This window comes from Hyperolius riggenbachi, chromosome 9 (genome assembly GCF_040937935.1).
Source record: "Hyperolius riggenbachi isolate aHypRig1 chromosome 9, aHypRig1.pri, whole genome shotgun sequence".
NCBI classification, from domain to species: domain Eukaryota; kingdom Metazoa; phylum Chordata; class Amphibia; order Anura; family Hyperoliidae; genus Hyperolius; species Hyperolius riggenbachi.
This window is the reverse complement of record NC_090654.1, coordinates 34,194,551-34,260,571: the sequence shown is the minus strand read 5'-3', so window position 1 is coordinate 34,260,571 and position 66,021 is coordinate 34,194,551. Positions and strand designations below refer to the sequence as shown.

Below are 66,021 nucleotides of genomic sequence, written 5' to 3'. Positions count from 1 at the left end.
GGTCCTACAGCGGGCTTGACAGCGATGCCCCTGTTGATCCCATGGAGTATTGGGTCAAGCGCCTGGAGATCTGGAGCGAGCTGGCGCAGTACGCCCTGGAAGTGCTGTCCTGCCCCCCTTCCAGCGTGCTGTCCGAGCGCTGCTTCAGTGCAGCTGGTGGTGTGGTCACCGAGAAACGCTCACGTCTGTCTCACAAGTCTGTGGACAGACTGACGTTTCTCAAGATGAACCAGGCGTGGGTGGAAGGCGAGTTCCTGGCCCCTGTTGTCGGCGAGAGGGGGACATGAACTGGCTAAGAACCATCGTTAATGTGCCTTACCACCCTTTACCACCTCCTGGCTCCTGCTCACTAAGCCAGCCTGGTTCACTTTGACTATTACGTCGCCTGCAGCCACACATTTTACACCTACAGTGGGCTGCTGTGTACTGCCCTTCTGCTGTCTGTCTGTGTTTCCCACTGCCAGGGTAGACAGATTTACCTTCTGCTGCCACTCTGCCACCAGCTATTACGTCAAACAATAGCTATATATCTGTGTAATTTGTTTTACAAACAAAACCAAAAAAACATTAAAAAAAAAAAAAGGTTTAATTTTTCTGAGGTGCCCGGGTTGAAAACTGTGTTGTCCCCGTTGTGTATTGGACACGATGTGGGCTGCACGACCGCTGTCTGGGACCTCCTGTTGTGTTCATTTACGGCCTGGTATCACCGCTAGGTACCAGGGCTATTATGTCACGCTGCCTGCCTGCTGCCACACTCACACTACTCCTCCATTCCTCCTGCTGCTGCTGTCTGTCTGTGTTTCCCACTGCCAGGGTACACAGAATTACCTTCTGCTGCCAGTCTGCCACCAGCTATTATGTCAAACAATAGCTGCACACATAATTACTCCTCCATTCCTCCTGCTGCTGTCTGTCTGTCTGTGTTTCCCAACGCCAGGGTACACAGATTTACCTTCTGCTGCCACTCTGCCACCAGCTATTACGTCAAAAAATAGCTATATCTGTGTAATTGGTTGTAAAACCAAAACTACAAAACCATTAAAAAAAAAAAGGTTTAATTTTTCTGAGGTGCCCGGGTTGAAAACTGTGTTGTCCCAGTTGTGTATTGGACACGATGTGGGCTGCACGACCGCTGTCTGGGACCTCCTGTTGTGTTCATTTACGGCCTGGTATCACCGCTAGCCAGGTACCAGGGCTATTATGTCACGCTGCCTGCCTGCTGCCACACTCACACTACTCCTCCATTCCTCCTGCTGCTGCTGTCTGTCTGTGTTTCCCACTGCCAGGGTACACAGAATTACCTTCTGCTGCCAGTCTGCCACCAGCTATTACGTCAAACAATAGCTGCACACATAATTACTCCTCCATTCCTCCTGCTGCTGCTGCTGTCTGTCTGTGTTTCCCACTGCCAGGGTACACAGATTTACCTTCTGCTGCCACTCTGCCACCAGCTATTACGTCAAAAAATAGCTATATCTGTGTAATTTGTTGTAAAAACAAAAAAAAAAAAAAAAAAAGGTGCCCGGGTTGAAAACTGTGTTGTCCCAGTTGTGTATTGGACACAATGTGGGCTGCACGACCGCTGTCTGGGACCTCCTGCCTGCTGTGTTTATTTACAGCCCTGGTATCACCGCTAGGTACCAGGGCTATTATGTCACGCTGCCTGCCTCATTGACTGCCTGCTGCCACACACTCATCCTCCTCCTCCTGCTGCTGAATTTACCTCCTGCTGTCTGTGTTTCCACTGCCAGGGAGCACATACAATGGCGCTTCCAACATGCGTGCGCCACCAGCTATTTGTTACGCTCAAAAATAGCTGCATTTCTTTAAAAAAAAAATTTGAAAAGAGAAATAAGTGAAGAAGAAGAAGATGAAGAAGATGAAGAAGAAGAAGAAGATGAAGAAGATGAAGAAGATGAAGAAGATGAAGATGAAGAAGATGAAGAAGAAGAAGAAAAAGAAGATGAAGAAGAAGAAGATGATGAAGAAGAAGAAGATGAAGAAGATGAAGATGAAGAAGATGAAGAAGAAGATGATGATGAAGAAGAAGATGAAGAAGAAGAAGATGAAGAAGAAGAAGAAGAAGATGAAGAAGAAGATGAAGAAGATGAAGATGAAGAAGAAGATGAAGAAGATAAAGAAGATGAAGAAGAAGATGAAGATGAAGAAGAAGAAGATGAAGAAGAAGATGAAGAAGATGAAGAAGATGAAGAAAAAGAAGATGAAGAAGAAGAAGATGATGATGAAGAAGATGAAGAAGAAGAAGAAGATGATGATGAAGAAGATGAAGAAGATGAAGAAGAAGACAATATAAAAGAAGAAGAAGATATAGAAGAAGATATAGAAGAAGAAGATATAGAAGAAGAATATATAGAAGAAGAAGAAGATATAGAAGATAAAGAAGAAGAAGAAGAAGTATATACAGTACTGAACAAATTTCTGGACACAACTTCTCTTTTCAACTTTTTTTTTTTAAAGGAACATCCCCACATAATCACTTGCTGTTGTTACTTGGAAAAAAAGAGGTTTCTTGCATCATTCACCCTCAAAACAAGTGTTGGAAGCTATTTAAGGCCATTTCGAATAGTCAGCTCGAATAATGAGCTCGAATACCGACTCGAATAGTGATCTCGAATTCCGAGGTCGAATCGAATAGTAAAAATTATTCGACTCGAATATTCGACTGACCTCGAATAATTTACTATTCGAATTCGACCTAACTCGAATTTTGAAAAGGGGTATTTGAGCACCACTACTTTATAGACAAAAACATTTCTCATTACAATTCAGGCTGGATTCACTGTATCCACCTGGCCACGGGAACACGTACGAGGATACGCATGGCCAAGGCACAGTGGACGTCAACTTAAAAGTCGGCTTCCACTTCATGAAGAAAAGTGAGCCGCGGCGGGGGAAGGAAGATCGGTCCAGGACGGTGTGGGCACAGGTCGGCTGCAGGGGGCAGGCAGAAGTCCCAGGTAAGTGGAACTCTCATTTTTTTAGGTTACTTCAGTTCCGCTTTAAAAGGTGTCCTGTCGGTTATTGACAGTTGGCATCAGTTTTGTATGAGTTTTCTATGACTTGCTAGGAAACCATGTGGGGCGCGTGTGTATGTAAAGTGGAATGCACCCAGAGCAGTGGAGGACAAGCAGAGACCGCTGACAAGTAATGTATAACATGCACAGGGCACTGGGGGGACACTTAACATTATGGGGAGCAAAGCTGGGGGTTACGTTGCATTCATGTGTACAGCTTCAGTGTGGGCAGCATCTTGCAAAGATTTTTTTCTGATGGGGAGTTCAGCTCCATAGAATAGACTGTGTAGAGTATGGCTCTCATACTACATGGAAGGGTGGTAAGATTGATCTGTGATCTTTCATTTTCCAAAGACTTTTATCTTCTGACGTGTGTACCCACCTTAAGTCTGCAGACTGCATTATTTCTCCAGGTGTGACAGAGAAACTACAGGAGCTAGTTATTTTTACTGGAATGTCGATGGCAACCCCCTCATCCATCTCTGCAGGTTTCCGTTACCACTAATGCGGTGCGATTCCGTTGCGGAAAATGCATAAACTAATTTGCATATGGATGCGAATACGTTCGCATTTGTATGCAAATTTTAACGTGAAAACGCATGCATTTTCGCGTATTTTTGTAAGTATGCAAATTTAAAGGGAACCAGAGGCCCCAGAAAGAAGATTTTATACATACCTGGGGCTTCCTCCAGCCCCATACGCACGGATCGCTCCCACGCCGCCCTCCTCCGCTTCCTGTATCCAGCGGTACCGGGTCCCTTAGTTTCGGCCAGTCAGCGGCAGCACACGGACAATTGTCCGCATCACAGGGGCTCCCGGCATACCCGTACGCGTGCAGCTGCATACTGCGCAGCCGCACGCGTAAGGGTATGGAGGGAGCCCCTGCTCATGCGGACATTTGGCCGTGTCCGCCGGAAGTGACAGGACCCGGTACCGGCGATGCAGGAAGCGGAGGATGGCAGCGTGGGAGCGATGCAGGCTTATGGGGCTGGAAGAAGCCCCAGGTATGTATAAAATCTTTTTTTCTTTTTAGGATTCCGGCGTCTCTGGTTCCCTTTAACCATGTCAATGCCTGTGTGCTTTTACATTAATGTTACACAAAAACGTAGGCGAGTTTTTCCTATTAAATACATTAGCGGCGATTCGCATGGATTCCCGACGCAGGCGAATTCTGTGGGTCCCGTCGTGCAGATTTGGCCCGCCGCCAAATCGCTCCCGCACGCCGCACATATGAAAACAGCCCCGGCCACTTCAATGTACCAAGCGAATCGGCATGTCGACGCCGCATGCGGATTCGCTATGGTGGAAACGAGCCCTAAAATGCTTGTGATTTTCCTATTAATCACATTAGCGGTGAATCAGTGTGTGCGGCAAGAGAATTCTGATGGCTGTGCAGATTTTTTCTGCACACCAAACGGTGCAGATTTTTGGGCTAGTGGAAACAGGCCCATTGACTATAATTGGTTATGCGAATCTGAATGCAGAAAACACATGCAGATTCGCTCTAGTGCAGTAATCTGCAAACTTGGTTCTCCAGCTGTTAAGTCCCACAATGCATTGCAGGAGTCTAACAGCCACAATCCTTATTCATAAAGGCAAATGCATTGTGGCACTTGTAGTTCCTTAAAGGGAACCAGAGACGGCCAAAGAGGGGAAAAGGAAAAAGATTTTATACATACCTGGGGCTTCTTCCAGCCCACAAGCCTGGATCGCTCCCACACCGCCGTCCTCCGCTTCCTTTGTCGGCGGTACCGGGTCCCGTCACTTCCAGCGGACGCGGCCAATCGTCCGCATGCACAGGGGCTCCCTCCATACCCTTACGCATGCGGCTGCGCAGTACAGAGCAGCACGCGTACGGATATGGAAGGAGCCCCTGTGATGCGGACAATTGGCCGCGTGCTGCCGCCGACTGGCCTAAACTACGGGACACGGTGCCGGCGGATACAGGCAACGGAGGACGGCGGCGTGGGAGCGATCCGTGCGTAAGGGGCTGGAGGAAGCCCCAGGTATGTATAAAATCTTTACTTCACTTCATCTCTGGTTCTCTTTAACAGCTGGAGAGCCAAGTTTGCAGATCACTGCTCTAGTGGAAGCGGGCCAAGGCAGAAGCGAAGGAGGAATTAATTATTAGACTATTGCATTGTGGTGGTGGGAGGGGAGGCATTATCTGTTGTACATCCGGTCTGGCGGGGTCGCAGTCATGGCGGCGGAAGCAGCAAGGGGCGGTAATTCCTCCCCCAGCCCGCGGGGTTGAAATTGCGGTGATTTGGTGGGCGGGGCAGGGAAAAAAAGCACAAGGCGTGGTCTCGTAGTGCTAGTGGCGCCTGAACGGTGGGCGGGGCAGTTTGGGAGCCCCGGTCGGGGTGGGCGGGACCGAACGCGCCTGGCGGAAGGAGGAAAGATGGCGGCTCCGGGCTCCTCAGCTCCGCGGAAATTCAGCGAAAAGATAGCGCTGCAGAGACAGCGCCAGGCCGAAGAGACGGCGGCATTCGTGGAAGTCATGGCCGACCTCAGCTCCGCCCGGGTAACGCGTGACGTCATTTTACACATGGCCGATCCCCTCCCCCACTGGACACCCCCTCAGTCACCTGTCATTTCTCCTGTCACCTGACCCACTACCAGGTCTCCCACCTGTCACCTGACTGACCACCAGATCCCACCTGGCACTACCAGATCCCCCTTATGTCACCTGACTAAACACCAGATTCCCCTTATGTCACTTGACTGACCAGCAGATCCCACCTGTCACTACCAGATCCCCCTTATGTCACCTGACTGACCAGCAGATCTCACCTGTCACCTGACTGACCAGCAGATCCCACCTGTCACTACCAAATTCCCCTCATGCCACCTGACTGACCACCAGATCCCACCTGTCACCATCAGATCCCCAACCTGTCACCTGAGTGACCATCAGATCCCACCTGTCGCCAGCAGATCCCCAGCCTGTAACCTGACTGACCACCAGATCCCACCTGTCACCTGAGTGACCATCGGATCTCACCTGTCACCACCAAATCCCCCACCTGTCTGATCAGCAGATCCTGCCTGTCACCAGACTGACCATCAGATCCCACCTGTCACCAGCAGATCCCCCACCTGTCCTCTGACTGATCAGCAGATTCCACCTGTAACCTGACTGACCAGCAGATCATGTGTGTTGCCATCAGATCCCCCACCTGTCACCTGACTGACCACCAAATCCCCCTCATGTCACCTGACTAACCAGCAGATCCCCCATGTCATCTGGCTGACCACCAGGTCTCTCTCCTGATTAATAACTAGTTCTCTCTAATGTCACCTGACTGACCACCAGATTTCCCCCATGCCACCTGACTGGGCACTTGTCTACTTTAGGGGACCCAGCAGGAAACCTCATAGGGAAATTCAGCTGTAATGTGATTAGGTGGACAGCACCCTCCTGACCTGCTAGGTTTCCAATAGGTTTTAGTAAACTACACCCGCACTTTGGCCAATCGCAATGCTTTGTGCTGTGATTGGAGAACTGAGCCTTATGAAACGTCAGTGAAAATAAACCGATGAGATAAACACTTGTATCAATCCTTCTACTTCAATTAATGACCATAGTTTTATGTTATGTTTTAAAACGTAGGAAAGTAGATATATTGTTTTGTCTCAGTTTAATGAGACAGTCTATGTGTCACACAGTAAAATATATGAACTATTGACCTTTTTTAGGGTTCTCAAAAGCCCAGTTCTCTGCCAGGAAAGGGTTTTATGGCTGTAATTCCTCATCAGTGAGGAATGCTATAGTCGGACTGGCTCCTGACTGGAAAAAAACAAACTGTTTTTTGCAGAGCTGAAGCTGAAGGTAGAAAACACAGTATATTTTTTTGCATAGTTTGCAATGTACATATACACATGTTTATCAAATCTTACTTAAAGAGAACCCGAGGTGGGAATTACTTTTACTATTGGGGCACAGAGGCTGGTTGTGCGCACTAAGACCAGCCTCTGTTGCCCCATCGTGTGCCTCCATGTCCCCCCTGCTCGCCGCTATACCCCCCGCATTGCTGGCGACACGCAGCGTGTCGCCAGCTCAATGTTTACCTTGCGCTGTCAGTCAGCGCTGCTCCCCTGCCTCCTCCGCATCGGCGCACCCGCCCGTGTCCCTTCCCTCCCGCTGATAGGAGGGAAGTGACGCGGCGGGTGGCGCCGATGCGGAGGAGGCGGGGGAGCGGCGCTGACTGACAGCGCAAGGTAAACATTGAGCTGGCGACACAGCCAGCAATGCGGGGGGTATAGCGGCGAGCAGGGGGGACATGGAGGCACACGATGGGGCAACAGAGGCTGGTCTTAGTGCGCACAACCAGCCTCTGTGCCCCAATAGTAAAAGTAATTCCCACCTCGGGTTCTCTTTAAAGGAATACTGTAGGGGGGTCGGGGGAAAATGAGTTGAACTTACCCGGGGCTTCTAATGGTCCCCCACAGACATCCTGTGCCCACGTAGCCACTCACCGATGCTCCAGCCCCACCTCCGGTTCACTTCTGGAATTTCAGACTTTAAAGTCTGAAAACCAATGCGCCTGCGTTACCGTGTCCTCGCTCCCGCTGATGTCACCAGGAGTGTATAGCACACGCATCCATGCTTGAGTGACGAGCTCACAGTCTGCCAGCAGCGATCGCTGCTGGCAGACTGTAAGGGCCCTTTTCCACAAGCAATCTCAAATCACAAACACCAGCGATTGCGATTTTTCATTTGCGTTGCATTATCCCTCTTAAAATCTCTCCAGAAAGCGGTTGCAATTTGCAAATCGAATCACTACAGTGGAAAATACTTCTCATGATTTCTATGATAAGGTAGCAACCCTACCGATTTAAAAATCACTAGTGATTTGTGATTTTGCGATTCAGCTGTGCAGTGGAAAAAGGCCCTTAAAAAAAGAAATCGCCGTTTGTTTATGTTGTACAGCGCTGCGATCTGTACTGCATACAGCCCTGTCACTTGGCTGTCCCCTGTACCGGATCACCTTGTGATCCCCTCTCATAAGCTGATGCCTATGAGAGATGTTCGCCCTGATTGGACTTTGGGGGAGGGGAGGGGATAGGGGGAAAAAAATTGTAAATTTTATTTAAAATAAAAGAGCAAATAAATTAATAAGAAACATTTTTAACAAAGCCTGCAGCAGCAGTCAGAGCCTATTAACAGAAAGCTCAGAAAGGGGGGCAGACTTATTTGTGTGCTAAGTTGTATGGCTATGCAGCGAGCTGTTAAAGTTGCAGAACACTGCATAGTAAAAAATAACCTGGTCACTAGAGGAGTGTAAGCCTTAACCCCCTTGCCGTTCCAATTCTGACGGCAAGGGGGCGGCACAGCACTTTAAAAAAAATTTTTTTTGTTGAATCATGTATTGATAGCTGCTGACAAGCGGCATCCCCCCACCCACTCCGATCGCCTCCAGCGATCAGAGTAAGCAAATCCCGTTCAGAACGGGATTTCCTGCAGGGCTTCCCCCGTCGCCATGGCGACGGGGCGGGATGACGTCACCGACGTTGGGACGTCAGAGGGAATCCCGATTCACCCCTAAGCGCTGCCTGGCACTGATTGGCCAGGCTGCGCAAGGGGTCTGGAGGGGGGGGGGGGGGAAGCGGCGGGTAGCGGGATATGCACGCAGCTAGCAAAGTAAAAAAGCGTGCAGTAAAAAAAAAAACCAGCAAGAAGGTTAAAGTGGTCTGAAACTCCACCATAACATTCAATAAAAATGTGTTTTCCTACTTTTTTATTACTCATACAGTTATCATATTTGCTTTTGTGCACAAGTAATATTGTCTGTTTACAAATTAAAAGTTTCGAAAGTGTAGTTTATCGTGCCCTAAAAGCTGTCATTGAATTTTATTTAAACTGCTTTTTATTATATATTAACATCTTCTAATGAGCTATTCTGATCTGTGTGTGTGAAGCACAGGGAGATTCACAGAGAGATTATTTTCCCGTTACACTGTGTTTACACACATTGTAACAAGATTGGAATGTAAACAAAGATACCGTTATCTACAGTTTGGATGCAGATTTGAAGCTGAATAGCAGGACAAAGTGCTTTGTTTAACCATTTCAGTGATGTTCTGCTGAACAAAAAATTCTGGGATAGTATCTTTCAAGCTGTGAGGAATCTTTTAAAGCAAAGTAGAAATGCTGGTTGTCAGAACCCTTTAAGTTTTTAAGCACAGCTGAACCTACAGAGCCTAAGTAGTTGGCCTTCACCATTGTGAGCACTGTCAGCAATTTGTGCTGGTTGGTTGATACTGCTGGTTAGTTGCGTTTTGGGTAACAGGGACTCTACTATATTGTGTATTTATATAACCCTGACATCTTTACTTTACAAAGTACATAGTCCTGTCACTGACTGTCCTCAGATGATCTCACAATCTAATCCTACCATAATCACAGTCTAATTTCCCACTATATTTTTAAGTTGTTGTAAGACAGGTTCAAATCCCCCTCTTGTGATATGGCAGGCCACCAGCCCCACCTCTTTGTCATATGAAGGACCACCTCCCCTTCTTGTCATATGATGTCAGTGTCCCCTTTTGTCATATGATGGATTGCTTTATTCCGTTTACCATATGGCAAGGCTCTAGAACCCCCTCCCCCGTCATGTGATGAACTGCCACATTACTCCTTGTTGTATGATGGGCCATCAGATCTTTCTCTTGTAGACTAATATTACTCTTGATACCACTTGAGTGACCAACAGATTTTTCCCTTGTCAACTGGTTTCCCATATCCTTCCCCTACCACCTGGCTGTGTCTCCTAATTTAAAGCGGTATAAAACTGACATAATATTCAATAAAAACATGTTTTCCTACTTTTTATATCCCATACAGTTATCATATTTGCTTTTGTGCGTAATTATTATTATTAATTAAGAAATTTCAAGTTCCCAAAGTACAATTTTTTTGCTCTGAGAGCTGACATTGCATTTTATTCATAACTGGTGTATTCATGTTGTAATGTACCCAGAAATGCTTTCTGAGTATCTGCCTGTGTTCTGGAGTGTCTGAATTGCCAGAGAATGTTTACATTCCTCACTTGATACAATTAAGTAAACACAAGATAATGTTATCTCCAGTTCGGATGCGTCCAGCTTTCCACTGCAGGGAGCTTTCAAGTCCTGTGTTTAACTAGTTGAATTCTGTTCTAGTAAAAAAAAATGGTGGTAGTATATAATATGCTCTAAATAATATTTTAGAGCAAAGGAGAAATGCTGGGTTTCATACCAGCAGGTCTCGCTTGATGCCGGGATACCTTGAAGTCGCTCCAGACTGACTACTAGTTTCTGCCTGTTACCGGATGGTCCATAATAACTGACCTTTTTCCCTTTTCCCGACTGACCCCCACAATCGAACCCCTTCAGTTCCCCCATATTGAGTACTAGATGCTCCTCATTTGGTTGACCACCAAGTCCTTCACTTATCAGCTGTTGCCTGAATGACCATGAAATACCAACACCCACTTTAGCCATACACCATTCAATAATTGTTAGATCTGGCAATAGATCGATTACCCCCGATTGGCAATCGAGTGGGGATTAGCAGTTACTTGACCACTTTGCATTGCTCTGTTCGGGACAGATTTTAGCAGAAGTATGTTTGAAAGGCAAAGAAAATGCTGTACCAGTCAATGAAGGGCAAAGCTTCATCATTTTCGCATGTTTAATCAATTAAAATTGATGCTTTTCTCAATCATGTTTTTGTTCAAACTTCAGGCTCGTGTTTTTTTTTTTATTAGTTTTTGTTTGATTCAATGAGTTTATAGAATGGAACATATAATTGATTAAAGTGGACCTGAACTCTTGCACAGGACACAAGGAAGACATGGAAAAATCCACCCCGTGTGTTTTTAGAGAGAAAAGTCTGTCTAATACCCCCATCTTCAAGTAATCACAAGTGTAATTTGAGCTCTCAGATGTCAGCACAGAAATTCAGCAGTCTCGGCAGACACAGCTAATATGTAAACACGGGAGGCTAACCCTTTCTCTGCTTTCATGAAAGCAGAAAGTAGACACACTGCAGATGTATTGCAGTAGTTCTGTAAGCTGTAACAAATGTTTTTCTTTAAAGATTATTATGCTGTTGCTTATCTTTTAGAAGAGAGAGGAAGCTCAGATCTGCTTTAAGAGCAATGGGTCAGATTTATCAAAACCGGTGCAAAAGGAGATTGCTAAATCAGAGTCCTTGATCTGGACATCTGCTCTACTTTTGCATTGGTATGACTTAAATTCTCCTTGCATTGTTTTTTTTATACATCTGTCCTATTGTGAAGTATACAGCTAGTATAAGACCATCCCCCACCTGTCACACTCACCACCAGAGCCTGCTCCTGTCCTCTGCATGACCACCAGAGCCTGCTCCTGTCCTCTGCATGTCCACCAGACCCTCCTGTCCTCTGCATGCCCACCAGACCCTCCTGTCCTCTGCATGTCCACCAGACCCTCCTGTCCTCTGCATGTCCACCAGACCCTCCTGTCCTCTGCATGTCCACCAGACCCTCCTGTCCTCTGCATGTCCACCAGACCCTCCTGTCCTCTGCATGTCCACCAGACCCTCCTGTCCTCTGCATGTCCACCAGACCCTCCTGTCCCCTGCATGTCCACCAGACCCTCCTGTCCCCTGCATGTCCACCAGACCCTCCTGTCCCCTGCATGTCCACCAGACCCTCCTGTCCCCTGCATGTCCACCAGACCCTCCTGTCCCCTGCATGTCCACCAGACCCTCCTGTCCCCTGCATGTCCACCAGACCCTCCTGTCCTCTGCATGTCCACCAGACCCTCCTGTCCTCTGCATGTCCACCAGACCCTCCTGTCCTCTGCATGTCCACCAGACCCTCCTGTCCTCTGCATGTCCACCAGACCCTCCTGTCCTCTGCATGTCCACCAGACCCTCCTGTCCTCTGCATGTCCACCAGACCCTCCTGTCCTCTGCATGTCCACCAGACCCTCCTGTCCCCTGCATGTCCACCAGACCCTCCTGTCCCCTGAATGTCCACCAGACCCTCCTGTCCCCTGAATGTCCACCAGACCCTCCTGTCCTCTGCATGTCCACCAGACCCTCCTGTCCTCTGCATGTCCACCAGACCCTCCTGTCCCCTTACTGTCCACCAGACCCTGCTCCTGTCCCCTGACTGTCCACCAGACCCTGCTCCTGTCCCCTGACTGTCCACCAGACCCTGCTCCTGTCCCCTGACTGTCCACCAGACCCTGCTCCTGTCCCCTGACTGTCCACCAGACCCTGCTCCTGTCCCCTGACTGTCCACCAGACCCTGCTCCTGTCCCCTGACTGTCCACCAGACCCTGCTCCTGTCCCCTGACTGTCCACCAGACCCTGCTCCTGTCCCCTGACTGTCCACCAGGTCCTCCTTATACCTGACTGACTATCAGATCTCCCGTCATCTTACTTGGCACTAGATCCTCCTTTCGCCTCTCGACTTGCCACCAGATGGTGATCCTATGGGCTTCCTATTGGCCAAGATTTCTCCTGTCTGATCTCCTATGTAGCAACCAATTCATTTTCCACGGCCTGACTTCTTATGACTTCCTGAGAATACTTTGAGTTCCTGTCTGACCACCAGATCACCTCTGATCCTCTTGACTGACCGCCAGATTCGCATTCTGGTTACCCAATTAGATCCTTCTCCACTTTTCTGACTGACCAACAGGTCTTCTGCTCATCTGACTGATCATTAGTACAGTTGCAATTTCCTGACCAACTGCCAGGTGTGCCTCTGCCCTGCTGACTGGCTGACCACCGGGTGCCCCTCCGTGTGACTGGCTGACCACCGGGTGCCCCTCCGTGTGACTGGCTGACCACCGGGTGCCCCTCCGTGTGACTGGCTGACCACCGGGTGCCCCTCCGTGTGACTGGCTGACCACCGGGTGCCCCTCCGCTCTGCTGGTCGACCATCAGGCGCCTCACCAGTCCTCTGTCCACTAGAAACACTGTCCACTGTCTTAGGCTAGGGGCCCACTACAGAACTTTTAGTAGCGAGTCATGCTTTGTATGAATCTCGGTGATTCCTAAAACTTAATATGAATAAAACTGAACTAATAGTCTTTCCACCATCCCTGTCCACCCCTTTGCCTGATATTACAATAAATGTTAACAACATGTCTATAACATCAGTTCCCAAAGCATGGTGCTTGGGGGTAATATTTGATTCTTCTCTCTCATTTACTCCTCACATTAACTCCCTAACCAGCTCCTGCCATTTCCAACTGAAAAACATAGCACGTATCCGACCTTTTCTCTCCCAAGACACAACCAAAATGTTAGTACATGCTCTTATTATATCTCGATTGGACTATTGCAATATATTGCTTGGTGGACTTCCAACTAACACCGCTCAATTCTGTACTGAACTCTGCTGCTCGACTCATTCATCTCTCCTCTCGCTCTTCCTCTGCTGACCCTCTCTGTCAAGCTCTTCACTGGCTACCAATTAATGAGAGGATTCAGTTCAAACTCTTAACCCTAACCTACAAAGCTCTCCACAATCTCTCTCCCCTGTACATCTCCTCACTAGTCTCCAGATACCAACCCAACCGCAATCTCAGATCTGCACACGAGCTCCTCACATTCACGTGTACAAGACTTCTCACGTGCCTCACCCCTCCTCTGGAATGCCCTTCCACAACACATCCGCCACTCTCCCACCTTTGAAATCTTTAAACGCTCCCTCAAAACCCACCTTTTCCGACAAGCATATTCTCTAGCTTAGGCCATGCACCCACTAAATAACCTAATTACGCACTGCCTGTACATATACTGTATACATCCCCACCTCTTGTTTCCACCCCATTCCTTTAGATTGTAAGCTCGCAAGGGCAGGGCTCTCACCCTTTTGTGTCATGGAATGTTATTCATTTCATTGCTTGCACTCTGTTAGACTTTTATACATTTTAGTCATCATGTTAAATCAAATTGTAATCAGCAGTGCTGTATCTTGTATCAGTGTTCATATTTGATGTATATCATTGTATCATTATGTATCCCTTGTTTGTTTTCTTACATTGTACAGCGCCACGGAATATGTTGGCACTTTATAAATAAATAATAATAATAATAAAAGCGCTTTGCTATAGGAGTGAGCTTACAGCAGCATTGTGTGATCGTGAACCGGAAAATGCTAGACTGCATCATTTTTGCGAGTGATTTGGATGGACAGCATCCAGGCCAATGAGGGTCAAATTGTGATTGATCCGGAATCGCGCCAAAACCACTTTGTTATTGACGAACGTTGCCGCAAGTGGGTCCCTAGCCTTACAGTTCTGTGAATGACCACTAGGACCCTCCTCTGTCACTCTACTGATTACTAGGGGTGACCAATGAGATGCAAATGTTTCCAAGTTCATGCAGATTTATGTATTTTTTTAATGCAAATATATGCAGCTTGAAAATAAATCAATCAATTTAAACCTGGGCGGGACTTGAATGGTCCATTTATATATTTCAATAAAAATTTACATAAGCCTGCATGAACTCGCACATATTTGCATCTCGTTGATTATCTTGACTTATTGCTATATTCCTCATCTGACTACCAGTTAGTGTTCTCCCCAGAATTTTTTTCCAGCCGGATGGTATGAAAAGGTAGCCGGGTGGGGTGAGATGAGAGAATGCAGGGCTGGCACTTCTCTGTTTACTACAGAGGAGGAGATGAGCAGATAACAGCCGGGTGGTCACCAAAAATAGCTGGGTGGAGCACCCGCCTAAAAGAGCCTGGGGAGAACACTGAGTTTTCTGACCACCATACATTACCTGATGGTTTAGTAACCACCTCCCACCTCTCGCCTGCCAGACTAGCTGACCCATGCAGTGCAGACAGTAATGACTAATAGGATGATCTCTGATTGGTTTCTCTGTGATCCTATCCAGGTCCAGGTGCAAAAGCTGCGGGTGGCTCACATGCGAGGTTCCTGCTATGGTGGATCTCTGCCTAATGTCAACCAGATAGGCAGCGGCTCAGCTGAGTTCCAGGTTGGTGACAGTCATCAGCCTTTTCTAGATGTCTCCTTAGCTTCCTAGTGTAAGCTGTGAGTGTTACCCCTTTTCCACCTCTTCTCTTGCAGGGGCCTCCCCAGTCTCCGCTGGACTCAACACGGAGTACCCGCCACCACGGGCTGGTGGAGCGAGTGCACAGAGATCATCGTCGTATGATGTCACCAATGCGGCGCTACATGCGTCAGATATCCTTTCTAAGACCTGCTTAAAGCTAGATTAACAGAGAGGCCGCTGGGCCTAAAGAGAACCTGGCATTGCTGGTTGTAGCGGTGTGATGCAGTGGAGGGCACAGTCATTGTGGGGGAAAGAGTTGGCAACATTGGGGCTGATTCACAAAGCTTTTCTGTTGAATTATTTCAACTTATTTATTAACTTGTCCCTCAGTTCCAACTGTGGGGTTCCCGAAAACGCTTGTGGACATGTAGCTCTGTCCCGCACGGCTTTCCTCAGAAAAAGCTGGGTTGGTTCTGGTCCGCACCATTGTGCAGGCGCGAGCCACGTGTGCAGTAGCATAGACCTATTCAGGCATTACTGTATCTGACGGAGCTAACGCACATGCGCGAGGAGGCCACTTTTCAAGGATTCCCAGCACCATATTGAGAGGACGGGGGAAGCCTCTTTAGAATCCAAAGGCATTCCCCTCCTGAGGTGAGTAACCCCCCCCCCCCCTTTTTTTTAACAGGTTAACTTTAAAGGGTACATGAGGCGACCTGAAAAAGAGTTTCACTCACCTGGTACTTCTTCCAGCCCCTAGAAGTCTATAAGGTGCCACAGCAAACTTTCCCTGTGCTCCTTTGTCCCCTCCGTAAGATCACGACCCTTGGCCATGTTGTGATGTTCTGCGCATGTGCACCTCTCGTGATCGGCCACAGGCACGCTCTGCACTTGCACAGTTCACGGAGACTTGAACTGTGCAAGTACAGACCGCATAAGGGAGGGGGCAGCGGTGGCCTGGAGCACAGCGGAACTTCAGCGTGGCACCGTATAGAGTTCTAGGGGCTGGATGAAGCCCCAGGTGAGTAAAGCTTTACTTTTACAGGTTTCCTTATGTATCCTAACTCATTATTTACTGTACCTCTTCTTATCAAACTTATGATTTATATCTCCTTTTCTGTTTATCTCCTGAAGTATCTCTCCTTACAGTTAAAGCGGACCCAAACCCAACATTTTTTTTTTTATTCAAATTATTTAGTTGCACCACTCTGACACATACAAAGATAAATAAACACTCCTTCAAGTCTATGAGCATTTCAGTGCATGCTTTTCACCCTTCTCTTTTCATATCTAGGGTTATACAGGTGGCAGCCGTTAGCAATTCCTCCATTGCCGGACACCATCTACTCCACCAGTCTGCCGGATTCTGTCCCGGCAATATGAAAGGAAGGGAGGGGTTTCTCCCATAAATGTAAAATATTTTATATTGGTCATCATGCAGCTGAAAAAAGGCTGCTATTTATTATTATAAGTTAGAAAATAGATGTTTCTGAAATTTTGTATTTTTAATTTGGGTCCACTTTAAGGTGAAAAATGAGCAAGCTTCTTGAATGAACCCGATTGTCGTTTGGAGCGTCTCGAACAATGCTTCAGCTGCAGCCTCTGGCTGGCTAGTGGGATCGCCTGACTCTGAAGATGAAGACCCTCAGGCATTGTGGGGAGGGGAGGGGACACTTTGTTAAAAATATTTCAGAAGTCATGATTGCCATATTTAGGAACTAGAGATCATCGTGAATAGTACTTTCTAGATAAAGCACTGTGAGAGTTGACAATGCTATAGGCAACAATGGAGGACAGTGTTTGTTTCCAACACCCCCTGTAATAGTTTGCTGTGGACAGCTACACTTTAGAAAGACACATCCAGGAAGCGAGCAGCACTAAAACTTGTCAACAAACTTTATTCCTAACAAACAGAGGCTGGTAGATGCTTAGCTGTCCCTTTGTTGCACCTTGTACCCACCAACCTCTCCCCTCACTGTGGATACACTGAAGGAATCCTCCTTTATACTGTGCCGTTTCCTTGGAATAAAGTTTGTGGACAAACTGCAGTGCTGCCCGTTTCTTGGTTTTTATTTTCACCTTCATTTGCATTGGGCTGAGCACTCCACTTCAAGTTTGTGTATGCATCGGATCAGTGCATTGTGTTATCCGCAAGCCTTGTCTGTCTTCATCCCCGGAGGTTGTAAATGTGCCAATTTTATCCTTTTCTGTTATTTGACTACTATAGAATGTGGTGTTGCGTAGCTGCAATACAAGTCAATGGACCGAATAGTGCTACTTTTTTTTTCTGGTCGTTCAAATGAGTGCAACTGGGTATTGCCAGTTTAGAGTAATCAAAACCCTGCTTCCCAGATTATTATTTTTTTTATCAATGTCGTGTTGTAAAAGTGGCCTGAGCCTCAATCCCTACCTGAATGTAGACTGTTTAGAAAGCGTTTTGTTTAGCGAGACGTTCAGAGTCGGCAGTAATGGGGGAGGAGTGTTTTCTGATGCTTTGGCTTTGTTGATATTTGTTGTCCTTCTGTGGTCATTTTTCTTAACTTTCAAACATGGACAGCTCTCCGTACAACATGGCCTACCTCTCTCCACACCAGGAGAACAACTTTAGGAGGTAACTCGACTTTTTATTTTCCACTGTGTCTATAAGAAACTTGTCTGTAGGCCTCTCGAGGAGCAGAAGTAGTGATTTTGTTTGTTTTATTGGCTAAGGATAATGTCACTTTACCTACATGTAAAGTGAACCTGTGCAAACTGTTTATGGAGTGAGTCTATGGTCTGAATTATTACGCCCCCCCCCCCCCTTCCTCCCTGATTTAAAGTGGAAGTGAACTTGCAGTAGAGTGAATCCGATCGGGTTCTGCTATTTCCGCCTTGTACCCACTCCATGGGTGATTTTTGTACCCACTCCATAGCCTTGCAAGAACTGTGGAGTGGGAGTTAAGAAGTCGGAGTTGAAGCAATTTTGAGTACTTTGAGTCAGTGGTTTCATAAACTGAGTAGTTGGAGTCAGATGATTTTTGTACCGACTCCACAGCCCTGATACCTAACTGAGGAAGAGGGAAGTCTCCCGCTCCTCCAGAGGCTTTCTGTGTCCTCTTTGAGGCCCCTGCCGCTGCCTGGGACCCTCTGGAAGTTTGCAACTGTCCTCCTCTTCATGCAGGATTCTCCTGTCTATTTGTGAAACTATTCCCGTACTGAGAACCCAATTTTTTTTTTTTGTTCCCCACGTAATTGCTGGTGCCCGAATTACACAGTTTTTATCGTCATTTGGGCTCTGGCTATTGCTAACTGCTACCCTATGCCTAACCCCACCTGTCACTTTACCTACTCCTAAAACTAATTCTCCCTCTACCTACTCCTAACACCGTGCCAAGCACGGATGCATGGTGCTACAAACACGGTTTAATTGCAGCAAAAAGGCACTCTTGTGCGCCAGACGGAATGCTGAACTGCCTGAAAAGCGCACAGTTCAGTCTTCCGTCTGAAAAATGCCCAGCCCCCTCCCCCCCAGTTTCTCTTTAAATTAACCTTTCTACTACCTTACACCTAATGCTACCCGCCCCTTCCTGTGGCACCTGCCTTGATCTGGAGAAATCTAGGCTCTCCCTGGACTGCAGCAGTGCGGGGGGGGGGGGGGGGGGGGCAGCAACTAGGTACGCAGAGAACAATGGATGACAGAACAGTTAACTCTTTTTCAAAATTACGGCCCATACACGCTACGCGTTTTTCACAGGTAATTTTCCTGCAATTGTTTTTCATTGCACGACCGTTTCAGCAATCTCGCATTTGGCGGTGTGGTGATAACGACTGTCACAGCGCATAAGATCTTTAAGATCCCTGACAACCTCTGCGCAAAGTGCCGCGATCGCTTGACTTCCCGTTCGTGCCCGTCGTGTGTTTCCACTGGCAGGAAGATGGATCGGGTAACCTCGTTCTTCAGGCGGCGGCGCTGTGAGGTTCACTGATCCATCTTTGAGTATTCAGCTTAAAGGAATGCTATCAAGCCAAGTGTTCTAAAATGACACTGTACAAATAATGTCTAAGTAGCTGTGTAAACATTTTCCTACTTTTCATGTTAAATATCAGAGACAAAAGCTTTAATTCATTGTGTGTAGGATTTAGTTCTATTGGACAATTCATTCTCAAGAGGTGTCTGCTTCAATGCACAGCCGTTGTTGTTGTTTTGCACATCAGACTACAGAGTAATTTTCTCTGAAAGCGAAGAAAAGGATGTGTGGCACTGGCAACACAGACAATTACAAATGTTTATAACCAGTTTCATTTCCTCGGCTGTCTTCAGACACTTCAGTCAGAGACGCAGGACTTTCTCTCACACAGGTTTAACAGATGCGCCCCCCCCCCCTTTCCCCTCATGGCTCACTCTGCTGTCAGGTCAGATTAAAGGCCCATACACACGTCTGATTTTTTTTTTTTGAACGACGGGTCGTTTAAACGTCCCGTCGTTCAGACGTCCGCCCGCTAAATCGGGCGTGTGTACAGACTGTCATTCGAGTGATAAGACTGAGTTTGAGCGATCCGCCCGCCCGCCAGGAACTCTCTCAATCCCAGGTTGAGAAAAAAACAAACTGTTAATTGATAGTGTTCCTTTAACAAGCGCATTTAGTCAAAGGTCATTCAGCGCTGCAGCATCAGTGAAGTAGGCATGGCTCCAAACACTCTAATGCATATCAAACAGCAACATTTTTTGTCCTGTAGTAAAACTGATTGATGATGCTTTAGAAACTGGATGCCTAAATTATCCTTTCAGCATATTCACTTAATTTACCATTATACTACATAGAAATGGTAAGATTGGATGAAAAAAGTGTACCATGTATGGCCACCATAAGAAAGAGAGAAATAGTTGGAGGTGGAGCTATTGAGTGACCATGAGGTGCGGAGGGAATTTGGCTAGGGAGGATGGAGAAGGTATGTTTGGGTCTTTTGTATTGCTACAGCTTGTAAAAGTTGCGGCTTAGGCCGTTTTCAATGCCCATATGTGCAAGGTTTATTTTTCTTGAACACAAATAACACTCACTTTAAAAAAAAAAAAAGTAGAACTGTAATTGTTATTACTACGCTGATTATATGTGATACTGAGCAATTTTCTGTATTTGTGTTTTTCTATGAATAGCTGGAAAGTAAAGCTATTTTATGAGATGCAAATAATACCAGCTTGCATGAAAATATTATGCAGTGTGGAATTGAGTTTATCTGAAACAGGAAGAGTATTTGATTGGCCAGTTTCCAAGCCACATAAAATTTCCATTCTATCAGAATGCAAGTCAGGAATATTAGCGTCTCATTGACCGTCTGTACAGGGCTGTGGAGTTGGAGTCGAGAGGTCGGAGTAATTTTGGGTACTTGGAGTCAGTCTGGTTTCATAAACTGAGGAGTCGGATGATTTTTGTACTGCCTCCACAGCCCTGCGCCTATACTGGACAGCATTGGATGTAAAGAAGTGCCGGAATAAAATCCTATTCTCCATGCTCAGCAGACGTCCCTGTGACACGAGGATAAGATGTTAATTTCAACAATCATTAACCCTCTACACTCACATCAAACTGGAACACTAGCAGGATTAAGAAACCTAGGTTGCAAAATTATGCAATTGAAGAATTGCATTCAATAGAAATGTGTACTAGACCCTTACACCAGCGATGAGGTCTCCTCATTAACAGTAAGGGTCCCTAACTCCTCCTATACTAGTCAGCACGCAAGCAAACATTCCATCCTCCTAACCTGGGATTCCTGCTGAGGCCTGTCAGGTTCAACCATTTTAGGGAACACACGCATGCACATAAATCGGTCTTTGCTTGCATGCTGACTGGTATAGATAGAGCAGGGACCGTTACTGTTAATGGAGAAATCTCATCCTGGTGTGAGGGTCTAGTACACAATACTATTGCATGCAATCCTTTTTGGAAGCTACCCTCCCCTTTCTTCAATCGCATAATTTTGAAACCCAGTTGTTTTTAATGCTGCTGGTGTTCCACGTTGATGTGAGTGCAGAGGGTTAACTTCCTGAGCGTTACGCCGCTCAGGAGGTTTTGCTAGTTTGTGTCCCCAGGGTTAATTCATTTGATCCAATGGTTGGAAAAGCTTTAGCTAGCACTAGGCTAGCTAGTACAAGTGTCTGGCACCCCCATCACCTGATCCAGCTAGTTCATACATTACCCAGCCTGGATCCAGTGATCGGTGCAACCTCCCCGCACAGCTCCAGTCTTTACTATGGGGAGGATCCACATGACGTCATGATGTCGCCGACGTCATGCGCAAACCTGATTCTCCCCATAGAGCGACCCGGAGCTGTGCGGGGAGGCTGCGCCGATCGCTGGAGCCAGGCTGGGTAATGTATTAGCGGGGTGATCACAGGCAATCGAGGGGTGCTGGACACCTGTACTAGCTAGCCTAGTGCTAGCTAAAGGTTTTACAGCCATTGGATCAAATTAATTAACCCTGGGGGACTCCTGAAGCCAGCGAGTGGTATGCCCGACAGTGTCGGGCATACCACTAACGAGGTTAAAGTGAATCAGAGACGAAGCATCCTCATGTATTTTACCATATATATCAGTGGGAACATTAGAGAAAACGCCTACCCTGCTCTGTTTCATTATTTACTGTTCAAATTGCTTCTTATCAGCCCAGATAAAATCCCCGACTGAGCATTCAGTCTGGCTTTGCTATAATGACTCAGCTAAAAATATTCCTGAGCAGAGCCACAAGGGGGCAGGCTTGGGGTTCAAAAGACAGCACAGAGGACAGACTCCGCTATAAAGATTCCTGAACAAAGCCAGACTGAATGTTCAGTCGGAGATTTTATCAGGGGTTATGAGAAGCAGGCTGAACAGTAAATAATGAAACAGAGAGCAGGGGAGGTGTTTTCTCTAATGTCCCCACTTATCTATATGGTAAAATACATGAGGGTGCTTTGTCTCTGGTTCCCTTTAATGATTGTTTATATGTAAATTGACCACTCCGCTCTCCACCTACTGTTCCATTTAAAATCCTGCCCGCCCCATCCTGAGCATAGCCCCTCCTATCCTGTATAAAATGTTAATTTGCCAGATTTTGATGGATCTGTGTGTGTTGTATATTAGCCCCTCTCAGATCAGTGTGGCTCCGACCCGCCTGTAATAACCCTGTTTTTCCTTATTAAGGAACTTAGCCTGGGGAAACCACCCCTCGGATACCACACAGCTGTTTAGGCTGCCGAGCGCGTTAAACAGGTGACGCTCCTTTGTCCGTCTGTCGCTGCCTCTCTCTCCTGCCCTCTGCTGCTTCTTGGGCGCTATTGCAGGGTACCTTCTGCTTTGTAGCGGTGTGAGTCAGTTGACTGCGCTGTGTGTGACTGTGTGTTTGTTCCTTCCTGCCGCTGTGTCCCCTGCAGCCTCCTCCAGCTTCGCCCTGTCCTCTGCCCGCTTGTGCCAGTCCTGCTCCTGTCCTGACCGAACTCTGCACTGTCCTCCCCCCAATCAGAACAAATTCTGACTCCGCCCTGCACACCAGCGTGATGAACCCCAGCGCACAGGAACCGTATCCCGCGGCTTCACAAGGGATCCCCACCCCCAACAGGAGGAATGGTATGTAGCTGACTCTTGTGTGTTATTATAAATATTATTATTTAGTATTTGAAATATGGAATATCTTTCCTCTGGAAGTGGTTATGGCAAACTCTCTATCTGCATTGAAAGAGGGCTTGGATGCTTTCCTTGCATTGAAGGGCATCCACGGCTACAATTACCAGATAATTCCTGGGAGAGTTGATCCAGGGATTTATCTGACTACTGTCTGGTGTCTGGAAGGAATTTTTCCCTTTTTTAAGGGGAATTGAAGTGAGATGAATATGGAAGCTGCCATATTTATTTCCTTTTAACCAATACCAGTTGCCTGGCAGTCCTGTTATGCCGGGCATACACGGCACGTTTTATGCGCCGGATAGATTGCCGTTCGTCCCCGCCGGTGCTTACTTATCACCGCTCCATTCCCTGCCATTGTCCGCCGACGGGAATCGAGCGGGCGTGGGTCGAGCGGCATGATTGGGCCAGCTGGATATTATCAGCTGGTCGATACACCAGAAACGTACCGTGTATCCCCAGCATTAGTCTATTTTGGCTATTGTCTGAATCACACCAGAAACAAGCATGCACCTTATCTTATCAGATCTGACAATAATGTCAGAAAAGCCTGATCTGTTGCATGCAGAGGATCAGCAGTGCTGCCAGGCAAATGGTATTGCTTAAAAGGAAATAAACATGGCAGCCTCCATATCCCTCTTACTTCAGTTGTCCTCGAACCTCCCTGGCGGTAAGCCCGAGCTGAGCTTTTTTTGGTTACACGCAGCTAGCACTTTGCGCCAGGCAGCGCTAAGGGGTGTATCGGGACTCCCTCCGACGCCATGACGTCGATTATGTCATCCTGATCGTCGCCATGGCGATGGGGGAAGCCAAACAGGAAATCCCGTTCTGAACGGGATTTCCTGTTTGCTCTGATCGCCGGAGGCGATCGGAAGGGGAGGGGGGATGCCGCTGCACATCGACAATGCTAGCTACATGATTAAAAAAAACAAATTTAAAGTGTTGCGCTGCCCCCTGGCGGTTTTAATAGACCGTCAGGGAGGTTAAGGCTAATTGGCCCAGGCCTTGTAAGGTTGTAACACATTCAGGCTGGTAGTCAATGTAGTGGAGACCTATAGGCACAGTGTCTGCAATCAAATCATACCGCAGTGCTAATGATGAGTTCCCTCACAGCCAGGGAGAAATGTGTCAATAAGACTGCAGCAGCCGATGTGACTAAAATAACTTAAGGAGTGCTCATACATGTATTCAGTGCCAAATACACCCTATAGGTGGCCATACACTTGTCAATTTGCCATCAGATTCAACCAACAGATAGATCCCTCTCTGATCGAATCTGATCAGAGAGGGATCGTATGGCCACCTTTACTGCAAACAGATTGTGAACCGATTTCAGCCTGAAACCGTTCACAATCTGTGGTGGTGGTGCTGCCCGCCGCTCCCACGGGCCCCCACATACATTACCTGCTCCGCCGGAGCGACTCCCCAGGTCTCTGCTGTCTTCTTCTCCGCCCTCTACTGTTTAAACTTCCTGCCGGGCAGGAAGAAGTGAAGCATGCCGGAGACCAGACCAGAGCGGAGAAGACAGCAGAGACCAGGGGACTCGTGCCGGCCGGAACAGGTAATGTATACCCACTGTATTGCGTCGGTCATCGGGCATTCGAACGCCGCTATCGACGCACTCCCGACCCGCCGGCGATCGAGAAAATTCTTCCGCACGGACGGATCGTCGGGAATCGACGGGAACGATCGATTTCGGATGGAAATCGATCGTTCTGTCAGCGGTTGTGCGCGGCGATTTCACAGCCGATTCGATCACTGTGATCGAATCGGCCGTATATCGGCGGGAAAATCGTTAGGTGTATGGGCCCCTTAATGCTCAGCATGTTTCACCCTGAGAGGCTTCGTCAGGAGTGCTATACAAAGGTTCAGTGCTATCTACAATATATACATCACAGCATTCCCCTGTGGAAAGCCACTGTATTGATTATAAGTTTCTGAGGTTTCAGTGGTTTTACATTCTCTTTAATCTATTCTGTAGCCTTCCCATTTCCTGCCCCTGCCATAGAGGAGGGCCAGGATGACGGTTCCCATCTTCTCAAGCCTTGCGATGCCAAGAAGGTTGGTATATGTTGGAGGAGGGCATCGCCCGCTTACACTGACTTTATAATGTAAACAGATTGTGATCTCTTTTTCTCTCTTCATCGCAGTTACCCTCAGCCTCTGTGCGTCCCAAGTCCTGTGAAGTGCCCGGTATCAAGTGAGTAAATCCACACCGTAGAGAGAGTAGAGGCCAGGTATTCACTGAAACAAGTCTGTGCTCTCACAGGCCAGAAACTTCTCAGTGACAATATGTTGTGAATTGGGTTCCATCTGCACTTAAAGAAATCGTCAGGCAAAAAAAAAGTGTTTTACTTACTTGGGGCTTCTACCAGCCCCATGCAGCCATGTTGTGCCCTCGTAGTCACTGCTGTTCCAGTCCCCCGCCGCCAGCTAGTTTTGTTTTTGCCGACTTAGGGGTCGGCAGGCCGCATTGCGTCCATTTTTACGCATTCCCGCTGGTGCAGGAACATTAACGCGCACATTTTTACGTTTTATGTATGTGTTAATGTTCCTGCACCAGCGGGAATGCGTAAAAATGGAAAAATGGACGCAATGCGGCCCGCCGTCTCCGAGGTCGGCAAAAACGAAACTAGCTGGCGGTGGGGGACTGGAGCAGCAGTGACTACGAGGGCACAGGATGGTTGCATGGGGCTGATAGAAGCCCCAGGTAAGTGAAACTTTTTTTTTTTTTGCCTGACTATTCCTTTAAAGCTGAAAAGAAACCTTGGATTTTAAAATGAACAAACTGATACTTACCTCTGGAGGGCGAAGCCTCTGGATCCTAATGAGGCTTCCCTGTTCTCTTCAGCAAGCGCAGAGACCCCTGAGTTTCCTGACAGTTACAATCCATTGCCCTGCCTGCGCAGGCAAACTAGCGGCCATCCGTTCGGACTCAAGTGGCAATAGCCAAACCTGATTGGGTCTGCTCTACAGCTTGCGCCTGTGCAGTGGGGCGGACCTAATCGGGCTCAGCTATTTCCTCCAGAGCCCAAATAGAAAGCAGCCAGTTCGTCTCCGCAGCCAGGCTATTTAAGTTTTACGGTTGTCGCAAAGTATGCTCCACTGCTGTGCAGTAGCCTGGAGACCATCCTGCTTGGCTTTCTTCTCCATGCACAAGCAGCTCCGTGATACTGCGCAGGTGTGAACCTTATCGGCCTGCTTGCCCAGTGTGACTGCTCTTGTACAGGGAGGGGCCATGGCTGCTAAAAGGAAGAGGGTCCCAGCCGGACACGGAGGAGTCATAGACATCGGGAAAGTCTAGAGGCTTCTCTACAATGGTAATTTTTTTTTCTCTTTTTCACTCTTCAGCTTTGCTTTAAAACGAGGTCACGATAACCCAATATACTTGCATTAGTTAGCGACAGTGATGCTCGCCCAACCCCTAAATGCATTGTTTTCTTCTATACCCCACTGGAAGCCACTCTGTTGCACACGGCACATCATTTTTCTTCCCCCTCCACAGCAACAGACGCATTGCTAGCCTGTAGGCTGGCAACGCATCTGTGTAGCACAAGGCCTGAAACTGTCACCTACGGAATTGAATTGCTGTCCCTGTAGGCAGCAGTGGTTGTGCATGTGTACACACCTTACGGCTGATAGGCTAAGCTAAACTAACACATTCTTGTTTTTCTCTCTAGCATCTATCCATCAGCGGATCAGCCCCAGAATGTCCCTCCTGTAAACTCCATTCTTAACACCGGAGGCTCATTGCCCGACCTGACCAACCTGCACTTCCCCTCTCCTCTGCACACCCCCCTGGACCCGGAGGAGACTGGGTACAACAACCTGAGTGGGGGAAGCAGTACCGGTAATCTCGCCAGCACAATGAACCATCTGGGGATCAGCAGAAGCGGATTACACCCCACCTTCACCTCTCCAGGTATTTCCTCTTCTTGAGTCACTGCTTTCAGCATTTAGAGAGAACCTGAACTCTTGCACAAGACACAAAGGAAACCACCTTGCATGTGTTTAGAGCAGGGGTCTCAAACTCGCTGCCCGCGGGCCATTTGCGGCCCTAGATGCAATATTTTGTGGCCCGCGACGGCAAAAGCTTCCTTATAGTTCGCTTCAGTGCTCCCAAGTAATCTGCCGCATCCCCGCCGCTAAACGAGGGCTTCAGAGCCCCCAAATCGCCCGGGGGGGCAATCCGCAGGCATTTCCTGGAAGTCAATCGCCGCCTCTCCCCGCCCCTCTCTGTGAAGGAAGAGTGAGAGGGGCTGGCAGAGGCGGCGATGCACCGCGATTGACGTCAGGAGGGTCAGAGCTGAAGCTGAAAGCTCTGCCCCTTCCAGAAAATGCCGGCGGATTGCCCCCCGGGCGATTTGGGGGCTCTGCAGCCCTCGTTTTGCGGCGGGGACACGGCTGATTACTTGTAATGGGAGCACTGAATCGAACTATAAGGTAAAATGGGCAAAATAGTTCGCTTCAGTGTGAATTTGATTTAGCAAGGGAGGGGGGGGGGGGGAGGAGGAAGGGCGGGAGCTGCTGATTGTGAAATCCCTTATGCGGCCCAGCCTCATCCTGACTTTGCCTCCTGCGGCCCCCCCAGGTAAATTGAGTTTGAGACCCCTGGTTTAGAGAGAAGAGCCTGTCTAATTCCCCCTCATCTGTGACTAACCATAACTGTAATTGTAGATCTGTCAGCACAGAAGTTCAGCAGTCATGAGCAAACACAGCTAATGTGAAAACGCAGGATGTTAACCCTTTGTTTGCTTCCATGAAAGCAGGAAGTAGACACTATAGATTTATTGCAGTAGTTCTGTAAGCTTTATCAAATGTTGTTTTTCTCAAGGTTAGTATGCAGTTGCTTATCTCTTAGAGCAGAGAGGAAGTTCAGGTTTGCTTTAAAATATGCAGGAAACAAAGGGAGAAGCCCAATCTAAAGCTAAATACAACACTCCATCCCATATGGGGGCAGCTCAGAGGCAGAGGGCTGTACAGACGCCACAAATCCTCTGTTTCTGTAAAGAAAGGAGGCGAGCTGATGGTGCAGCACACATCAGAGAAGCTTTCTGGAGGGATACGAAGGGGAAACTGGGGGTCGCTCTTTATAGATCCAGCATTCTCTACACTCACTCGATTCTCAGCTGAGTTGGGAAAGTTTAGTGTACCAAGTGCTTCCCCCAGTTTTTTGCTGCAGGATTACAAATTCTTACACATGCTTACTTTATATGCACCAATACAGTCTGCTGAAATGGTTTTTGCTTTTTTGTTCACCTTACTCAGAGTTTTAAAGAGTCTGAAGCCTTAAAAATTACCTCCTTTTTATTTCAGAATGCGCTTCAGCCTCAAGAGCAAAGATGATTCGCCACATCCCTGCGGCCGTCCGAGGTCTTTGTCCCCCCACCCCCAAATCCCGGGGAAAAATTCTACGACTTTCAAAGTTGCAGATTTTGCTGCCTGGGGGAGGCAGAGCTTTGCGCTGTAGTTCTGCCTCCAGTCCATTCAATCACTGCTGATCTCCGCTTCTCCCTGTCCTTCTCAGTGAAAGCAGACTGAGAGGGGTGGGGAGAGGCGGTGATTGAATGGACTGGAGGCAGAACTACAGCACAAAGCTCTGCCTCCTCCAGGAAGTACCAGAGGATTTTGCCACCGGGATTTCGGGGGGGATAAAGACCTCGGACGGCTGTTTGGATACGGTGAATCATCTTTGCTCTTAAGGCTGAAGAGCATTCTGAAATAAAAGTGTTTTTTTTTTTTTCACTTCAGACTCTCTTTAACCTCCCTGCCGTTCTAATTATCTGCTGCGCACAGCAGCTGGAGGCGTTTTTTTAGCTACATGCTTCCCCCCTCCCTTCGCTATCCCTCCCACCCCTCGGGCGCAAATACCCAACAGGAAATCCCGTTCTGAACGGGATTTCCTGTATGGGCTTCCCCCGTCGCCATGGCGACGATCGGACTGACGTCATGATGTCAGACTGAGTCCCAATCCACCCCTCCGCGCTGCCTGGCACTGATTGGCCAGGCTGCGCAAGGGGTCTGGAGGAGGGGCGGCGCGGAGGGTCGGCAGCGGCAGCGACAATTGGATATTACACGCAGCTAGCAAAGTGCTAGCTGCATGTAACAAAAAAAACAATTATGCAAATCGGCCCAGCAGAGCCAGAGCAATCCTCCGCGGCGGGTTACCCCGAGCTGAGCTCGGGATAACCGGCAAGGAGGTTAAAGGGTACCTGAATTGAGAGGGATGTGGAGGCTGACATATTTATTTCCTTTTAAGCAATACCAGTTGCCTGGCTGTCCTGCTGATCTTCTTCCTCTTTTAGCTATAGACTCCGAACAAGCATGTAGCAGATCAGGTATTTCTGACATGATCCGATCTGACTAGATTAGCTGCATGCTTGTTTCTGGTGTTATTCAGACACTGCTGCAGCCATATAGATCAGCAGGTCTCTCAGGCAATTGGTATTGTTTAAAAATAAATAAAGATAGCAGCCTCTGTATACTTCTCACTTCCGGTTCCCTTTTAAAGGGACAAATGTAAAGTGGAGAAAAATGTCGACAATTTTTTAAAATAGATTTTATAGAACGTCCACATGCCACTCCCACTTGAAACCAGTGGTTTAAAAGAAGCCTGTAGTGAAAGCAGTGCCCTAAATGGCTACTTACCTGGGTAGAGAGAGCAGGTCGCTAGCATGGGGGCGGAGCTATGCATATGACCCTGTCGCTGAACGGTGGTGCATGGTCATATAAAGGCTGATTTCTGCGGTTGTATACGGTGCTTGCACCACTAATATTAGGTGTAAAACCGGCCTACTGCTTGTTTTCAGACTAGTAAAGGGTTTGGGGATATGCAGTGTTCTCCCCAGGCTCTTTTAGCTGGGTTCTCCACCTGGCTAGTTTTGCTGGGCACCCGGCTGTCATCAGCTTGCCTCCTCATACTCTTCCTATGCAGTAAGCAGAGTTGCACAGAGAAGCGCTGGCCCTGCATTCTCTCCTTGCCCCCCACCCGCCTCCTTTTTTTTTTTTTTTTGCCACCCTGCTGGAAAAAAATTCTGGAGAGAACACTGGATATAGGAAACACAGATATATTGGTTGATGCAGTAGTGGAGTAATTCAACAGAAATAATGGCATAGAGCAGTGATCTGCAAACTTGCTGTTAAGGCACTACAACTCCCACAATGCATTTCAGGAGTCTGACAGCCACAGTCATGATTCGTAAAGGCAAATGCATTGTGGCACTTGTAGTTCCTTAATAGCTGGTGAGCCAAGTTTACAGATCACTAGCATAGAGTTTAGTAGCCCTTGCTGTTGCTTAGTAGCCCTGTCAGTTGCTAACAGGATTTTTTTTTTTTTGTGGTTCTGTTTTGTTTTTCTCCTCAGGCTTCTCCTCGTCGGGGCTCCAGAGCACCCTGAATCGCCAGTCACTGCAGTCATCGCTGAGTAACCCCAACCTGCAGGCCTCACTCAGCACGGCCACCCTACAGACCTCCTTCAGCAACCCGTCTCTGCAGTCTTCCCTCAGCAGTCAGTCACTACCATCCTCCCTCAGCAACCAATCCCTGTCCCCCTCTGCTAGCAGCCACAGCCTGACGTCTGTCTACAGTACCCCTTCCTCACCGTCCTCTTCCTCCTCATCGTCATTCCCAACGCTGGCATCTGCCACACTCAACACTTCACCCCACCGCAGAGTACCACTCAGCCCGCTGTCTATGCCCATGTCTGGCGATGGCAGAAGACCCCATCAGAAGCAGTTCTCCCCAACCATGTCGCCCACACTGTCCTCCATCACTCAGGTAACCTCTTGTGACTCCTGCATGTAAAGAATGTGCAGCCTGCTTTATTACTGTATTTTCAATCTTAAAAAGAAACCGTGACCAAGAATTGAACTTCATCCCAATCAGTAGTTGATACCCCCTTTCCCATGAGAAATCTTTTCCTTTTCTCAAACGGATCATCGGGGACTGTGTATGGCTGTGGTGAAACCCCTCCCACAGTGTGATGTCAGGAACCATGGTCCTGACAGTTTCCTGTCTGTGAACTTCATTGCATTGTGGGAAATAACAGCTGTTTACAGCTGGGTCCAACTGCCCAAAAAAGTAAGCAGCATCTCCTTCCAGTGACATCACCTGGCAGCAGTAAAAATGTCACCATGTGATAAATGTCAGAATGTAAATCAGGGAGAGGAAAGATTTTACAATGAGCAAACACCGACTAAATCAGTTATACATAACTATTGTAACAATGCAGTACCTTTTTATTACATTATTTTCACTGGAGTTCCTCTTTATACAGGCATGTTTTTGTTCTCATAACCAAGTCGCTATGGCCAATTCACATGGGGACTATCTGCTCATTTGCAGATCATTTTGCGAAGAGGAGGAACTATGCTCAGTTTCTGTTCTGAAGCTCTTTCTGTGCATTGGTTAGAGATTTATGATTCTTCTTTTGATGATTCTCCTTTCAGTTATTTTAATCTTTTTTGATTGATACAGTACTTTTTTGAGTGGTGTTGTTAAAATCAATAAATATGCTCTTGTTTAAAAAAAAAAAAAAAAAAAAAAAAAAAAACGTTCCTGAAATGAATGTGAATTTTTCCCACAATTGGGTTATAGAGCTCAATAAAGGTAGCCACTAACGATACACATTGCCAAACAATTGTATACAAATGTAGAAAGAACAGAGGCGCCAAAAGAATAAAATAATAATAAATAGTTTAAAAAATGCTTGGGAGGCAGTGGTGGGCTTGCCTCCTATAAGCAGACACAGGAAAATGTCTATTTCAAAAATAGAATTTTATTGGTGCACTCCAAAAGGGGCTGCAACGCGTTTCGCAGGTGTAAACCCGCTTCCTCAGGCAATACAAATAGGAGTACACAACAGTGTTAGGTTCAGGATACACTTGGCACCTCTGTATACAAATGATTCTTCGTATGAATGATCAGAAATGATCACTTAGGACCGCTAATGGACTAAAAACTCCTAATTAATCTAATCAGATTAATGAAATTGGTCCCATTTTGGAATTGATTTCATTAATCGGATTGGTTAGGAGAGTTTTGTCCGTTAGTGGTCATTTCCGATCGTTCATACGAAGAATCCTTCATAAACCATCGTTCTGCAAATTGTATTGTTAGTGGCCACCTTAAGACGGATTTGTTGTTGTAGTATGTGTCCCCAATGTAAGGATTTGACTCAAATGAAGTGGATTTCTTAATAACATTTGGGCAATTGTAAACCGCAATTAACCACTTCAACCTACAGGGTTGAGATTTTTTTTTTTTTACATCTGAGCAACTTTCACCTCCCATTCATTTGCCAATAACTTTATCACTACTCCTCACAATGAATTGATCTATATCTTGTTTTTTCCGCCACCAATTAGGCTTTCTGTGGATGATACATTTTGCTGAGAATTAATTTATTCTAAATCCATTTTAACAGGAATATTAAGAAAGAAATGGAAAAAAATCATTATTGCTCAGCTTTTGGCCATTATAGTTTGAAATTAATACATGCTACCATAATTAAAACCGATGTACTTTATTTACCAATTTCTCCCGCTTATTACACCATTTAAATTATGTCCCTATCACAATGTATGACGCTGATATTTAATTTGGAAATAAAGGTGCATTTTTTTCAATTTGCGTCCATCACTATTTAGAAGCCCATAATTTAATAAATCATATTGAAATACTACTTTGACATGAATATTTAAAAAGTTCAGACCCTTAGGTAACTATTTATGTTTTTTTTTTTTTTTTTTATTATTGTAATTTTTTATTTTATTTTCTATTAAAACTTTTATGTGGGTATTTTTTGGTGTGGGAGGTAAACAGGGGATTTTAAATGTTTCAAAATGTATTTATTTAATAAAATGTGGTTTGGGGTGTAGTTTTACTTCTTGGCCACAAGATGGCCACAGTCAAAGTCCTGGGAGCGATCGATCTCGCTCCCAGGAAGAAGAAAGACCGGGAACTTTTTTAGCTCAGAAAAGTCGCAGCGTCTGAAGAGACGCTGTCGGCTTTTCTCCGGGGGGGGGGTCCGATCAATGAAAGGGATCTGTAATCCCTTTCATTGATCGCTGGACTAACAGCCGGCGGCCGGAGCGCGCACGGGGGGGGGCCCGCGAGAGTGCGTGCAGCCTAACTGGACAAAATTTTTTGTCTAGTTAGGCTCAAGTGGTTAAAGATTGTAATATTTCTGTATTCCATCAAAAACCTAAACTAGAGTTAGCTTTAGTTGACGGTTGTATCCAGTGATCCTTGTGAAATTGTTTTTTTTTTTTTTTTTTTTTTTTTTTTTTTATATTAGACCAGAGACCTTCATAATTATCTGTTATGTTCCCTTGCAGGGCGTTCCCCTGGACACCAGCAAGATGTCCGTTGACCAGAGGTTGCCGCCGTACCATTTGGGTCACGGAAATTTGCTACACCAATCCCAGCAGCCCATGCACCAATCCTCCCAGCCGATGCACAACTCTCACCAGCAGTCCTCTCTTCAAGCCATGTCCAATTCCCAGCAGTCATTGCACCATTCTTCCCAAGGGATGCCTCCCTCGCAGTCCTCCTTATCTCAGTCACAGCAGACCATGCATCAGCACCAACAAGCTTTCCATCCGCCCCAGAATCCTCTGACTCCAGCTTCACCGCCTGTTATACATAACCAACAACACGCGCAACAGTCTGGACAGACTTTAAACCAACAGCAGCTATTGGACACTTCCCAGAAGCCTTTGCAGTATAGTTCCAGCAAAGATTTCCTTGGTCTTCAGTCTGACATGCAGTTCTTGTCTTACCAGCAGAATTCAGATGGTCTGCCATACCAGCACCTCCTGAGTGACTACCAGCTGGGCAATGTGAGTATCCCTGAGGTTATGAGGAAGGGAGGGGGGAGGTTCCAATATGGAAGATCTGTCTTCATACAACTACGAGAATTCCTTATGATTTTGGACATGGGATTTAAAGAGAAACCGTAATTAACAATTGAACTTCTTCCCAGTCAGTAGCTGATGCCTCCTTTCCCATGAAAAATCTTTTCCTTTTCTCAAACGGATCATCAGGGGGGCTGATATTGTGGTGACACCCCTCCCACAGTGTGATGTCAGGACCATGGTTCTGACATCACACTGGGAGCCTTGTTGAATTGTAGGAAATAACAGCTGTTTACAGATTTTTCCATCTGCCAAAAAAAGCAAAGCAGCATCTCCTTCCACTGACCTCGCCTGCCAACAGTAAAAAATGTCACCATGTGATAAATGTCAGAATGTAAATCAGGGAGAGGAACGATTTTACAATGGGAAAACACTGACTAAATCATTTATACATAATTATTGTAAAAATGAAGCCCTTTTTTTATTACATTATTTTCACTGCAGTTCCTCTTTAACTTAGTTCAAAATGTTAAAACCACGACTCTAGTGTTTTAAAGGACAACTGAAGCAAGAGGGATATGGAGGCGGTCATATTTATTTCCTTTTAACCTCCTTGAAGGTAACCAATAAAAGATGCTAGGAGCGGTAATCCCGAGCCTGGCCAGGAGTAACCACCAGGAAGTATAGGGATGTAGCGCGGTGGCATTTGTATATTGCCTCCCCTGGGATCCGGATGCTCGCAGCCCATCTTCTTCCTCTCCTCGGAGGCTCCCTATCCTTCGAGTGAGATTGCCGTTTGTCACATGATAACAAACAGCGAGCTCATCATAGAGGCAGAGTACCACTTGGAGGACAGGATGAAGAATTGTAGCGCCGGATCCCGGGAAGGTGAGTAAAGTGCAGGGCTGCAGTATGATTTTATTTTTTTTTCCCCTGCTTTTAGGGTCTAAAAGCACATTAAAAAAACTGTACAACTTTTAGGCCCTAAAATGATAGAATTTTATAATGCCAGAGAGGTTAAGGAGTGCCAGTTGCCTGGCAGTCCTGCTGATCCTCTGCCCCCAATACTTTTATCCATAGACCCTGAACAAGCATGCAGCATATCAAGTGTTTCTGACATCATTGTTAGATGTGCCAAGATTGTTTCTGGTGTGATTCACACACTACTGCAGCCAGCAAAGCTGCCAGGCAACTAGTATTGTTTAAAATGAAATAAATATGGCAGCCTCCATATACCTCTCACTACGGTTGTCCTTTAAAACTACTACTAGGGGTGGTCAATGAGATATTAAAGAGGAACTTCAGCCTTAACAAACATACTGTCATTAGTTATGTTAGTTAAAATAGATAGGTAATGTAATCTCTTACCCGCCCTGTTTTAAAAGAATAGGCAAATGTTTGTGATTTCATGGGGGCAGCCATCTTTTTGGTTGAAAGGAGGTGACAGGGAACATGGGACACAGTTCCAACTGTCCTGTGTCCTGATCACCCCTCCCAGTTGCTAGGCAATGGGAACAGCAACATCAGAAATCCCATCACGCTTTGCACAGTATCAGGGGAAAAATGCCTGGGCTTTTTTTTTTGATGGGGTGGAGCTTAGCTTCTGTGCAGCCAAAAATGAGGCATTGGTAAGAAAAACAAAATTCTGATGCTGTGAAACTGTTACAGTAACACCAGGCCTTTTCAGTGCTGCTGAGTAGGTTTTTAGTCTGGAGGTTCACTTTAAGAATTGCATATTAATGCTTAGCTTGGGAGTGGGACAGTTAAATGTAACAGTTGCTGCATTCGATTGGTCTATTTCCTGAGCTGCATAACATTTGCATCAGCTTTGAATTATTCTAATTATCTGGTTTACCATCCCTAACTGCATTTTTTTTTCATTTTTTGTAAGCGAGCAATGTAAATCAATACACAAATGTGCGTGTTTGTCTGGAGGGGAAGCAACCTGTATGCGCACAAAAATTGCATTGATGCTGCTAGAGCCTATATAAAATAGGTGAACCAACTAAGGAGAAAACGCAAGACAACTGAAATCAGAGGGATATGGAGGCTGCCATATTTATTTCCTTTTAAGTAATACCAGTTGCCTGGCAGCTCTGCTGATCCTCTGCCTCTAATCCTTTTAGCCATAGACCCTGAACAAGCATGCAGCAGATCAGGTGTTTCTGCCATTATTGTCATAAACAACAAGATTAGCTGCATGCTTGTTTCTGGTGTGAATCAGACATTGCCGCAGCCAAATAGATCATCAGGACAGCCAGGGAACTGGGATTTTTTAATAAGAAATAAATATGGCAGCCTCCATATTCCTCTGGATCTTCGGAGGGCAGATGGGACACAGAGGCATGTTCTCTGCCTAATGACATTGCTCTGTGTCCCTCAACTGCTGCTCTCTGCCCCGCACCGCTGCGCTATAGCCCCCAAGTTTAGCAACAAGATTTGTCTCTAACTCGGAGGTAAACACAGGAGAGAGGAATTCTCTGTTTAACCTTTTCGGGACCATGTGAATGAGATCCTACGCTGCACTTGTGGCTGTTCTAGCCTGATGCGGCGTAGGATCTACGCCGGCCCGCAGTTTCCGCTCCCGACGTGATCGTGCGCACCCGGAGGGGGAGATTAAGCTGTGATATGACAGCCGACATCTCCCCCCGAGTGATCAGCAGCCATCGCGTATCGCTGCTGATCATGTGATCACTACGATCGCCGTCCGATCATAGTGATCAGTTTGACAGCTGCGGCGGCAGGGGCGAAAAGAAGAGGATCCACTCACCTCCCTGCCATTCCCGCGACGATCGGCGCCCCCCTCCGCTCTGGCCAGTATCTCCGCTTCGTCTGACGTCAGCGCCGGGTCCCGGCTTGATGACTTTACCACAACAATTGTTTGGGCAGCACCAGTACAAAAATAGTAATCAAGCCGCCACCCGGAACTGATCGTCAGACAGAACGGAGATGCCGGCCGGAGAAGAGGGTCCCGTGCGGCTCATCGCTGGAGCCTGGAAGGTGAGTGAAGGCTGCTGGCAGAAGGGGGTGGGGGGCACAGGCCACCATGGGGGGGACACAAAACCAGCCAGCCACAGACGGAATCCAGCCGCTTGACCCCCCCCCCCCCCCCCGTCCCGAACGCGCGCACCCCCATCCCACGCAAAATGCCTGGTCCTTAAGGGAGGGTAGGTGGCCGGTCCCGAAAAGGTTAAAATGCCCACCAGAGGCGTTCCTACAGGGTTTCCTGAGCTGCCATTGGGCAGCTCTCTTCCCTGGCCGCACCTCCTGCCTCTCCCCCGCCTCCCTGCTCACTATGAGAGGGACGCAGTCTCTCAGTGCAGTGACGTGGCCCAGGGGTCCTAAAAGTGAAAGTGGCGGTTCTTGCGGCTACTTTATCCGCTCAGCCACGCGGATCAGGTAGCCTAGCTTTTATTTATTTATTTTTTTTTCGTTTTTTTGAGCTCACCTCGGTCTCTCTTTAAGCCGCAATCTTCTCTGGTTTTCGGCTCAGTGAGGCCAGCAGGAGGCCACTATAGCTTTAAAATAATACATGCGACCATAATTAAAACCCACGTATTTTATTTGCCCATTTTTTTTTTTAGGTAAATATTTATTAGTAATGTTTTTTTCATGAAAATTATTTGAGTAATTTTTGGTGTGGGAGGTAAACAGTTAATTTTAAATGTAATAATATGTGATTATTTAATTTAAAAAGTGTATGTAGATGTAGTTTTACTATTTGGCCACAGTCAGTTTTTTAGTCCTGGAAGTATAGGGAGGACGGGAAACTTTTTTTTTTTTTTTTTCCCTTCAGAAAGATCGCGGCTCCTCAAAGAAGCGATCGGTCTTTCTACCGGGGATTAGATCAATGAATGGGAAATTAGATCAATGAATAGGAACTATGTTCCCATTCATTGATCTCCGTGCTAACGGGTGGCAGCACGGGGGCGCGCAGCAGCAGCAGCCTTTTTGACGTGACCGTCACGTCCATAAGGCTAAAATGGTTAATACAGTAGACTCTTGTTATAGTAAACTCTGATCTAGTAAACCTCTGATTATAGTAAACTCAGTCCTCAGGTCTGAGCAAATGGGCCTGTATAAATATACAATGTATGAACAATTCTGATATAGTAAACTACTTTTCCTGATCCCTTGGTGTATACTGTAAAGGGATTCTACTGTACTGGCAGCTACTTGAGATCACCTAAAAACAATGACAGCTTGATAATAAAGAGATCGTATTTCTGACCATGGGAAACAGCCCATTGATTTTACAGGCATAGTCAGTCCTAATACGTTTTTCGTCTGCTGAAAAACCCTGACGGCCAACTCTAGTGGAAATAATATTATAAGAATTCCAGTATTTGTATAGTGTTTTTCTCCTGTTGGACTCAAAGCGCTTGCAAGGCAGCCACTAGAACACACTCTGTAGGCAGTAGCAGTGTTCGGGAGTAACCCCAAGCTACACTCGGGCTAGCCGCCAAGAGGTCCATGCAGAGCATTGCGCACAGCGGGCGATTTCAGTCTACCTCCCGGGTGATCCAGCTGCTGGCTGCCATTCCTCTTCCTGTCCACGGAAGCTCTGCATCCCCAAGTGAGATCGCCGACTGTCGTCGTGACGGCAGCTGGCAATCTCACTATCGGGTTACAGCTCCACCCGGAGGACTGAGGGAGAACTGCATCGCTGTATTCCAAGGAGGCAAGTAAGTGCAGGGGCTGCTCCAGGCTCTCTTGTGGTAAGATTTTTTTCTTTCTTGCGTTAAAGAAACGTCCGAGGCCAAATGTTCCAAAAAAATAAATTAAAAAAAGTTTGATACCTGCATAACTACGGAGGACACCGTCTGCGCCCTCCGTGCTGTTCCGCCGGGTCCCTGCCGGTCATAGCCCCTCCCTGAACGGCCCATGACCCCATGGCCAGGGTGGGGCTCGTCTGCATAAAGATGGCCACGGTTGCGCACTCCGCATAGCCGCTAGTGCGGCTGCACAGCTCTAGGACCCACCCTCCGATCCAAGCTACAGGAAACAGCCTGTTGCGTGGATCGGGGGGTTGGCCCTGGACCTGCGCAGCCGCACTAGCGGCTATGCGGAGTGCACAGCCGCGGCCAGCGCCGGCGGCCATCATTATGCAGGCAGGAGAGCCTGACCATGGCCGTGGGGTCGTCAGCCGGTCCATTTGGCCTCGGAAGTCCTTTAACCTCCTTGCCGGTTATCCCGAGCTCAGCTCGGGGTAACCTGCGCAGGAGGATTTCTCAGGCCCCGCTGGGCCGATTTCTATGAAATAAAAAGCAGCACACGCAGCCGGCACTTTGCCAGCCGCGTGTGCTACCTGATCGCCGCCGCAGCGCGGCGATCCGCCGCGTGCAGCGGCGATCCGCCGCGTGCAGCGGCGAAAGAGGGTCCCCCCAGCCGCCCGAGCCCAGCGCAGCCGGAACAAACAGTTCCGGCCAGTGCTAAGGGCTGGATCGGAGGCGGCAGATGTCAGGACGTCGGCTGACGTCCATGACGTCACTCCGCTCGTCGCCATGGCGACTAGGAAAGCGAAACAAGGAAGGACGCTCATTGCGGCCTTCCTTGTTACTTTTGACCGGCGATCGAAAGTGCGCATCCGGAGCGCCCTCTAGTGGGCTTTCATGCAGCCAACTTTTAGTTGGCTGCATGAAATAGTTTTTTTTTTAATTTAAAAAAAACCCTCCCGCAGCCACCCTGGCGATTTTAATAGAACGCCAGGGAGGTTAAGGGCCTGTTTCCACTACACGTAGATTGGATGCAGGAAAACCGACTCCAATGAATGCCTATGGGAAAATCTGCATCTGAAAAAGCACATTTAGTGGACACAGGCCCATAGGCATTCATTGGAGTCAGTGTTGCTGCATCCATTCTGCATCCAATCTGCGTGTAGTGGAAACAGGCCCTTGGGGTCTAAAAGCACATGAAAAAATTGTACCGCTTTTAAACCGTAGAATCAGGAAAGAATCATACCACCAGGGAGGTTAAAGTGAACCAGAGACGAAGCACCCTCATGTATTTTACCATATATATCAGCTATAATGATTCCTGAGCAAAGCCAGACTGAATGCTCAGTCAGGTATTTTATCAGGGCTGATCACAAGCAGGCTGAGCAGTGAAGGATGAAACCGAGAGCAGGGTAGGTTTTTTTCTCTAATGTTCCCACTGATATATATGGTGAAATACATGAGGGTGCTTCGGCTCTGGTTCACTTTAAACCCTTGAATCAGGAAAGAATCATACCACCAGGGAGGTTAACCAGTACATTATCCAGCCACTGCTGGGCCCAGTAAGTACCCCAGAAGGAGGGACTGTGTTCCCCGGGTAGGTAGCATAATGTATAATTCCAGGCAGACGAGACTTGTATTCTGACTGGCAGTGTGTTCTTGTCTCCGCAGTCTCTGCTCAGCAGTCTCTTTGATGAGTGCGATCTTCAGTTCCCTGCTTTGCGGACTGGGAGCCTCTCTCAGCAGGTACGGTGGCCCGTTTCTCTCATTTCTTAATTTGCCTTCTACCTTTTGCAGTACGTTTTTAAAGATGATTGTAAAAGCGGCCCTGTAGTGACATATAGCAGAATGCAGTAAAGAGGCCCTGTAGTGACATATAGCAGAAAGCAGTAAAGAGGCCCTGTAGTGACAGATTGTAGAATGCAGTAAATTTAGATTTTACAATGGGCACACACTGACTAAATCTATAAATGAATATTGTAAACAATAAGCCATTTTATTCATTGTTCTATTCACTACAGTTCCTTTTTTTAAGTACTGAATGCTTGATCTGTGCTTTGTGTTTGGTTTGAGCAGTGTAACGCAGCAGAGAACAGACGGATGGAACTGACCGGAAACCCTTTCCCTGAGTTGTATCCGCACCTGAACAGCAGCGGTCAGATGGGTAATCAGGGATTTGCACCCCCACCATTCAAGAAACAGAACAACAACTGTTCCCGGCATGACCCCATCCCCAACATTATACTGACGGGTATGTACCTACCTCCTGTGTAACACCTACCTCCTATCCCCAACATTATACTGACATGTACCGATCTCTGTGTACACCTACCTCCCTATCACCAACATTATACTGACAGGTATGTACCCGTCTCTGTGTACACTTACCTCCCTATCCTCAACATTATACTGATGTGTATACCTACCTCCCTATCCCAAACATTATACCAGGGCTGTGGAATCAGAATTGGAGTCGGGGCAATTTTGGGCACCCGGAGTTGGAGTCGGAGTCGTTGATTTCATAAACTGAGGAGTCGGGAGTCTGAGTCGGATGATTTTTGTACAAAACCCACAGCCCTGTTAAGTATTAGGCTAAGGAGTCGGAGCCAATTTGGGTACCCGGAGTCGGAATCGCGGTTTCATAAACTGAGGAGTTGGAGTTTTTTGTTCCGACTCCACAGCCCTGCATTATACTGACCTGTACCGATCTGTGTACACCTACCTTCCTATCCCCAACATTATACTGAAAGGTGTGTACCTACCTCCTGTGTACATCTACTTCCCTATCCCTAACATTATACTGACATGTACCGATCTTTGTGTACACCTACCTCCCTATCCCCAACATTATACGGACATGTACGTGCCTCCTGTGTACACCTACCTCCCTATCCCCAACATTATACTGACAGGTATGTACCTACCTCTGTGTACACCTCCATCCCTATCCCTAACATTATACTGACAGGTAAGTACCTACCTCTGTGTACATAAACTTCAGGGTGATGTCCGTTCTACCTTTTGCCAGGAACAGGGCTGGGACCAGGTGCCTCAATCACCAATGAAACGTATCTTGGAAGAAGTGGAGTTCCGCTCAACGTTCCATATAGAATTGTAGCCTTTATTAAACACCAATAGAAAAACTTACAGCACTACATGTTCACTGACATGTTTCGGACGCACACTGGTCCTTAATCATACTATGATTAAGGACCAGTGTGCTTCGATGATTACGGTCCTCTACCTCTTTACTCCGTCACTTCTTACTCTAATCTTGCACAGATTTCCTATCCTGATCATCCTTGTAATTGCAGAGTCCTTACTCTGCTCTTCTCACCGTATCACAACCTTTGTCATTTATAATTATATAGTTATATCCACCATTTATTTTTCACCTGGGATCATTGTGCAATACATCATTTTGCATTTTTGCTATGCATATTTATGGATTCTATTATAATTATTAATGGGTTTTGTGACTTATGTTAATTTTGTGATACTGTGATACAATATTTATGTATTACTAGGATGTAATATTGAGGTGTTTGAGGACCTGTTAATACGAATTCCCACTTTTGGATTATTAATATACCCTTATCCCGCTGTTGTCACCGTTGGTGATTTTAGATGGTTTTTTATATGGGACAATCGTTCCCAATACAATTTGTGATATTTTGAGATACAATCTGATTGGTTTGGTGCTGTTTATATTGGGTACTTTCTCCTTTCTTACCCTTCGTGCACAGATCGGATCCATTTAAAACCGATCCGGTTTGGTAAATTTTTTTTACTTATCTTACGAGAAAATTGCATGGTGATTACCTAGCATAATACTTTCAGCTATAGAGCCTAAACAAGCTTGCAAATCAGACGTTTCTTTTAAAAAAATCACATTAAATTGGATATTATCCCCATGCTTTTTTCAGGTGTCTCACTCGGGCACTACTGCAGCCAAAGAGATTAGCAGGGCTACCAGGCAACCGTTATTGTTTAAATGGAAATAAATATGGCAGCCTCCATATCCCTCTCACTTTAAGTTCCCTTTAAAGAGGAACTCCAGTGAAAATAATGTAATAAAAAAGTGCTTCACTTTTACAATAATTATGTATAAATTATTTAGTCAGTGTTTGCACATTGTAAAATCTTTCCTCTCCCTGATTTACATTCTGACATTTATCACATGGTGACATTTTTACTGCTGGTAGGTGAGGTCAGTGGAAGGAGATGCTGCTTGCTTTGTTGGAAAGAGATGTAAACAGCTGTTATTTCCCACAATGCAACAAGGCTCCCACAGTGTGATGTCAGAACCATGGGCCTGACATCACACTGTGGGAGGGGTTTCACCACAATATCAGCCATACAGAGCCCCCTGATGATCCGTTTGTGAAAAGGAAAATATTGCTCATGGGGAAGGGAGTATCAGCAACTGATTGGGATGTTCAAGCATTGGTTACGGTTTCTCTTTAAGTCAAATGATTGGTGTTAGTAAATGTATTTCAGAGAAGATAACTGCTGTGATTCTCTTGCCTTCCCTTCCTCCCTGCAGCGGTGGACTCCCCTCCCGGTTTCTCGAAGGAAATCACCTCGGCGCTCTCCTCTGTTCCCGGGTTTGAAGGGGACCCTTCTTTGGGGCTGGAGGAAGATCTGAACATTGAACCCCTTACATTGGATGGACTGAATATGCTGAGCGACCCCTATGCCCCCCTAACCGACCCGCTGGTGGAGGATTCCTTCCGCTCCGATCGGCTGCAATGACCCCTCCCCCCCAGACAGAATAGTCTTCACATGCCCACCTCTGCACTATCCGAGCACCTGCCAGAAGGCGGAGCTATGACACTGCTGGCACACATGCAAGATGAAGGATGCCCATGTACTGACTGACACTGCCACGTGCCACGTCTGAGGCCTGAGCCCCGTCCCCGGGACCACGTTTCCTGTCCGCGCCGTACATTTCTCCTCCATGCTGGAATGAGGACAAGCCAAAAGAGAATCTTCTGTCAAATATTGTACATATCCTGCTATTGCTAAGAGAGAAAAAAATATCTATTTACTGAATTGAAAATTAATCTAAAGGTGCCCATTAACTGTACAACTTTTGTGAACGATTGTATGTAATTAGATTATTCAGATTGTATTCCATGAAAACAGAGTAGATGAGTGGCCCAATCAATGAATGATTGGATTATTGAACGTTTTCTTAAAGAATACCCGAGGTGGATCTTCAAGGGGCAGATGGGACCCAGAGGCATGTTTTCTGCCTCATGACATGGCTCTGTGTCCCCCAACTGCTGTTCTCTGCCCCCCCTCCCCGCACTATACCCCCCGAGTTTAGCAACAAGATTTGTCGCTACCTCGGAAGTAAACAGAGGGGAGAGGAATTCCCTGTTTAAAACTCCTGCCAGGGGCATTCCTGCAGGGTTTTCTGAGCTGCAATTGGGCAGCTTTTTCTCCCTGGCCACGCCCCCTGCCGCTTCCCCGCCTCCCTGCATGACGTCAGCCCTGCGGATCAGTTAGCTTTTTTTTTTTTTTTTTTTTTTTTGAGCCCACCTCGGGTTCTCTTTAAAGTGAACCTGAGACAGCGATGGAGAGAACAGGCCTTGAAAATCGCCCAATCCAGAACATTCTGCGCATGCGTGGCTGCACGCGCACCTTCATTGCGCTCCTGGTCAAACACCCACTACGGGCGTTCCTTAAAGCGGATCAGAGATGAAAAACTCAATAGTTCATAGATTTTAGCTCTGGCATACTTCAATGAATGTGTCATTGAGCAGAGACAATTAAAACATTAAAACTTGATTTAAATCGCATCCGAGATGAAAAACGTAACTATAACACGTAACTTGTCTATATATCTTATCTACAGTTTAGATAGTTTACACAGCAAATCTAGCTGCAAACAGCTTTAATAGAATATGATTATTTTTTCCTGTGATACAATGACAGCAGCCATGTTTGTAAACATTACACAGAAGCAGGCTTATCTGCATCTTGAGCAAAAAACCTAATACCCCCTCCTCCTCCCTCCTCTCCTCTGCCTCTGAAATCTCTGGCTAGTAATACCTCCCCCTCCTCCTGCCCAGGCTGTGCTCCCCTGAGCCCTTGCTACTGTCTGAAAGTGCCTTGGCTCTCTGAAAACCTGTGGGCGTGGCTTGTTTAGTTTATAGGGAATTAGAGTATTGAAGCAAAAAAGTGTTTGGTTTGAGGAATGCCCTATAAACAATAGGAAAGGAACACTATTATGCAATGAGTAAAAGTTAATCTCGGATCCACTTTAAGCCGTTCCAGAGCTGCCATTGGGCAGCTCTCCCTCCCTGACTGCTCCCCCGCCGCTCCCAACCCTCCCTGCATGCTGGGAGAGATCTCTCTTCCATTGTCGTGACCCAGAGGTCACGAAAATGGGGCAGTGCGGCCCACAGGAGTGGCGGGGATATGCGGCTACCTGAGCTGCCCTGGATCAGGTAGCCTAGGTTATTTTTTTTTTAATTTTATATATCCTCACCTCGGGCTCTCTTTAAAGACCTGAATGATTCTTTAGCGACGTGGATTCATTAAATATGATATTTTCTTTCAGTCTAAATGGTCTTATTGAAAAATATGATAATTCACTGAACATTGTACAGTTAATGGGCACCTTTAGGAAATGAGGAGGGGAGATTTAACAGTCAATCCAGAAGTCCAGTTTTTCCTCCCACAATCCTTTGCGACCTCCCCTTCATTCACTGGTGAGTTTGTTTCATGTGAATCTTCTCTCGGGTCCAACCGAAAATGTCTTTAGGTTGGAATAGCTGGATTTCTGAATGGGGTTGACAGGTTCTCTTTCCTGAAGCTGCGGTGGGATAATGTGAACATGAGGTGATGGGAACCACAACAGAGCAATTTGTAAATGGCTCAACCAGTTTGAAGGAGGAGGAGGAGCAGCAGACTCGCAAGGCTTCTAATCTCTCAATTCTTCCACATGTACCTGACTTTTAAAGCCAAGGGCCAATTCATCAGTATATTTACAGAAATGGCGGCAGATTGAAGCCCTTGTTCACCTAATAACGGCATTTCACTAACTCCTCCCCCGGCCACGTGTAAGATAAATTGTAAAGCTGCTGTTCGGTGGGCTCCCATGCTGTAGTGCAGTTCTGTGGCAGGACAGGCGTGGCCAAACTTCTGACCATCCCTCCAATCAGGATATGGTACAGGGCTGTGGAATGCTACTTCACCCTTCTTTGTAGTAAGAGGGAGGAGTCTGAACTGCAATCTCTGTCCATCATGGGGGTAGGGATGTTTCCTTGACGACTAAAGTGTTTTGAAATTATATTTTTTACAGTTAAATATTAACATATGTCTCTAAAGTGGGGGGGCTTTGTATTATAATGTCTGTGAAAAAGGAGGTGGGCTTTTAAGAAAAATTACACGTGTGAGATCGGTGTGTGTGGATCAACTGTGGTTCAGAAGAGTCATCCCTAATCTTGTAAGGACCGCCCACAGGCTGTGCTTGTCTCAAATAGGAAGTATCAGCTCTGTTTGTGACTTTGTGGTGTGGAAGTGGGTGGAGCCTCCACTGGCATTCCAAGAGGCTGTGGAGTGATGTCATCCTGAGGAGAAAGCAGACTGATGAGGCGCGCAGCATTCTGAAATGTGTTCAGGCTTAATTGACCATCCCAGTCAATGAGGTGCTAGTGATTCTGAGTTAATGCTTAATGTATGCAAATTTAGTTCTCCAAACTGCTACAAATATATGCAGCTTGCAAATGTTACATTGAATTGGTCCATTTCCAAGCTGTATAAGATTTGTGCATCAACTCAGAATCGTTAGCATCTCACTGATCATCCCTAATTACATCCTCCCATTAACTCTGAGAGCAAAGCCCACCTCTAGCCCAAAGATTATTGGTAATGGGCCTGCCAGTGGTGCTGATGCCCCTCCTCCGGTGTGTGGGTGGGGCTTGTGCTGGAACTTCTTACCCCGCCCTTTCCAAGATTTGAGAAGGACAAGAAGAGGAAGAACTGTGCTAAGGGCATGTGCTTCATTATGTATGCGGTGACAGGTTCTCTTTGGGTCTAGTTCTTTGAAGAAGAAAAACTGCAAATCCAGTTCTGACACCCTCACAAATTATGCGTGGGTCCACCCATCTGACACTGAAATCATTCAGCTGCGTTTCACATTTCTACACATGTGGCAGTCTCTCATTGGTGAATCAGTCAGTCAGTGGGCGAGGTTTATGAGGATGCTGAATGTTGTAATATGGCCTCTCACATGCAGATCGCACTCCCCAGAGGGCTATGTGGCAATCTCTCATTGGTGAATCAGTCAGTGGGCAGGGTCAGTGAGGAGGCTGGGGGTTGTAGTAAAGCCTCTCGCATGCAGATTGCACTCACCAGAGGGCTATGTGGCAGTCTCTCATTGGTGAATCAGTCAGTGGACAGGGTAAGTGAGGATGCTGGGGGTTGCAATATGGCCTCTCGCATGCAGATCACACTCACCAGTGGGCTATATGGCAGTTTCATTGGTGAATCAGTCAGTGGGCGGGGTCAGTGAGGATGCTGGGTGTTGCAATATGGCCTCTCACATGCAGATAGCACTCTCCAGAGGGCTATGTGTCAGTCTCTCATTGGTGAATCAGTCAGTGGGCGGGGTCAGTGAGGATGCTGGGTGTTGCAATATGGCCTCTCACATGCAGATAGCACTCCCCAGAGGGCTATATGGCAGTCTCTCATTGGGGAATCAGTCAGTGGGCAGGGTCAGTGAGGATGCTGGGTGTTGCAATATGGCCTCTCACATGCAGATAGCACTCCCCAGAGGGCTATATGGCAGTCTCTCATTGGGGAATCAGTCAGTGGGCAGGGTCAGTGAGGAGGCTGGGTGTTGCAATATGGCCTCTCACATGCAGATTGCACTCCCCAGAGGGCTATGTGGCAGTCTCATTGGTGAATCAGTCAGTGGGCGGGGTCAGTGAGGAGGCTGGGTGTTGCAATATGGCCTCTCACATGCAGATTGCACTCCCCAGAGGGCTATGTGGCAGTCTCATTGGTGAATCAGTCAGTGGGCAGGGTCAGTGAGGATGCTGGGGGTTGCAATATGGCCTCTCACATGCAGATCGCACTCCCCAGAGGGCTATATGGCAGTCTCTCATTGGGGAATCAGTCAGTGGGCAGGGTCAGTGAGGAGGCTGGGTGTTGCAATATGGCCTCTCACATGCAGATTGCACTCCCCAGAGGGCTATGTGGCAGTCTCATTGGTGAATCAGTCAGTGGGCGGGGTCAGTGAGGAGGCTGGGTGTTGCAATATGGCCTCTCACATGCAGATTGCACTCCCCAGAGGGCTATGTGGCAGTCTCTCATTGGTGAATCAGTCAGTGGGCAGGGTCAGTGAGGATGCTGGGGGTTGCAATATGGCCTCTCACATGCAGATAGCACTCCCCAGAGGGCTATGTGGCAGTCTCTCATTGGTGAATCAGTCAGTGGGCGGGGTCAGTGAGGATGCTGGGTGTTGCAATATGGCCTCTCGCATGCAGATCGCACTCACCACAAGGCTATGTAAACTTCACTGAAAACTTTCTTGTCTTTTCTTGCAGCTAAACTTTGTATCAGAGGCAGTTTGTACCTCCCATCCTGCTCGCTGTAATTTCCTGTATATAAATGTAATATTACGCCTCTCCTCTATCCATCTTCTTCCTGTTTGTACCCAGAATGATGTCAGATTTTTTTTTTGTGTCTTATTTTCTATCAAATGGTGTAAAAATGTATATTTGTACCAAAGCTGCCCTTTTTATATAATAACAAAAATAAAAAATTACAAATCTGAGAAAACTTTATTATGATGATAGACTTATAAAGCGCTAACCTATTCCGTGGCGCTGTACAAAGTAGGAAACCAAACGAGTAGATAATGATACAGACAATGATATACATCAAATATGGACAATGGTACAAAGTACAGAACTGGTGATTACAATGACAGATGTAACATGATGAATCAAATGTATAACAGAGTGCAAGCTATGAAATGATCAACAAAATCCAAGACACAAAAGGGTGAAAGAGCCCTGCCCATGCGAGCTTACAGTCTATCAACTGCATTTGTGAGATTTGCAGCCTTAGGGTGAATACAAACATGCAGTTTTGATTGGCTAGTAGGCATTTTCCCCTGAGCCTCAATTTCATTTAAAGAGAACCCGAGGTGGGGTTCTGACAATGAAATCCGCATACAGAGGCTGGGTCTGCCTATACAGCCCAGCCTCTGTTGCTATCCAGATCCCCCCCCTTCGCTCTGCAATCGCCCATAAATCACAGCCGCGCTGTGCAGGCTGTGTTTACATCTGTACTGTCAGTCTGCGTGCTCCCCTGCCTCCTGCATAGCTCCGGTCCCGCCCACGTCCCTTCCCTCCAATCAGCGGGGAGGGAAGGGATGCGGACGGGGACCAGAGCTATGCAGGAGTCGGGGGAGCAGCAGACTGACAGTACAGAGGTAAACACAGCCCGCTGTGACACGCTGCGTGTCGGCAGCGCAGCTGTGATTTATGGGTGATCGCAGAGCGCAGGGGGGCTTAGGGGGATCTGGATAGCAACAGAGGCTGGGCTGTATAGGCAGACCCAGCCTCTGTATGCGGATTTTATTGTCAGAACCCCACCTCGGGTTCTCTTTTTAAAGGAAACGTCCGAGCAGCTAAAAAAAAAATGAGCTCTACTTACCCATGTTTTCCTTCAGCTGGTAGCCGATATGTCCCTCGCCGAAGCTCCGGTGTCCCGGGATCCCTGCCGGGGCAGAACTGACAATTACATTCACGTGGTCTGGAGTGTGCACAGGCGCAGAACTACTGTGCATGTGCAGTACACTCCACGTGCGAATGATTGACTTCAGTGCTCACGAGGTCGTCCTCTGCACCGGCGGGGACCACGGGCCTAATATTGGGCAGCAGTCATAGGTGTCCCTCAGTATAACACAGGTGGTAATCGCTCGGATCAGGCTAATACCTAGCATAAGGAGACTTCTGCTCAGACTCGTGTGATGCCAGCGGATGAACACAACAGCTCAGTCTTTGAGATTTGTTGGTGCCAAATGTGCCCAAGCATGCTGGGTAAGCCCATCAGCTATGACAAGGGCAATCCCATAGAAGGGACTCTATGCTAGGTGTCCCCAATATCAGCCAGCAGTCATAGGTGTCTCCCAATATCAGCCAGCAGTCATAGGTGTCTCCCAATATCAGCCAGCAGGCATAGGTGTCCTCTATCAGCCAGCAGGCATAGGTGTCCTCCAATATCACGCAGAAAAAGTGGGATCAGCGCATCACCAGGCCGCCTCTGGATGGCCTCAGCTCAGAGATGCGCTGAGCCCCCCCAGGAACTACAAAACGCACCTTGAACCCAAACAGAGGCTCTGCATATACACCAAAGAAAACTATCAAGTGGGAGCAGCTGACCAGAATTAAATCAAACATAGCAAAGAAATGAACAGCGCTACTTAAAAACAGATGAGTGCTTACCTGCAAAAAAGTGCACACCCCACTCATGGGATTCAAATACACAATGAGCATACACGACCTGTCTACCACTTGGAGGATGTTAGTTTCACTAACAATTTGCAATTTGTTAGGTACTTGTCCCTCCCACTGTCGAAGAAGTCTTTCCTCCATGGGAGGGGACCTAACACTAACTAAAACCTACCTATGCGTATGCATAGCCTGGGCGCGCTACCAGTAAATTTAAGAATTGCGCAGAAAAAGTGGGATCAGCGCATCACCAGGCCGCCTCTGGATGGCCTCAGCTCAGAGATGCGAGGAAAGACTTCTTCGACAGTGGGAGGGACAAGTACCTAACAAATTGCAAATTGTTAGTGAAACTAACATCCTCCAAGTGGTAGACAGGTCGTGTATGCTCATTGTGTATTTGAATCCCATGAGTGGGGTGTGCACTTTTTTGCAGGTAAGCACTCATCTGTTTTTAAGTAGCGCTGTTCATTTCTTTGCTATGTTTGATTTAATTCTGGTCAGCTGCTCCCACTTGATAGTTTTCTTTGGTGTATATGCAGAGCCTCTGTTTGGGTTCAAGGTGCGTTTTGTAGTTCCTGGGGGGGCTCAGCGCATCTCTGAGCTGAGGCCATCCAGAGGCGGCCTGGTGATGCGCTGATCCCACTTTTTCTGCGCAATTCTTAAATTTACTGGTAGCGCGCCCAGGCTATGCATATGCATAGGTAGGTTTTAGTTAGTGTTAGGTCCCCTCCCATGGAGGAAAGACTTCTTCGACAGTGGGAGGGACAAGTACCTAACAAATTGCAAATTGTTAGTGAAACTAACATCCTCCAAGTGGTAGACAGGTCGTGTATGCTCATTGTGTATTTGAATCCCATGAGTGGGGTGTGCACTTTTTTGCAGGTAAGCACTCATCTGTTTTTAAGTAGCGCTGTTCATTTCTTTGCTATGTCCTCCAATATCAGCCAGCAGGCATAGGTGTCCTCCAATATCAGCCAGCAGGCATAGGTGTCCTCCAATATCAGCCAGCAGGCATAGGTGTCCCCCAATATCAGCCAGCAGTCATAGGTGTCCCCCAATATCTACCAGCAGTCATAGGTGTCCATAATATCTGCCTGCAGTCATAGATGTCCCCCAATATCAGCTAGCAGCCATAGGTGTCCCCCAATATTTGCCAGCAGTCATAGGTGTCCCCCAATATTTGCCAGCAGTCATAGGTGTCCCCCAATATCAGCCAGCAGTCATAGGTGTCCCCCAATATCAGCCAGCAGTCATAGGTGGTCCCCAGTATCTGCCAGCAGGCATAGGTGTCCCCCAATATCAGCCAGCAGCCATAGGTGTCCCCCAATATCAGCCAGCAGTCATAGATGTCTCCCAATATCTACCAGCAGTCATAGATGTAACCCAATATCAGCCAGCAGTCATAGGTGTCCCCAATATCTACCAGCAGTCATAGGTGTCCCCCAATATCAGCCAGCAGGCATAGGTGTCCCCCAATAACAGCCAGCAGGCATAGGTGTCCCCCAATAACAGCCAGCAGGCATAGGTGTCCCCCAATATCAGCCAGCAGTCATAGGTGTCCCCCAATATCAGCCAGCAGCCATAGGTGTCCCCCAATATCAGCCAGCAGCCATAGGTGTCCCCCAATATCAGCCAGCAGCCATAGGTGTCCCCCAATATCAGCCAGCAGCCATAGGTGTCCCCCAATATCAGCCACCAGTCATAGGTGTCCTCCAATATCTGCCAGCAGTCATAGGTGTCCTCCAATATCTGCCAGCAGTCATAGGTGTCCCCCAATATCTGCCAGCAGTCATAGGTGTCCTCCAATATCAGCTAGCAGTCATAGGTGACCCCCAATATCTACCAGCAGTCATAGATGTCCCCCAATATCTACCAGCAGTCATAGATGTAACCCAATATCTGCCAGCAGTCATAGGTGTCCCCCAATATCAGCCAGCAGCCATAGGTGTCCCCCCAATATCAGCCAGCAGCAATAGGTGTCCCCCAATATCAGCCAGCAGCCATAGGTGTCCCCCAATATCAGCCAGCAGTCATAGGTGTCCTGATAATATTCTTATCAGACACGTATTTGTAGGTAGTTGAAGTACATATAGGAAAACAATGGATTACTGTTCAGTGCAAAATTAGAAACTGAATAAGCCTAAGGGCCGGTTCACATGGACGCTTGGCGTCTTGAACTTGTCGTCAAACGCTCCCATTCAAGTGAATGGGAGTGTTAGCATTGAATGGCATGGATCGATTACCAGCCTTTGTGCCACTGGTGTAGCTAAGGAGCTGTGGTCCCCGATGCAAGTCTTACATTGGGTCCCCCAAACACTCTATACGTAACAATTAATACGGTGCACCAAAACCTGCCAATGGCAACTACAGAATCAGAGGTGCAAGAAGAGGATGGGGAACAGTTTGTTAATTATTACCACTATTCAAAGTATCTATAGAAGTCATTATTATGAATACTGGACCAATAGAGAGCTAATACTGCAGTTGAGGGAGTGCCCTTCGGGGCCCCACAGGGCCCCGATGCGGTCGATACCTCTGCAACCCCTATTGCTACGCCCCAGCTTTGCGCGAACAAGGCGTTCTGATCCCGATTTTCCCTGTTGTTCTAGGCGACCCTGGAAGATTAACTTCCTTGTCTTCATGTCCCCCTGCGGGAACGAAAAACGCTGATCGCAACGGAACGCCTCCGATCGCCCCTGAAAGCCCACGCAAGCCCCCGAACGAGACGCTGCAGAACGGGATGCTGAAAGATGTCCATCTGAACCGGCCCTAAATCTGGGCATCCTGGGATGAAGGGTTTCACAGAATGGTCTAAAGTGGGTTATTTGGCTTTTCAAAGTGTCAGATGGAGTCGGGTTGTGTCTGTGGGCTTGTTACGATAATTTATTTCTCATTCTCCATTGGCTAAATTCCAGTGGGCTTTTAAGTAAAAATAAATTTCAGCTACAAAAAGGAAGGATTTGAATATTCAGTCACTGAACAGAAGTGATATGGAAACCGTTACATGTAACCGAATAAGGGCACAATTGATAGGACATATTGAGGCAATAGATTTCTGGCAGATTTGATTAGTGTGATTGGATCTGCTGGGAATCAAACAAAAAAACAAAACAAAAACAATGTGTATGGCCACCTTACATCAAGCGTCCAAGTGATCGAAAAAGCCTTGTATACACGTTAGATGAAACTTTACCGTGGTGACTGATAACGACAGCCTCTTCTGAGACTCTAACGACGGTACAGCAGACCCTAATGCCCAGTGATGCCTCGGCCAGCGATCAGCCATGGCGGTTTGCCCCGCGTAGGAATGGGCTAGAGAAGGCATGGGCAAACTCGGCCCTCCAGTTGTTACGGAACTACAAGTCCCACGATGCATTTGCCTTTATGAGTCATGACTGTGGCTGTCAGACTCCTGCAATGCACTGTGGCACTTGTAGTTCCTTAACAGCTGGAGGGCCAAGTTTTCCCATGCCTGGGCTACAGCATTATTCTCACCACTCACCCTGCCCAGCATGTGATTTCACACCCATCTCACTCTGTGCCCCCCTCCCTCCCAATAGCAACAGAGCACGTCTATATAGCCTTGGACTCGCAAATGTCACCCGAGAGATTGGATTCTGATTCCTTCTGGGCGACATGTCTTGTATGTGTGTATAAGGCCTAAACGTAAGATGCCATCTGGGAATCTTCACTGTGATTTGATTGTAATAAACAGATTGGCCACCAGATGGCACTGCTTTGATATGGGAATCTCCAGGTTAATCTAGTTTGGTAATTAGTATACCCTGAGCGACCACGAGATGGCTACATGCGCTCTGTTATCTGAGGTGATCCATGTGTGACTGCAGTGTCATTTATCAAGCGACCACCAGATGGCTTCGTACACACAGTGAATGTGATCTGGGAATTTTCAACTGTGACTGGCGTGTAATGCCCAAAGCGGCCACCAGATGGCTTCATCCTGTGTACAACATTATGAGCGGCCAGCAGGTGTCGTCCTGTCTCTTCGTTTTGGCTGATTAGAGCTTAATACACCGAGCGGCCACCAGATGGCAGCACATACACTATTATCTGAGGATCTTTCACCTGTGACTAGAGTGTAACGTTCAAAGTGTCCAGCAGATGGCTACATTGTTATCCTGCGTACAATACTCGGAGCGGCCAGCAGGCGTCGTCCTCAGCGCTTCTGAGTCCTCCAATCCCCATAGTAACTGGGCCGCTCCATCCCCAGTTGTTCTCGGTGGTTCCACTCTTGCCTGGTGCCTCCTCTCTATGGTGATTACAGTGACAGCAGCGGAGCCAGGTGACAGGTTGATTTCAGTTATTTACAGTCTGTGTGCAGCGATGTGTTCCGGGGATGCTCATGGCTTACAGTCATTTATTATTGTGTTCAGAGATGTATAATTCTTGTAGTGCATTGTGTACAGTGACGGATATATGTGCAGTGGGATAAGCAGTGCAGTGTGTACAGTGATCTATGCAGTATGTACAGTGCTATAGGCAGTGCATTGTGTACAGTGATCTATGCAGTATGTACAGTAATATAGGCAGTGCAGTGTGTACATTGGTATAGACAGTGCAATGTGTACAGTGATATGTGCAGTGTGTACATGCAGTGCTATAGGCAGTGCATTGTGAGTGGTGGTATAGGCAGTGCATTGTGTACAGTGATCTTTGCAGTGTGTACACTCAGTGCTTTAGGCAGTGCAGTGTACACAGTGGTATAGACAGTGCAATGTGTATATTGATATTGATATTGTTTACATTGATCTTTGCAGTATGTACATGCAGTGCTATAGGCAGTGTATTGTGTACATTGGTGATATAGGCAGTGCATTGTGTACAGTGATCTATACAGTGTGTACAGTGGTATAGGCAGTGCATTGTGTACATTGATGTATGCAGTGTGTAAAGTGGTGTAGGCAGTGCATTGTGTACAGTGATATGTGCAGTGTGTACAGTAGTATCGGCAGTGCAGTGTGTACAGTGATCTATGTAGTGTGTACAGTGGTATCGACAGTGCAGTGTGTACAGTGGCATAGGCAGTGCAGTGTGTACAGTGGCATGTGCAGTGTGTACAGTGATATATACACAGTGTGTACAGTTCTATAGGCAGTGCAGTGTGTACAGTTATCTATGCAGGGTGTACAGTAATATAAGCAGTGCAGTGTGCACAGTGATATACGCAGTGTGTACAGTTCTATAGGCAGTGCAGTGTGTACAGTGCTATAGGCAGGGCAGTGCGTGTACAGTAGTAAGTTCTGCAGATGCAGTATGTGTGTGTCTGTGTACAGTGATCTATGCAGTGTGTACAGTGATCTATGTAGTGTGTACAGTAGTATAGGCAGTGCAGTTTGTACAGTGGTATAGGGAGGGCAGTGCATGTACAGTAGTGTGTTTTGGGGATGCAGTGTGTGTATGTGTACAGTGATATATGTCTTTAAGGAGAGGAGTCTGACGCTGACGTTCATGCTGTTATTGAAAAGAGTAAAGTGCACTTGATGGAAGAAAGCTAAAAGACTATGCGGACGCCAGGTTAGAGAATCCCCTCATCACTGTGGCGCAGTCCTGGGATAGAGGGAGAAGGCTGTGTGGATACAATGATGCAATATTGGGCCTCTTTCAGATGGGCAGTGGACAGGGGGTGTATTCACCGCCTATCAGCTGCTTCTTTCCTCCATTGGCTAGGTGCTTGTTAGTGCTCGGTACTGGCGCTGGACAGACAACCTTCCCCCCCCCCCCCCCCACATACCCCCCACCCCCAATAAAGTCACACCTGAGTGCTGCCGCCGTGGTGCTCAGATGCAGTATGTTGCGGTCCTCTGCCACCAGGTAACGCCATCATGTGTCAAACTTTGACAAGGGTGGTGTTACAACCGAAACCAGTTTGCACTGGCGGATGGCAGATTGGACGCTGAATTGCTTGACAAATGCACCGTTCAGCCATCCATCTGAAAGAGACCTGAGTGAGTGAGTGAGTGACTGACTGTGTGTGGAGGGGGTTACTGTGTATATGCAGTGGCACAGTCCTAGGATGGAGACAGAATGCAGTGTATTTACAGATAGCATATGACCTTCCATGACATCTTCTCCATCACTCTCAACCTTTCCTGCACCGTTTGCTGCCAGGTGCCCTTTGGAATGGCCTTATTGTATTTATTTATTGTATTTATAAATCGTCAACATATTACGCAGCGCTGGACATTAGTTATGGTTACAGACAATATTTAGGGGTGACATACAACAATAAGACAATGCAGGGATACATGCAAACTAGATCATGCGGTAATGCTTAGTCATCACTGGATGGGAGCATGGAGACTAGGCCAGTCGAGTTCACTCAGATCCATAGGATGGGTGTACGGTAATGGAAGTGCATGATCAGGTAGGAGACATAAGGAGGAGGACCCTGCCCAAAGGCTTACAATCTAGAGGGAGAGGTAAGGACACGAAGGGTAGGGGACCAGAGTTCAGCTGCGGGCTTAGAGCACCAGTGAGGGGGGTAGGCCAGAGTGAAAAGGTGAGTTTTGAGGGCCTTCTTGAAGATGTTGAAGGAGGGGGAAACCCTAATGGGGGAGGAAGGGAGTTCCATAGTGTTAAATCAGTTCTTGAGAAGTCCTGGAGGCGTGCATGGGATTAGGTGGTGCGGGGGGGGGGGGGGGGGGGATAGTCAATCAAAGTTCATTGGAGGAGTGGAGTGAGCGGCTAGGTGTGTACCTCTGGGTAAGATTGGAAATGTAGGTTGGGCAGGTTTTGTGGACGGATTTGTAGGCCAGACACAGTATCTTGAATCTGATTCTGGATTGGATAGGAAGCCAGTGGAGGGATTCACAGAGGAGAGCTGCCGTGGTGGAGCGATGGGAGGAGTGGATAATTCTGGCTGCCGCATTCATGATGGACTGCAGCGGGGCTCTTCGGGTCATAGGGAGACCAGACAGAAGGGCATTGCAGTAGTCGAGGCGGGAAATTATGAGGGCATACGTGAGGAGTTTGGTGGTGGCAGAGGTCAGGAAAGGGCGAATCTTACAGATGTTACGAAGGTGGAAGTTGCAGGACTTTGTGAGGTTTTGGATGTGGGGAGTGAAGGAGAGTGCGGAGTCCAGGGTGACACCCAGACAGCAGGCTTGAGAGGTAAGGCGAATGGTAGTGTGGTTAAAAGTGACATGCACATCTGGGAGGTTCATGGATGGCCGGGGTAGGAAGATCATAAATTCCATTTTGTCTAGATTTAATTTCAGGAACCTAGCGGACATCCAGGAGGAGATGGCTGATATTCAGGAGGAGACCTTGTCCATGCCTTGCAGGGTTCCCTTGGCCTTGCAGGGTATTTGGTGTTAGTCTAGTTTGGGGGACCTAGCAGGAAACCTCATGGGGAAATTCAACTAACATGATTTTGTGGACAGCGCCCTCTCAAACTGCTACGTTTCAGATAGGTTGTACTAAGCTACGCCCACACTATTCGGCCTATCAGAATGCTTTGTGTTGCACAGGGTGCTGTTATTGGAGAACTGTTTCCTATGAGGTTTTTTGCCTGTCCTTGCAGGGTATTCTTGGTATTCAGGTGTCCCTTCGGACTGGCCTTGCAGGGTATTCTTGGTATTCAAGTGTCCCTTCGGACTGGCCTTGCAGGGTATTCTTGGTATTCTGGTTCCTCTTTGGACTGGCCTTGCAGGGTATTCTTGGTATTCAGGTGTCCCTTTGGACTGGCCTTGCTCGGTATTCTTGGTATTCAGGTGTCCCTTCGGACTGGCCTTGCAGCGTATTCTTGGTATTCAGGTGTCCCTTCGGACTGGCCTTGCAGCGTATTCTTGGTATTCTGATGCCCCTTTGGACTGGCCTTGCAGGGTATTCTTGGTATTCAGGTGTCCCTTCGGACTGGTCTTGCAGGGTATTCTTGGTATTCTGATGCCCCTTTGGACTGGCCTTGCAGGGTATTCTTGGTATTCAGGTGTCCCTTCGGACTGGCCTTGCAGGGCATTCTTGGTAATCAGGTGTCCCTTCGGACTGGTCTTGCATGGTCTTCTTGGTATTCAGGTTCCCCTTCAGACTGGCCTTGCAGGGTATTCTTGGTATTCAGGTGTCCCTTCGGACTGGCCCTACAGGGTATTCTTGGTATTCAGGTGCCCCTTCGGACTGTCCTTGCAGTGTATTCTTGTTATTTTGTTTCCCCTTCGGACTGGCCCTGCAGTGTATTCTTGGTATTCAGGTGCCCCTTCGGACTGGTCTTGCAGGGTATTCTTGGTGTTCAAGTGCCCCTTCGGACTGGTCTTGCAGGGTATTCTTGGTATTCAGGTGCCCCTTCGGACTGGTCTTGCAGGGTATTCTTGGTATTCAGGTGTCCCTTCGGACTGGCCTTGCAGGGTATTCTTGGTATTCAGGTGTCCCTTCGGACTGGCCTTGCAGGGTATTCTTGGTATTCAGGTGTCCCTTTGGACTGGCCTTGCAGGGTATTCAGGTGTCCCTTCGGACTGGCCTTGCAGGGTATTCTTGGTATTCAGGTGCCCCTTCGGACTGGTCTTGCAGCGTATTCTTGGTATTCAGGTGTCTCTTCGGACTGGCCTTGCAGGGTATTCTTGGTAATCAGGGGCCCCTTCGGACTGGCCTTGCAGGGTATTCTTGGTATTCAGATGTCCCTTCGGACTGGTCTTGCAGGGTATTCTTAGTATTCAGGTGTCCCTTCGGACTGGTCTTGCAGGGTATTCTTGGTATTTAGGTGTCCCTTCGGACTGGCCTTGCAGGGTATTCTTGGTAATCAGGTGCCCCTTTGGACTGGCCTTGCAGGGTATTGGTATTCAGGTGTCCCTTCGGACTGGCCTTGCAGGGCATTCTTGGTATTCTGATGCCCATTCGGACTGGCCCTGCAGGGTATTCTTGGTAATCAGGGGCCCCTTCGGACTGGCCTTGCAGGGTATTCTTGGTATTCAGATGTCCCTTCGGACTGGCCTTGCAGGGTATTCTTGGTATTCAGGTGCCCCTTCGGACTGGTCTTGCAGGGTATTCCTGGTGTTCAGGTGCCCCTTCGGACTGGTCTTGCAGGGTATTCTTGGTATTCAGGTGCCCCTTCGGACTGGTCTTGCATGGTCTTCTTGGTATTCAGGTTCCCCTTCAGACTGGCCTTGCAGGGTATTCTTGGTATTCAGGTGTCCCTTCGGACTGGCCCTACAGGGTATTCTTGGTATTCAGGTGCCCCTTCGGACTGTCCTTGCAGTGTATTCTTGTTATTTTGTTTCCCCTTCGGACTGGCCCTGCAGTGTATTCTTGGTATTCAGGTGCCCCTTCGGACTGGTCTTGCAGGGTATTTTTGGTATTCAGGTGTCCCTTCGGACTGGCCTTGCAGGGTATTCTTGGTATTCAGGTGTCCCTTCGGACTGGCCTTGCAGGGTATTCTTGGTATTCAGGTGTCCCTTTGGACTGGCCTTGCAGGGTATTCAGGTGTCCCTTTGGACTGGCCTTGCAGGGTATTCTTGGTATTCAGGTGCCCCTTCGGACTGGTCTTGCAGCGTATTCTTGGTATTCAGGTGTCTCTTCGGACTGGCCTTGCAGGGTATTCTTGGTAATCAGGGGCCCCTTCGGACTGGCCTTGCAGGGTATTCTTGGTATTCAGATGTCCCTTCGGACTGGTCTTGCAGGGTATTCTTGGTATTTAGGTGTCCCTTCGGACTGGCCTTGCAGGGTATTCTTGGTAATCAGGTGCCCCTTTGGACTGGCCTTGCAGGGTATTCTTGGTATTCAGGTGTCCCTTCGGACTGGTCTTGCAGGGTATTCTTGGTATTCAGGTGTCTCTTCGGACTGGCCTTGCAGGGTATTCTTGGTAATCAGGGGCCCCTTCGGACTGGCCTTGCAGGGTATTCTTGGTATTCAGATGTCCCTTCGGACTGGCCTTGCAGGGTATTCTTGGTATTCAGGTGCCCCTTCGGACTGGTCTTGCAGGGTATTCTTGGTGTTCAGGTGCCCCTTCGGACTGGTCTTGCTGGGTATTCTTGGTATTCAGGTGCCCCTTCGGACTGGTCTTGCAGGGTATTCTTGGTATTCAGGTGTCCCTTCGGACTGGCCTTGCAAGGGTATTCTTGGTATTCAGGTGTCCCTTCGGACTGGCCTTGCAGGGTATTCTTGGTATTCAGGTGTCCCTTCGGACTGGCCTTGCAGGGTATTCAGGTGTCCCTTCGGACTGGCCTTGCAGGGTATTCTTGGTAATCAGGTGTCCCTTCGGACTGGTCTTGCATGGTCTTCTTGGTATTCAGGTTCCCCTTCAGACTGGCCTTGCATGGTCTTCTTGGTATTCAGGTGCCCCTTCAGACTGGCCTTGCAGGGTATTCAGGTGTCCCTTCAGACTGGCCCTACAGGGTATTCTTGGTATTCAGGTGTCCCTTCGGACTGGCCTTGCAAGGGTATTCTTGGTATTCAGGTGTCCCTTCGGACTGGCCTTGCAGGGTATTCTTGGTATTCAGGTGTCCCTTGGGAATGGCCTTGCAAGGTATTCTTGGTATTCAGGTGTCCCTTCGGACTGGCCTTGCAGGGTATTCTTGGTATTCAGGTGTCCCTTGGGAATGGCCTTGCAAGGTATTCTTGGTATTCAGGTGTCCCTTCGGACTGGCCTTGCAGGGTATTCTTGGTATTCAGGTGTCCCTTCGGACTGGCCTTGCAGGGTATTCTTGGTATTCAGGTGTCCCTTCGGACTGGCCTTGCAGGGTATTCTTGGTATTCAGGTGTCCCTTCGGACTGGCCTTGCAGCGTATTCTTGGTATTCTGATGCCCCTTCGGACTGGCTTGCAGCGTATTCTTGGTATTCAGGTGCCCCTTCGGACTGGTCTCGCAGGGTATTCTTGGTATTCAGGTGTCCCTTCGGACTGGCCTTGCAGGGTATTCTGGGTAATCAGGTGCCCCTTCGGACTGGCCTTGCAGGGTATTTTTTGTATTCAGGTGTCCCTTCGGACTGGTCTTGCAGGGTATTCTTGGTATTCAGGTGTCCCTTCGGACTGGTCTTGCAGGGTATTCTTGGTATTCAGGTGTCCCTTCGGACTGGTCTTGCAGGGTATTCTTGGTATTCAGGTGTCCCTTCGGACTGGTCTCGCAGGGTATTCTTGGTATTCAGGTGTCCCTTCGGACTGGCCTTGCAGGGTATTCTGGGTAATCAGGTGCCCCTTCGGACTGGCCTTGCAGGGTATTCTTGGTATTCAGGTGTCCCTTCGGACTGGCCTTGCAGGGTATTCTTGGTATTCTGGTGCCCCTTCAGACTGGCCTTGCAGGACATTCTTGGTATTCAGGTGCCCCTTCGGACTGGCCTTGCAGGGTATTCTTGGTATTCAGGTGCCCCTTCGGACTGGCCTTGCAGGGTATTCTTGGTATTCAGGTGTCCCTTCGGACTGGCCGTGCAGGGTATTCTTGGTATTCAGGTGCCCCTTCGGACTGGCCTTGCAGGGTATTCTTGGTATTCAGGTGTCCTTTCGGACCGGCCTTGCAGGGTATTCTTGGTATTCAGGTGTCCCTTCGGACTGGCCTTGCATGGTATTCTTGGTATTCAGGTGTCCCTTCGGACTGGCCTTGCAGGGTATTCTTGGTATTCAGGTGTCTATTCGGACTGGCCTTGCAGGGTATTCTTGGTATTCAGGTGTCCCTTCGGACTGGCCTTGCATGGTATTCTTGGTATTCAGGTGTCCCTTCGGACTGGCCTTGCAGGGTATTCTTGGTATTCAGGTGTCTATTCGGACTGGCCTTGCAGGGTATTCTTGGTATTCAGGTGTCCCTTCGGACTGGCCTTGCAGGGTATTCTTGGTATTCAGGTGCCCCTTCGGACTGGCCTTGCAGGGTATTCTTGGTATTCAGGTGCCCTTTCGGACCGGCCTTGCAGGGTATTCTTGGTATTCTGAGTATTTCGTCTCCTTTTGCTGCCAGGACTATATTTATCTCCTGATCTATGTTTAGTTTGGTGGTCCTGGAAGTACTTTACAAGATGTGACAGGTGCAGCAGTTCTTCATACTTAAGTTAATTTATTCTGGACCACAAGTATTGCCAATAATTCTTTTTCCTGGAGAGCTATGGCCCTTGCCAGACAGGTCATCTTCAGCGTTTAGGAGGGAGAAGGGTTATGTTGTTGACCAACAAGCTCACGTAATTATACTGTAGTTGTCACTCATTGTGCTGTAGTGTGTAATAGTAACTGCAATGCTGGAAAGTCCTCACACACAAGCATGCCTGTGCATGGCCACACAATCATCTGTCATTCATTTTCTAACCATTTGTCAGCTGGCTCTGTGTTTTTATATGATCCAAGCCTGCGGTGATCACCAGCAAATAGCAGACAATGCTGATTAATAGGAAGCAGGAATTTTGGGCGCCTGCAATGCAAAATAACAGCCCAAATTTCTGCTTATTACCAATATTTGGGTACCGAAAAGTAGTGTTTTTGCATGTGGGGGGTTGTATTTGTGTGAGTAGGCGGAGGGGAGGGGGGTGTAAGGTTAGGCATGTGTGGAGGGTGGTTAAGGTTAGCCGGGGAGCAAGGGTAGGTAAGTGTAGGCATGGGGAGGGGGTGGTCAAGGTTAACTGTTGGGGGTGAGCCAATGGGGGGGTTAAAGCGGAATGAAACCCAGCATTTCTACTTTGCTCTAATAGATTATTTACAGCATATTATATACAACCAGCATTTTTTTTTTTAACTACAACTGCATTCAAAGGGTTAACACAGGCTTTTAGAAGCTTCCCTGCTAGCAGAGCTGGCCGCTTCCAAAACTTTACATAATGTTATCTAGTGTTTAATTGTATCAAGTGAGAAATGTAAACAAAGCCTTCTCTCACACTGCTGGGTCCCCTGAACACAGTCAGACAAGCATAAATGCTTTCTGATGCTTTCTGATTAAGTTAGAGGATGAATAAAGCAGTTATTAATAAAATGCAAAGTCAGCTCTCAGAGTAAAATTAGTGTACTTTAGGAACGTATAATTTCTAAATGAATAATAATACTTATGCACAAAAGCACATATGCTAACCGTATGGCATATAAAAAGTAGGAAAACATGTTTTTATTGAATATTATGTCAGGGTTTTATACCTCTTTAAATTGAACCTTAAAAAGAACCCGAGGAGGGGTTCTGAGTATAAAATCCCCATACAGAGGCTGGGTCTGTCTATAGAGCCCAGCCTCTGTTGCTATATAGTTCGCCCCTAAGCCCACCCTGCGCTCTGCAATACCCCCCTAAACACAGGCGCGCTGGCGTCGCAGTGCGCTGTGTTTTCCTCTCCTGTCAGTCTCGCCGCTCCCCCGCCTCCTGCATCGCTCCGGTCCCGCCCGCATCCCTTCCCTCACCGCTGATTGGAGGGAAGGGACGTGGGCGGGACCAGAGCGATGCAGGAGGCGGGGGGAGCAGCGAGAGTGACAGGAGTGAGGTAAACACAGCGCGCATAGCGCGGCTGTGATTTATGGGATATTGTAGAGTGCAGGGGGCGATTAGGAGCGATCTATATAGCAACAGAGGCTGGGCTCTATAGACAGACCCAGCCTCTGTATGGGGATTTTATTCCCAGAACCTTGCCTCGGGTTCTCTTTAAGTGTAATAAATAAATTGAGTTTTACTCACCTGGGGCTTACCTCAGCCCCCTGCAGCTGATCGGTGCCCACAATGAGTCGCTCTGATGCTCCGGGTCCCGCTGGCGGCCACTTCCGGTTTCGCCGTCAGGACCTGTCAGGCTGGGGAACGCGGCTGATACTACGCGTTCCCAGCCAAAGTAGCACCCCTATGCGGCCATATGGCCGCATAGGGGTGCTATTTTGGCTGGGAACACGTAGAAACGTCCACCTTCCAAGCCTGACGGGTCCTGACGGCGAAACCGGAAGTGGCCGGCGGATCGTTCAGGAACAGCCTTATCAGTCCGCCGACAGTGCATACACACGCATTACAGTCTGCTGAAAACCCGCCCAGCGGGAGGTGCCGACGGACCCATCGTTTGCTTCTGTGGTGCGTGTGTACGCACCTTAAGGCAACTGCCTAGGATTGCCTTGTGGACGATCCAGCTCTGCCATGAAGTTTTTCAAGCTCCCAAATAAGTGTTATTCTATGAACAGGTGATTCTACACAGTGGTGAAAATGTGTCCCAAGTCTTTTTTAAGAGATAAGATTCTAAATCAGCAGGGGCAGACCTACCATGAAGCCACCAGAATCACGTGATTCACACCACAAAATCTAGTAGGCGGCGTTTTGGACAAACTGCTTGGTCCACTTGGTGCCTGCCTCCTCTCTCCCGCCCACCTTCCTGGCACACGCACTACCTCCTCATCCACGCATCCCCGTCCTCATTCAACCAGTGAATGGAAGGCATGCTATGGTAAAACCCCATCATCGGCGAGAGGCCACCATGGCCAGTCAGAGGGGAAGCTTTGACACGCGAACAATCAGGCAGTGGTGCGCACATGAGAGAACTCGCCGCCGGGAGACTTGGGCTCAGGATACAGCAGATATGCGGCTTACCCTGCTCCTGCACAAGGAGCCAGGTTAATTACTATTCCCCCTTCCAGGTCCACATGGATAGTGGGGGAATGATGTAATTCGGCTTCCAGGGATTGCTGGTGGCCAAATTACAGTGTTTTAAAAGTAACTTCAGCTCCGTCTTCTGATGGCGCCGAAGTTACTCACTGTGCGCCGCTATAGCCGTAATTCCTATTACGGCCTATGGTGGCGCCGGCTGCACCCAAATCTTCTGTGCTGCAATTAATGTGCTCGAGTGGGGCTGGCTGCAGACTGGCCAATCACAGCCGCCCATCTGATGGGCCACTGCTAATGATTGAGTGCAGTGATTGACCCAATGACAGTGCCGTGGTCCCACCCGCAAGCCATCAGCACCAGTTAGCAAATGTAGCAGCGGGCAGCTGTGGATGGCCGGTCTGGTGTCAGTACCCTCGCCTAATTGGTGGCATGCCAAAGCTTCCCCTCTGACTGGCCATGGTGATCTCTCGCCAGTGATGGGATTTATATACAGTGCTGCCCATAATTATTCATACCCCTGGCAAATTTTGACTTGAAGTGTAACTGCCGGGTATAAAATCAAAAATCAATTCTTCATTTTTATCTGGTAAACAACGAATAAGGATGCTAACCAGGCAATCCAAAAGTTAAAATCTCTATTACTTTTCTTGTTTATAAATGATCATTCCCCAGTTTACCTGACTCTTATTTGGTACGTTGCCGCACAAAGGAAGTTGCAGGGCATGCTGGGTTGTCCTTTTTTGCTTCTGTACATTAGTTAGGTCTGAGGGGAAATAAAGACGCAAAAAAAGACAACCCAGCATGCCCTGCAACTTCCTTTGTGTGGTAATGTACCAAATAAGAGTCAGGTAAACTGGGGAATGATCATTTATAAACAAGAAAAGTAATAGAGATTTTAACTTTTGGATTGCCTGGTTAGCATCCTTATTCGTTGTTTACCAGATAAAAATGAAGAATTGATTTTTGATTTTATGCCCGACTGTTACACTTTAAGGCTACTTGCACACCAAGACGTTGCGTTAGGTGCTAGGTTAAGGTCGCATAACATGCACCTAACGCATGGCCTGGTGCTCTTCAATGTGGACGTCAGAGTGAGCTGCGTTGTGCAGCTCACTCTGGCGTCCGTGATGCGTACTCTTGGACGCATGCGGCATCACGTGGTCCCGCCGGCCAATCGCCGCACAGAGCGGCCGCACCAGGAAGTAAACACTGCACGTCACAACGTGCAGTGAATATTAATTAGCCATGTGCCTGGCCGCTCTCTGCTCCTCCCCAACATGACTGAGCATGTGCAGACAGTCTAACGTGGCTTAAGCCGCTGTAACGCTATAGTATGCTGCACTTTCGGAAGAACGTGCAGCGTTACATGTAACGCAACGTGGGCTGTGTGAACACTTGTGTTACATTGCTGTGCGTTGGGGGAGCGTTACAGTCTGCACTAACGTGCGCCTGTAATGTCTTAGTGTGTAAGCAGCCTAAAGGTACTTTTATTCAACCAGTAAGTAATTTTTTGACGGGAAATGACATAGGTGTCTCCCAAAAGATAATTAGACAATGTACAAAAGGCATTATTGTGGGGGGAAAAAAACTTGTCTCAGTTTTTATTTAAATTTTACCAAAGAGTATCCAGTCCAAAATTATTCATACCCTTCACAAACTGTCACAGTCTGTGGGAAAATCCAAAGTTCTATACCATTCCAAATAGTCCAAGCTGTTCTAAAGCATTCTAATTACCCTGATTAATTGGGAACAGCTGTTTTAATCCATTCAACAGGTGAAAAACAGCAGCTCTCTGCAGTTGGTTTGTGGA

General features: G+C 47.6%; 2 protein-coding genes across 8 annotated transcripts in view; both read left to right on the top strand.

Moving 5' to 3' along the window:
- The first annotated feature begins 5,410 nt into the window (after positions 1-5,410).
- On the top strand, positions 5,411-48,019 carry CRTC2 (CREB regulated transcription coactivator 2). Its single transcript, XM_068252443.1, has 14 exons — positions 5,411-5,559; positions 14,929-15,030; positions 15,123-15,241; positions 17,600-17,659; positions 22,209-22,277; positions 22,528-22,631; positions 24,667-24,746; positions 24,836-24,885; positions 26,366-26,607; positions 30,049-30,461; positions 33,023-33,526; positions 39,928-40,002; positions 40,333-40,507; positions 42,803-48,019. The coding sequence occupies exons 1-14, from the start codon at positions 5,437-5,439 to the stop codon at positions 43,009-43,011; spliced, it is 2,325 nt and encodes a 774-aa protein (XP_068108544.1). The 5' UTR covers positions 5,411-5,436; the 3' UTR covers positions 43,012-48,019.
- Positions 48,020-53,973: 5,954 nt separating this feature from the next.
- DENND4B (DENN domain containing 4B) overlaps positions 53,974-66,021 on the top strand; it is an 86,679-nt gene continuing 74,631 nt past the window's right edge. For 2 of the 7 annotated variants that reach the window (XM_068252435.1, XM_068252442.1), the window contains exon 1: positions 53,974-54,036. The gene's annotated coding sequence lies outside the window, so the exon portion shown is untranslated. Of the gene's footprint in view, positions 54,044-54,104; positions 55,269-66,021 lie in introns of those variants that run through there. The other 5 variants (XM_068252440.1, XM_068252436.1, XM_068252437.1 and 2 more) reach the window with 4 other exon arrangements.

Excerpts from the sequence above, each read along its gene's own strand:
- CRTC2 (XM_068252443.1), top strand. The coding sequence starts at position 5,437 with ATGGCGGCTCCGGGCTCCTCAGCTCCGCGGAAATTCAGCGAAAAGATA. Across the intron at positions 24,747-24,835 it reads AGCCTTGCGATGCCAAGAAG|TTACCCTCAGCCTCTGTGCG; the intron begins GTTGGTATATGT and ends TCTTCATCGCAG. Across the intron at positions 40,003-40,332 it reads CTGGGAGCCTCTCTCAGCAG|TGTAACGCAGCAGAGAACAG; the intron begins GTACGGTGGCCC and ends TGGTTTGAGCAG.